Below are 58368 nucleotides of genomic sequence, written 5' to 3' on the forward strand. Positions count from 1 at the left end.
GCTTTCCTTTCCTTAAAATAAGTCACCGTGAAAGCCACTGTCAAAAGAAAACTACCCCCCCACCCCGTCCTGAACTTTTAAATCTTTTTAAAACAAAGTATTACTCATCTTTAAAAACACAAAATGCTGGCAGAACTCAGCAGGCCAGACAGCATCTATGGGAGGAGGTAGTGACGACGTTTCGGGACGAAACCCTTCATCAGGAGTGGTGAAGGGTTTCGGCCCGAAATGTCGTCACTACCTCCTCCCATAGATGCTGTCTGGCCTGCTGAGTTTTGCCAGCATTTTGTATTTTTTATTTATTTCCAGCATCTGGAGATTCACTCATATTACTCATCTTTGAAAGTTTTGGTACCACAGAATATGTACTTTTTAAAATGTGTTTCTCCAGTCTTCTATTATAGTCCGTAAGAGTTCTTCTCCATTGGAGTGGCAAGTCGTTCTATCGCTGATAACCTATTTGAGGTAAAAGTGGGCACAACTTACTGCCGGGGGGGATTCTCTGGGATTCACAGCTGGTGTGAAATGTGCCAAAGAGATACTAAAAACAAACTAAATATGGACCTGCATTTGGTACAGTTTGTAAATCGTTAATGCTTTTCGTAACAATTCCAATGAGCCCCTGCTGTTTGGCTTCAACTACAGCTCTGCGCTTTCCAGCAAATCTTCCCATCTTCTCCCAGACATACTTCTCCGCTGGCTACCAGATGGACTGCAGCTGGATATGCCACATGCTCAGCTTCTTTCACTCTTTCTGACAGCGTCTCTTCAGTATCTCCCACCTTCACCGGCACGACTTTTTGTACAATGATCGCTCCAGCATCTACTTCTTCCTGAAACAGCAACCACACCATTAGACACAAAAATTGGCTGACATCAGCCAGCTCACCTTAAAGCAGGAATTAAGCCCAAAGCTTCAAAGATGTTTGTGGATTAGTGTTGAATGTGGTGTCACATTTACATAAACATTCAGTATGGTTCTCACCCTTAAGAATAGAAGTGTAGATTATTTTTTAAATGGGGAGAAAATTCAGAAGGGTAGAGGGCCTAGTTCAGGTTAACTTGCAGGCTGAGTTAGTAGTAAGGGAGGCAAATGCGTATATTTTGAAAGGCCTAGAATATAAAAGCAAGGATGTATTGCTGGGGTTTTAGAAGGTATTTGTCACACCACATTTGGAATACTGACAACAATATTGGGCAAATTTCAGGAAAGACATGCTGGTCCTGTAGAAGGTCCAGAGGATGTCCACAAGAACGATCCTGGGAATGAAAGGCTCAATATATGAGAATCTGATGGATCTCGGCCTGTACATGATGTACTCTGAGGCAGAGACTGATAGGTTCTTGAAAGGTAAAAGGGTAAAGGGGAGAAGGTAAGACAAGTGGTGTTGATAACTTCCTTAAAAATTAGCCATGATTGAATGAGAGAGCAAATTTGACAGGCCAAATGACCGAATCCTGCTTCTATGATATTGTGCCTGTAATCTCCCTTGTGGATCACCAAAGTTTTCCAAATCCTGTGGACTTCCCAAACTTGTCAGTAGACCCCAGGTTGCTCAAAGCTGGTGTGCAGAAGCACACGGGAATGGACAGAACAGATTAAAGGGAAGCCTGATGAACCCTGAGGAGAAAAAGGAAAACGTGATTTGCTAGTAAGCGAGCAAAGTTTTCCATGGTGGATGCTCTTTCAGATACTGTCCAGTTTTACTCTTCAATATGCTGCGGAAAACTAGAAACAACTACATAGTTCAAGGGGTTAGGAAACGAAACTGCAGCACCCATAACCATTACGTACTTGAAAAAGGGAGGAAATCACAAGCCTTGCACTAAATTCCACTCTTCAGTAACAAATGAAGAAACTGTTCATTACTTGTCCTCCAAATGTCTCAGAGGAAAATTTAGAACCCACCATCTCCATTTCTAAGATCGTCCTCTTAATTCACGGCTCACTATTTCACGAAGAAGCCAAGCTGCATGGAGCTGTCATAAAGCCGGGAAATGTGGCCAAAACCGTGAAGATGCCAAACCAAATAAGCAAATCAGAAAATGCACGGAAACAGGGAAGGATATCAGGGATCCCAAATTAGCATTACATCACTAATCAGGCGCAAATGTTTCTGGAATGACTGGTACGTGTTAAAGAACCATACATCACCAATAAGAACAAGTTCCAAAAGCCAAAACCTCCACGGTCTGATTGCATTTTCAGCTTGACAAGCCACGGGAGAAACCACAATGTCAAATTTGTCAATGACGCAGGCTTATCAGCAGCAACGATGAGACGGCCTAGAGAGAGGAGGTGGAAGAGCTCGAGGCCTGGTGCCAGGCGGATAACCTCCTGCTCAATGTCAACAAGACAAAGAGATGGTTATTAACTTCAAGGGAACTCACACCCTTCACGCCCTCTTTCACATCAGTGGAAACTGCAAGCAGTTTCAAACTCCTGGCAGTGCAAATCTCACATCACCTCTCATGGTCATCCACAATCAAGAAAGCTCAACAATGCCTCTACTTTGAGGAGGCTGAAGAGAGCTGGACTATGTACACCCATACTACAACTTTCTGTAGTTGCACAGTAGAGTGTATCCTAACATGCAGCCTCACTGCATAGTACAGAAACTCCACCACGGTGGACAGGTCAAAACTGTCCAACGCATCACCGACACCAGCCTACCTCCCATCAACGACATAAACACAGGAAATTCTGCAAATGACAGAAATCTGAAGCAACACACAGTAAATTCTGGCGGGGGAGGGAGCTCAATATGTCAGGTAGCATCTACGGAAATGAACGAGGAGTTGACGTTTCGAGCCAAGACCCTTCTTCAGGTCTGGAAAGGAATAAAAAGGTGGAGGAGGAAAGGAAGGAGGATAGCTAGAAGGTAATTGGTAAAACCAGGTGGTGGGAAAGGTCGAGGGCTGGATACAAAGGAATCTGATAAGAGAGTAGAGTGGACCATTGGAGAAAGGGAAAGGGGAGGCAATAGGCAGGTGAGAAGAAGTAAGAGACCAGAATTGGGAATAGAAGAAGAGGGTAGAGGGGATAATTTTATTTAAAACTGGAAGGAGAAATCGATATTCATGCCATCAGGTTGGAGGCTAACCACATGGAATACAAGTTGCTGCTAGTCCACCCTGAGGGTGGACTCATCATGACACACGAGAAGGCCCACAGCTGATATGTTGGAATGCGAATGGGAATCAGTATTAAACTTCTGGGCCAGGCCACCAGCAAGTTCCACTTCTGGCGGATGGAGAGGTGCTGCTGGATGAAGCAGTCAAGTAACTTATGACCGGTCTCGCCAAAGTGGAGGAGGCGCATCAGGCCAAATACAATGGCCGACTCCAGCAGCTTCGCAGTTGGACTGTTGCCTCACCTGGAAGGACTGTTTGGGGCCCTGAATGAAGGTGAGGAAGGTGAAAGGGTAGGTGTTGTACTTTGGCCACTTACAGGGATAAGTGCCAGAAGGAAGACTGGTGTGGAGACAAGGAAATCACAGAGGGACAATCCCTTTGGAAAGAGAAGAGAAAGGGAGTGGGGGGAAGCAAAGATATGTTGAGTGCTCAGATCCATTTGAAGATGGCGGAAGTTGTGGAGTATGATGTGTTGGATGCAAAGGCTCATGGGGTGGTAGGTCAGGACAAGAACTCTTATCACTGTTAAGGCGATGGGAAATCGGGTGAGCGCACATGTCCAGAAAACGGAGCAGACATAGCAATGGTGGATGGAAGGAAACCCCGTTCTTTGAAGGAGGAAGACATCTCTGATGTCCTGCCTTGAGTACAGATGCGGTGGAGACGAAGGAACTGAAAAGGGAATGGCAATTTTACAAGAGACAGAGTGGGAACAGGTATAGACAAGATAGCCATGGGAACCGGTAGGTTTATAAAAGATGTGGTTCAACAGATGGAGACAGAAAAATTGAGAAAGAGCAGGGAGGTGTCATAAACTGACCAAGGCCGAGGTGGAAATTGGAGGCAAAGTTGATGAAATTGACAAGCTCAGCATGGGTGACTGAAGCAGCAACAATGAAATTGTCAACGTAATGGAGGAAGAGATGGGGGCATTACAAGGAAGGCCTGGAATGTTCTATGTAGTGAATAAAAAAGCAGATATAGCTGGGGCCCACGCATGTGTCCATGACTACCCTTTGAGTCTGGAGAAAGTGGGAGGAGCCGAAGGAGAAACGGTTAAGGGTGAGAAACAGTTCAGCCAGGCAGTGGCAGAAGGGAACTGGTTGGTTCTCACCTACCTATCACCCCCCCCCACCCCAACTGTCCCTCCTTACCTTTCTCCTATAGTCCACTCACCTCTCCTAACAGATTTCCTCATCTCCAGCCCTTTACCCTTCCCACCCACCCGGCTGCACATATAACCATCTATCTTATTCTCCTTCCCTAGCCCCCAGCCTTTTCCTCTGGTGCCTCTCCCCTTCCTGGGCAGTCCTGAAGCAGGGCCTCAGCCTGAAACGTCGACTGTTTGTTCATTTTCATGGATGTTGCCTGACCTGCTGAGTTCTGCCAGCATTTTGTGAGTATTGTTCGACATACAGTACTAGGCAAAATAACTAGGGTTCCTAAGACTTCAGCACAGTACTGTACATTATGTCTCTCCAGTTACCAAGTAGCACTTAATGCTGCTGGGCTAATCCAAAGTACTCTTATTTCTGTTTCCCCAACCACTCTCCTACTTTAACCAATATACAGCACTGCGCACAGTCTTAGGCACCCTAGCTGTATACATGTGCCCAAGACTTTGGCACAGTGTATACAGAACCAGCCGGTGGTGCAGTGGATTCTGCACCGGACTTCGAGGTGGGTGGCTTGAATCCGACTGGCCCCTTGCGCGCTTTCCATTCGCGCTGGGTTGAGTGTGGAGCTAGCAATTCGGCCCCGTAAAAAAAGGACAAAATGCTAAGGAAACGGCAAGGTTGCCAACCACTGGGCCACAAGGCACGAAGAGGAAGAACAACGTACATACAGAAAGCTGCCGGAGAAAGGCCCGCAATTTCATGAAGGAACCCTGCTCAAGGACTGTTTGTTCCACTCGCATCAGGAGGGAGGAGGGCTAGGTAACATCTGAGATCTGCCAAGACCTGAGCAGTAAAGCTGTTCACACCTCACCACCCCACCACACCACCACTACTTTATCATTTCTTGTCAGGGTCATTTATCATTTACATACAGACACTCCTGTACCTAGTGTCACATTACGTACACAAATCTATGTATATAAGCTATCTAATCACAGACAAGAGAGATTCTGCAGATGCTAGAAATCCAAGCAACACCTCAGCCCAAAACGTTGACTGTACTCTTTTCCATAGATGCTGCCTGGCCTGCTGAGTTCCTCCAGCATTTTGTGTGTGCATTATGCAAGCAATCTTATGCATTTATATTTATCGTGTGTGGTTTATTTAATTGTGCTCTTTATTTCATCGTGCGTTTTTTGGCACTGCATCAGGTCCAGAGTAACAATTATTTAATTCTCCTTTATGCTTGTGCATTGAAGATGACATCAAAGAACCCTGAATTCACAGTAATGTAATAAAAATCGCACCATTTCTACATCAAGGTCAAACAACGCACAAGTAATTGTGCATCTGTTATTGCTCTTTTGCCATGATTCTGGATGGTTTCTGTATTACCTGCTCCCACATCAGTATGGTATACTGACGGTAATAATCAACCCAACGTATTACATTTTCCCCATGGCAACATCTGTTGATCCAGTACCAGATTACCAAAAGGAACCAATTTCTGAGAACAGGGTTCAAACCCCAACTAAAGCAGCGCAATGCATACAAAATGCTGGAGGATCTCAGCAGATCAGGCAGCATCTATGGAGAGGAATAAATAGTTAACTCTTCTGGCCAAGACCCTTCATCAGAATTGGAAAGGAAGGGTGAAGAAACCAGAATGGATTCTCTCCAGCATTTTGGATTTCCAGCATCTGCAGAATCTCTTGTGTTTATAAACCAACGAAGTGTGATGGTACAAAGCAAGAAAGCCATGCACTAACATCATACCTTCCGCAACATCCCAGACTGACGTTCAGAGGCAAGAACTTTGTACCAGAGAGCGGTGGGTACATGGAACGTCCTGCCAGGGCTGGTGGCGGAGGCAGATACATTAGGGGTGCTTAAGAAACTCTTATGTAGGCTGATAGAAAAATAGAGGGTTATGTATGAGATTGATCTTAAGAGATGGTTAAAACCTCAACATAAAATATGGGCCAATGGGCCCTTACAGTCCTGTAATGTTCTATGTTCTAATAAACTGGAACTTGAAGATGGAATACTTACAGCCACAAAATGCACAGTACAGCCAGTCACCTGAACTCCAGCCTGTAACACCTGCTTGTGAGCATTAACTCCTTTGAAGGATGGGAGCAGTGACGGATGGATATTCAATAGTTTGCCTAAAAGACAGTTCAGAATTACACACTGCCCGATTGCTCTCGGGAGAAAAGAGTTACTTACTAACTCATGGATGGAGTGAATTAGATCAACTTTATTCACCGCATACATTTACATGCGTTAGGAATTTGCTGTGCAGTCTTGGTCAGAGCGTTTAATACAACAAGAAATAACATTCAATAATTATAAAGAATTATATTAGAAAATTATACAAAAGCTAATGAAGTTAGAGGTTAAAAGACAGATAGGGAATAAAATGTGCATAAGTAAGCAAATACCAGCACGTATTTACAATGCAAACATTATAAAAAGTGGGTTAAAAGTGTCTAGAGTAGAGGTTCCCAAGCTGTTTTATGCCATGGATCTTTACCATTAACCAAGGGGTCTGCAAACCCCAGGTTGGGAACCCCTGGTCTCGAGTGTAGTGATGCGATGGGACTAAAAGATGCCGGTGGGGTTGGGGGGGGGGGGGTGGAGAGACACATAGCAACATGGAGAATTTTAAAGAGATTCCCCAAGGTATTATGAAAGTTGAGATATTATGTACTGTTATAGATTGGAGTAACCTTGTTAAAAACAACGATTAATTTACTGAATTTTTAAAGTTTTAATGTTAATGGGCTTAATGAACTGGTGAAAAGAAAAAGAGTTTTAACATACATTAATGAAAGTAGATATAGCCTTTTGGCAGGAAACACATTTAACAGAGATAGAACACCAGAAATTAAAGAGAGATTGGGTCAGGAATGTTATTGCAGCTTCATTTAATTCAAAGGTGAGGGGAGTTGCAATTTTGGTTAATAAAACCTTACCAATTAAAATACAAAATGTATTAATTGATTCTGCGGGGAGATATGTGATTATACATTGTCAAATCTTTTTGGAATTATGGACTCTTATGAATATTTATGCACCAAATGAAAATGATGCAAAATTTATACAAGAAGCTTTTTTGAATTTGGCCGACGCACATGATAAAATATTAATAGGTGGAGACTTTAACTTTTGTCTAGACCCAGTTCTAGATAGATCGACTAAGGCTATTACAAAATCAAAAGTAGTAAAACTAACTTTATCATTGATGAAAGATTTAAATTTTATTGATATACGAAGAAGAATTAATCCAAGAGAAAGAGATTACTCATTTTATTCAAATAGACATAAAACTTATTCAAGAATAGATTTTTTTTATAATCAAAGAATATTCAACATAGAGTGAAAAGTATGGAATATAAAGCGAGAATACTGTCAGATCATTCCCCTTTGATAATGACAATGATAATGATGGATAAGGAGGAATTGATTTACAGATGGAGATTTAATTCAATATTATTAAAACAACAAGATTTTTGTGATTTTATGGAAAAACAGATTCAATTTTTTTTGGATACAAACTCATATTCAGTTGATGATAAATTTATACTATGGGAAGCGAAGAAAGCATATTTGAGGGGCCAGATAAGAAGTTATACTTCTAAAATTAAGAAAGAATATATGGTAGAAACGGATCAATTGGAAAAAGAGATTGCAAAATTAGAAAAAGAATCTCAAAGATATACGACAGAAGAAAAACGAAGACAACTTGTCAATAAGAAGCTACAATATAATACGCTCCAGACATACTGAACAGAAAAAGCAATTATGAGAACTAAACAGAGATATTATGAATTAGGTGAAAGATCACACAAGATTCTTGCTTGGCAGTTGAAAACAGAGCAGGCTTCCAAAACGATAAACGCAATTAAAACAAGTGCAAATAAAATTACTTATAAACCTTTAGAAATTAATGAAACCTTTAAAAAATTTTATTCCGAATTATATCAATCTGAATCACAAAATGATGTTGTTGAGATAGAAAGATTTCTATCACAAATAACTCTTCCAAAATTGAATTTAGAAGAACAGAAAGGATTAGATATGCCTTTTACATTAAAAGAGGTTGAAGAAGCCCTAGGATCACTCCAGAATAATAAATCTCCAGGAGAGGATGGTTTTCTGCCTGAATTTTATAAAAAGTTTAAAGATTTACTAATCCCTCCTTTTATGGAGTTAATATATCAAGCGGAAAGAACACATAAACTTCCAGAATCTTTTTCGACAGCGATTTTAACAGTATTGCCAAAAAAAGATAGAGATCCTTTAAAACCAACATCATATAGGCCTATTTCTTTGTTGAACACGGACTATAAAATAATAGCAAAAATTTTATCTAATAGATTACCTAAATATTTACCAAAATTAATACATATGGATCAAACGGGATTTATTAAAAATAGACAATTGGCAGATAATGTAACTCGGTTACATAGCATAATTCATTTGGCACAAAAGAGGGATGAAATGAGTGTGGCAGTTGCTTTGGATGCAGAAAAAGCATTTGATAGATTGGAATGGGATTTTTTATTTAAAGTATCGGAAAAATATGGGTTAGGAGAATCTTTTATAAACTGGATTAAAACCTTAAATACTAGTCCCAAAGCTAAAGTAGTGACAAATGGCCAAATTTCAACACCATTTCAGTTAACAAGGTCAACTAGACAAGGTTGTCCATTATCACCTGCTCTATTTGTATTGGCGATAGAACCATTAGCTGAATTAACTAGAACCGATTCAGATATTATGGGCTTCAGGGTTAACCAGGAGGAATACAAGATTAATCTATTTGCTGATGACGTTCTGATTTATTTAACAAACCCATTGCATTCGTTGCGTAAATTATCTTTTAGATTGGAAGCAAAATGGTTGAGCAGATTAACTGCCAGGGGAAAAAACTTTTAAAGCGGCGTGAAGTTTTGTTTGTCTTTATTAGAAAGGAGCTTTCGGAAAAGGCAGTATGCAAAGGCCTAGAGCCAGCAACGATTTTCCCTGCTCACTTTTTTTTGTCCTGGACACACTCAAGTCTTGCGCTGATGGCCATACTTTTCTGCTGGCATAACAGTTTGCTGTAGCTTTCCTAGATTGTGAGAGGATGCTGCACCAAACCAGACAGTATTGGCTGATGTGAGGACGATGGCAAGGTAGAATTGTACCAGTATGTTCTGGGAAAGATAGTATTTTACCAACTGCCACAAGAAGTACATCCTCTTTTGTATTAAGAATTTAAAACAGAAATCCAGCCACAAGGGTTGAATTCTCTGCTCCGGAGAGATCACTAACCGAATATATCTAATGCCAAGGTCAATGGTATTTGAACAACAGGGGAATCAAATTGCAATGATTGGATGGAAAAGGAGAGAACAACTGATTCTGTTAAGATCTTATTGAATAGATAAAGTGGCTGGAAGCATACATCTTGCCTCTAGTTCTAACGTCCATAAAAATATAAAATCAAACAATTTAAAAGTTATAAATCTTGTTAAAAATCTGCCACCTTGCAAGTCTGCCCAAGTTAGCTACAAGTGCCTGTTATTGACTAGTTAAGAGTCTTAAACAGGGACCAATATTTGTATGTCACTTTGCATTTCAGAATTTTTCCTCACTGTACTAGTAGTGCTTCTATAAGAATATTTTTTTTTCCTGATCATTACTTTCAGTTAACAATAGTTTCAGTAAATCCAGTTAAAATGTAATTCAAAAGTGGTCGCAACTGAAGGTAAAGGATAATTTTAACTACTATACCTCCTCTCAAGACTTGCCACGTTAATGTAGCTATCAATGAAAATATTGTTGCAAAATTTAAATTTCTGTGTGTGCAGAATGGAGATTTTAAAAAAATGCCAAAAAAACATTTACTTCCCATGTAAAATTTCCCTCAGACTGCTCGGATTGATAAAGAGACAAAAAAGAAAAATCAAATATTTACCATTCCACTTTTTGACAAAGGGACCAGAGAGGATTCTCATAAATCCAGCGAGGCAAACCAGTTCAACAGAGAATTCCTGAAGCACCTGATCGACAGTGCTGTCAAATTCAGAACGACTTCCAAATAATTTGTGGTCGATTACCTGCAGGTTTTCCAATGTAAAAGAATTCAAATGAGGTACATATTAGGAATAGTTGAAATAAATCAAATTTACATGATCTTGTTCATCTTCTGTATTGTTCCTCTTTCCACAAGCCATAGTGCTTTTGCTCTTGCATGCTTGTAGAAAGCAGTTAATTTTAACACCTCATAGTACTTCAATTGACCATATTCACTGTATTGGAGAGAGTCCAGAGGAGGTTCACGAGAATGATCCCGGGATTGAAAAGGTTAACAAATGAGGAGGGTTTGATGGCTCTGGGCCTGTACTCACTGTAGTTTAGAAGAGAGAAATAAGCTCGTTGAAACCTATCAAATATGGATATGCCGAGCGAGAGTAGATGTGGAGAGGATGGTCCCTATAGTAGGGAGACTAGGACCAGTGGGCACAACTACAGAGTACAAGGAGGTCCCTTTACAACAGAAATGAGGACGAAATTATTTAGTTAGTGAGTAGTGAGTCTGTGAATTCTTTGCCACAAACAGCAGTGGGGTCCAATTCACTGGGTATACTTAAAGCAGAGAAGGCAGAAGAATGGGTTTCAGAGGGATAATAAATCAGCCGTAATGGAATAGTGGAGCAGCCAAGTGGCCTAATTATGCTCCTATGTCTTAAGATGGTTTGGTCTTATGTACAGGTAAATCCAGCATGGATTTCCATTAAAAACCAAGGAACTACAAAAACACGTTGTTACCATTTATTTCAGTATGTATTGTATCTTAAATAGAGACAGCAATGTATGACATAAATCATGTCCAGGTATCAGTAATACTATTTTACCTACAAATGTATCCAGTATATCACTCTGTTCTTCATAAACTAAAAATTTAATCTCAAAAACACCAGCATGTATGACTTTTAAGTCATACACATCCTCCCAGTGCCTTGTGGCGCATCAGGCAGAAACCGTGCTGTTTCTTTAGCATTTGTCTGTTTTTTTATGAGGTCCAGCTGATGGCTCGATGCTCAACCCAGCACGGATGGAAAGCAAGCAAGGAGCTGACTGGATTCAAATCAGGGATCATGAATTTGGTTGCACTTAAATCTGTGGATTATGGCGTAAAGCATTACGCACCGAATTTCCTTTTTTACTAGGGTGGAGGCAGTAACCACGGGTAAATGAGCAATGGCTAAGAACACCTGGGTCTCAGTTTTCTTTTTCGAACTGCTAACGAGCATTATATCTGAAATTTTGCATGTGAGCATAAAGTCAGTCCAGGGCTAATGTAAAAGGACAGCCTTGATCTTCAAGTGCTAATAACTGTTTAGACCTTCAACTTGCGATTAGTGGGTTTTCGGTTGCACTTTTACTATCTAAATCTCAGATGCAAGATTGAAAGTATAGGCACTGAAGATCAGGAAAGCATCAACCCCCTTGCATTAGCTGTCAGGTTACTTGCTCTTACCCTAGCTTTTACTCACATATGATAATTACTGGACTACATCTTTTGCCTAAGACCATGCTACCAAATGCAGAGGTGCTCTCACCCTCGTAGGAATGCCAGCTCGGGTCGCTTTCTTCAGTCCCTCTACGCCACTTTTGTTGGAGATAACAATGACTACCTCAGCATGACTAGTAGGGTCCTTTGTGTGTTCTATAATGGACTGAAGGTTTGTTCCTTAAAAGAAAAAGAGAAAAATATATTGAAAAACTCAACAGGAAAGGTCATGCAAGTTTCAGAGAAAACAGGAATTGTCAGTCATCTTCTCAGATAAATACAACTTGCAGCTTCTGGTAAATACAACACTCACCCAAAATCAAGAATCTGAGCTCCACATATGATAGAACAATGGTTATACAAAGCAAGGCTCTCCCCTGGCAGCAGACAGAGAACAACTTGAAGATCATACAAAGGGTTTAATGGTTCATCTTCCTGGTCCACCACACAGTTCAACTCCAAAGCAGACAGACAGCTGGTTTGTGTATTTCCTCCATGATAAAAGAGGAAATAAAGATGCCCTGCCATTCAGTATGGTCATTGCTGCTCTACGCCAGGCCTCACCTCCTTTTCTACACCAGTATAATATCCCCCAGCATTATCCACCTCCCTTTTAAATGCCCTCGTGAATTAGCCTCCACACCCCAGCAGGAAAACTCCAGATTAATCACTCTTATGCTAAGTAAGTTCCCATGCACCACAGCTTTTGATAACAACACTCTTATCCTGTAAGTATGTTTCTTTGCTCAAGGATCTCCCACTTCTGGAAACATCTCAACATGTCCTTCATGATCTTCTGTTTCGATAATATCACCCCCCCCCCCCCTCAATTTTCCACACTCCACTGAACACAAGTGTCACTTTTTAAACTATTTGTTTTCGGACAGACAAACCCATTGTCATCAATTAGCCCTGTGATCACTTCTGGATGGCCTCCAAATCGAAGCGTGCATAAAATGAGTCGAGGTCATCTGGGAGGGAATCCTCACAGCCATTCATATTAGGATTCACCTTGTGGGAAACAATGGCCTGCAAACCCTGCCAGAGCTGATGTGCATCTGATTCCGTCTCTAACTTCAGGCTCTGCATTTCAATCTCACTCAAAGCCCAGCACGCTTTCCACAATTCTTTTCTCTTCTAGGGAAACCGCACTCACAAACTGGGTCTGCAGTCTGCTGCCCGCCACCCGCCAATTTTGAGGGTTCTGCACCAACAGTCAATACCCCTGAGGCTTTCCCCCAAGACACAATGAATCCCCAGAGTCTAGTCTGACAGAACCTACACACACACATTCTCTCTCTCTCAAATGAACACCAATCCACTCTCTTTGCAATTTTTGCTCATTTCTTTCTCAATTCCTGCTAAAACATTGTTTACATTTACATAATTTATTATTATACTGTAATTTGCCCTTTACTGCGCCTATTGTCTAGCTTATTAATTATTGTACTGTCTTGCACTGTTTTGTGCACTTTATGTAGTCCTGTGTAGGTCTCAAGTCTAATGTAGTTTTGTGTTGTTTCATGTAGCACCATGGTCCTGAAGGAACGTTGTTTCATTTTTACTGTGTACTGTACCAGCAGTTATGGTTGAAATGACAATAAAAGTGATTTGACTTGACTTGAATAACCAAGAGATGAGGTTACTGCGGGCAGTGTACCACCAAAGCCCACTCCTGAACATCCAGACAACCTTCAAGTGCCTGCTGCTGTCAAAGGCTTCTGAAATGTGGCTGATAAATATTTACAAACTATTCAATTTAACTGAGGTTATTTTTAGAAAACTGAAACTAAATAAATAAAAATTTACATTAGAAGTTTTTGATTATTTGATAGCAAATGCTCAAAGTAAAATAATTCCGACACACAGGCCAGCAGAGTGGTACAGCAGGTACAACTACTGCTCCTTGGCCTAGCTTCAATCCTCACCTCTGAAGCTGTCTTTGTGAAGTATGCACGTTTTCCCTGCGAACACAGGAGATCTACCCAGATGCTGTGGCTTTCCCTACGCCCAAAGAGGAGGCAACTGATAGGCTAATTAATCACTGTATAATGCTCCTGGTGTTGGTGGGCAGTGGGAGAATCAGGGGGCAGGAGTTAATGGACACATGAAAGAGCTGGATACCAGGAATTAAGTGGGAGTATGGGATTGTTGGAATGGCATTGAAAGCCAGAACAGGCTCAATGGACCAAATGGCCTCCATCTATATCATAAGGAATATAGACATGAGATCAGCCTGACATAAACCAGGAGTTGATGCGAAGTACATCTCACCGCATTCTCCAGTGCACCAATATTCTACCACTGCGCTCAACAGGAGATAGACACAACGGTCACTCCTCGCTCTTTTTTTTTGGCCGAACACATATTAAGTCTACGATGAACGGCCAGCAACTTGTAGCTCCCTTTGGAACTGCTGGTCGTCAGCCAACGCAATTTGGTCCAATGGAGCTGAAAGTCGATTCCAACAGGAAAGAGCCAACGCAGTACCATGCTAACAAACTAAATGCCAAGATCAGGAAGGGGCGAAGAAGCCATTGGCACAGAAAGTGCACTGCTGCAGAATCTGGAACATAGTCCCACCGTACGAAGCTCAGAATGCAATTCCCACAGTTGCACGACGAGAACTCCGATTGCAATCAGGTCAGTAGAAATTTTATCAGCAATGAGGAGCAGCTTTCACACAAACAAACAACTATGGTACACATCATCTTGAACTGAACAAAAAAATACATCAAACAATTCAGCATCAGCTTCAGCCTATTCTGGTTGCAAGTAAATAAAATGTTCATTTTTCTATATAATTAGTTTCATTTGTTTGTCATTTGAACAACTCACCTGTTCCAGAGATAAGAACACCCACTTTCATTTTTCGAGTCTGACCTTCACAATGTGATAAGTCACCACCTGCTGCACTTCTATTCAACTGGTGACCTAACTGTAGTGTTTTCATGAGGTTTTTAATTGATACCCTTTCACAACCTGTAAAAAAGAATGAAGTCATTTTTAAAAACATTTGTTAAAAAATGCTCCAGCAAAAATTGGGTACTTGAACAGCTCGGCACGAGCAGAATATTTTCCACTGAACGTCAAAATAAAAGGCTGAAATCAGCTGATTGTATGTTACATTTTTCAGTACAACTGGGAAAAGAATTTGAATATTTCTGCAAGAATGTGAGAAGCAAGGATCACTGCCTTAAAATTCTCCTCATAAACTGACAATTCTGCACAGTGGAAAATGGTGAAGCATCAACAGCTAACCACACACAAACTCTTCTTTGCGCTAAAGGTTTTCCCGTCTCTCTCGAAGGCAATGAGATCTTGCTGCAGGGGTATGTTGAGAATGCCTGAACTCCAACAAACTTGCATGTTCTTATTACAGAGGATGCTGCAGGTTAACTCAAACTAATCTCACAAGGCAGCTGCGGTCATCCTTGGATGCTTTATCAGGACTCGACCCAAAACGTTGGCTGTTCATTCCTCTCCAGTGATGCTGCCAGACCTGCTGAGTTCCTCCAGAACTCTGTTTTTCCAGCATCTGCAGAAGCCTGTGTTCATAATCATCCTTACTAGGGTAACCTTAAAGTATGGAATAACCATGGAATAAAGTACAGAATCGGGGTTTGATTCCCGCTGCAGTTGGTAAGGAGCTCGTACATTCAGCACATGACCACGCAGGTTTTCTCCACATTCTAAAGACATATTGGTTGGCATGCCATGCTGGGGGGATGCTACGTTGGTGCTGGAAGCACGTTGACATTTGCAGGCTGCCGCCAACCCAATCCTTGGGTGCAAAACAAAGCATTTCACTATATGTTTCGATGCACGTGTGACAAATAGTCACAGAAAAGTACAGGACAGAACCAGGCCCTTTGGCCCATCCAGTCCATGCCGAAACATTTAAGCTGCCTACTCCCCTCGACCTGCACCTTCTGTACCATACACCTATCCAAACTTCTCCTAAACGTTGAAATCAAGTTCGCATGCACCACCGTGCTGGCTTCTTGTTCCACACTCTCACAACCTTCTGAGTGAAGTTTCCCCTCATGTTCCCCTTAAGCTTTTCACTCTCAACCCATGACCTCCCACGCAACCTCAGTGAAAATAGACTGCCTGCATTTACCCTATCTATACCCCTCATAATTTTGTATACCTCTATCAAATCTCCTCTCAATCTTTTACGTTCCAAGGAATAACCTAATCTTTAAACCAATCAAAATCCATTTATTTATGGCAAAATCACAGATCAGGTAACTATTTGGATCAAATTTTACTAGGTATTCTAGCCAATGAGTAACTAAATTGGATATTTCCCATTGCAGTTCAGGCCACATTATTTCCATGTCATATTTTATGCATGTGATGATACCCTTAATGTGTACATGATGTTCCAGATGCACTAGATTGGATCAAAAGGTTGAGATCTATTGCCTTTATCACTCACTCACAGTAAAACAAGTCTATCGTGCAGAAAGTCAGGAACCATGCTTGAATTACGGGGTCCCCAATGAGCCATTGTTCAATCCTTACAAACCCCTCATTGATTGGTTCATAATGCCCCTCTGTAGAGAGGCTGCACTCACGCCTGCAATGGACGTCGGAAGACGGCTGTGGCAGTGGCCTGAACCCACCTCCAGAACTCCAGGGAAAGAGGGGAGGGTGGAGGGTGGAGTAGGGGCAAGCAGCAGCTCTGGACAGCGGTGGAAACTCCCTCAGTGTGTTCATTCACTACAGAGATCGGTGAATACCTGGGCATAAAGTGAATCGAGGCATATCAAAAGATGCTGGGAGAATGCCGGCTGCTCCAGTCACCTCCCACATTCCAAAGACATCAGAGTTAGATCTGGGCATGCTACACTGGTGCTAAAAGTGTGGCAATACTTGCGGGGCTGCTCCCAGCACAGCTCACACTGCGTTGGTCATTGATGCAAACGATGTCCGTTTTGATATACACATAACAAATAAAGCTAATCTCTTTACAAAAGGGCACCGACATAAAATATCAGCATCTTAATAAATGGCAGAGCATGCTCGAAGGGCACTACGAGCATACTTCTGCCCCTATTTTCTATGTTCCTAACCAACACAGAGCTGTTTAACCCTTTGCATATCCCAATGACACGCCCAACAACCATCCAACAGAAGTGAACAGGAATGGATCAGGAATTTTGTCCGCCTCCTTATCCCCAAACATTAAGTTTAACACTGTTAACCTTTCCACTTTTCTCCCGAGATTGGATAACTGTATACACGCAAAGGAAAAATGAGACTTTTTCCTGTTCTTTTCACATCAGCACCACAATATGGTGAAGTTAGTCAATTTGAACCACTGCTAACTCTTAATAGCTAAACATCACCTATTCATTTTGAATCGAATAATAATGATTTCCACATAAAGCTGGCAAATAACTGCCATTATATTGACAGCTGGTTTTCACAAACCTAACTTAATAATTGGAAATCAGCCCATAACCACCATTCAGTTCCTCCCCAGTCTTCACAAACTTAAGAGGGTAAGAGACCTGTATTGTGCGGCACAACACTTCCAACAATCCACGCTTCGTAGCAGCTTTGCACCTTCCACAGGACGTCGTCAGCACAGTCCTTGTCCACTACCAGCACAGCTCCAATTCCACAATTAAACGTGCGAGCCATTTCCTCTTCAGAAAGACCGCCCAATTGTTGTAGCCATGAAAAGATTTCCGGAATCTTCCAAAATGATGCATCTTTTAAGTGTCACAGAAATAAAACAGTAAGTTCAGAATGAGAGTTTGGAGTTAACTTGACACAGTCTCACTTCCCTTACGATGCTCCTTCCGGAGTATTTAGACAAAAGAGATTTGGGTCATTTCAATATAAAAGATTATTCAACATTTTGGAGCTTTGGTTATATAATGTCAGGGATTGTCCATATAAGAATACAATCTCTGAAACTGACTGCATTGAAACCTGAGTTTTTGACTGTATTGAAACCATAGTCAGTCTATGTATACAACTATTACTTATTCATTGTGTTTTATAAGATTGCTTTATAGTTATATTGTGTTTTATTTTAGTTTTTATTGCGTTCTTTATGTTTATTGTGCTGCAGAGGATCCGGGAGAACCATCAGCTCACTACACTTGTGAACTGAAGAATAACAATAAGCAACCTTGAATCTTGAAATAAAAATCTACTGTAGATTGCCACACAAGTACATTGAACTACTAAAATGTCAGACTACAACTGCCTAAAGGGAATTTTATCATCCAACATTTAAGGTAACCAAAGAGATGGTCAAGTTTGAAAATCCAGCAAAATTATCATTTGAATCATAATCAGAGAGTTCTATATTCTGCCACAGCAGCTTACTATTACTAAAAATAACTTAATCTGCTTTCCTACAGGTTTGACATCAATTTAAAATTGACAATTCCTCTTGCCAGCTAAATATCTAGCAAAGGTATTGAAATATCACAGCAATCGATGGGGCTGAATGGACAGTTTATACTATAGAACACTCCGCAGTACATAAGCACAGTGCTCCTTACCTAATGTAACACCAAGATTTTCTGGAAGAACTCTGGGAATGTTTTCTAGTAGTCCACCTCCAGTAATGTGAGCGTAAGCTTTCACGTTCCCCTGACGCAGAATAGGCAGCAATGCCTTGGCATATATTCTAGTCGGCGTTAGCAGCACATCTCCTACGGAGAAGTTGCAGGAAAATCTTTACAAATGAAATTCTACTGTTGAGTGCTATAAATAGCAATGCAACCAAAACAAGCAGCTAATGAAAATGCTGCAAATGTTGGATATCTGAAAATAATCTTAGTTCAAAGGTCGTTATCTCAGAACAGAATCACGAAGTAACAGCATAGAAGCAGGCTCGTCACCCCATCTAGTTCATGCCAAATAGTCTTTCTGCCGAATCCCATTGACCCATATATTGACCATAGTCCCCACCTGCCATCCGTGTACTTATTCAAACCTCTCTTAACTGTTACAATCCAACCCGCATCCACCACTTCCACTGGCAGCTGGTTCCCCTCACCACCCTCGGAACGAACAAGCTCCCCCTTACGTTCCCCTTAAACATTAACACTTTTAATCGGTAACCCATAACCTCTAGTACGAGTCTAACCCATCCTCAAGCCCGCTAGCATTTACTCTATCTACCTCAATTTCGTATGCCTCTATCAAACTGCCCCTCATTCTCCTCAGCTTCAGAGAACGTAGGCATAACCCAGGCCCAGCAACGTCCTTGTAAATTTTGTCTATTTTTCATCTTAATGGTATCTTTCCTTTAAGATGAAAATATTAACTTCTCTCTCTGTAAATGCTGCCTGCCATGAGATTTCACCACTTGCTGCTGTAAGTTAAGAGATGAATTACAGTAGACATCATTTTCTAATGGGCCTTGGAAATCGGCTCACGAAGGCATAGAGCAGATAAATGAAAACTTAAATTAAGCTTTCAAAATGGACATCTTAGAACGTACACTCAATTGGCCACTTTACTAAGTAACTCCTACACTTAATAAAGTGGCCACTGAATGTACAGCATGTTTGAGGTCTTTTGCTGGTGTATCTGTTTGGCTGATTAGATATTAACAAGTGGGTGTAGACTTATACCTATTAAAATGGTCACCGAGTACATTAGAAATAAACAAATAGATCCACAAGTACACTTCGTAAGAAATCACCAAATTTCAAGTCACATCATTCAAAAGTATTTTAAATTCCAGAACTCTGAAATGCCAAGTTTTGCAGATGTGTAATTGTCTTTAAGCTTTCTGTTATGATGTCTACTGTGCACTGGAAGATACAACAAAAAAAGTTAGTATTTTAGGAGACTGTCCCTAGAGGGTTTCCCAAAACATTTCCATTATTTACAACATGGAATGAGACCATTTGGCCTATCAAGTCTTTGCCAGCTCTCAAACCTGCCTCACGCATTCCAACTTTTTAATTGAAAGTCACATCCGCAGTCGTATCACGCTTAAGGGCCACTTTGACGCATCGACACAAAGCCCATTCACAAATTCATCTGAAGTAGCACAAGCAACATTGGTTTACTCTTTGTACAGCTGCACCTGGAGGAGCAGACTAGAAGGGCGTATCAGAAGGATAACAGCTCCTTCCTGATGTAAAAAGATGTAGGTGAACTACCAAGAAAATCTCACAAACCAAATCTTACCGAGTGTCTGAGAACCATAGCTGGATGGTGCTGGGGAGCAGCACTGCAAAGACGACTTCTCCAGAATTGCTCGGACAAGGCTAAAGCCGTTACTATGAAGTCCAGATGAAGCAACGCCAATGAGGACATCACCAGCACAGATGTGCTCCACCTTGGGTAGCATCTGCCCACGTTCCACTGCTCCCACTGCAAAGCCTGCCAGATCGTACTCTCCCAGGGAATACATTCCCGGCATTTCAGCAGTCTCGCCCCCTACGAAGCAGGCAGATGACAAAATTAAACCATGCCGATGCCAACTGATAAAAGAACTGGCAGCAAAACACAGGGGAAACAAAACATTTTTAAAACTTGTCAAATGCAAATTCCACTTAACTTGCATTACTTAGACGGACAGTTAGGATTAGTGAGTTCTGGCGTACGCTATGATGGCGCCAGAGTGTGGCTGTCCAGCACAATCCCCGCTGATCTGATTTGGCGCAAACGGGCACTTCATTGTACGTTTCAACGTTTTGATGAACGTGACAGATAAAGCTAATGCTTAACCTTTAAATAGTACCTTTAACATGACATTTATCTTTCCATAAAGAAGCCCCCTAACTCAATTGGACAGACTGGATATTGGGCATATCCTGTCAAAAACTCGGGGCCATAAGAACAGGATAGCTACTAACAAATACAATGGGGAAGAAAAGGGAAATTTCCTTGATCAGAGAAATTGGAACGTAGAATTTTATGCACTAATCATATCAGACTATGTACTTGACCAAAGTTCATTAAGTAGAAATTGATCTAATACAAGTTTCTTTAGATAGGCTTGTATAGCACTGACATAGAAAAGTCCCAAAATTACAATTGCTTTGACCCTTATTTGTTTGATAGTGGAGCCTTACCCAACAGTGCACATCCTGCCATTTTACAGGCCTCTGCGATACCAGCAATCACAGTCTGTGCTGTGCCCACATCAAGTTTACCACAGGAAAAGTAATCGAGGAAGAAAAGTGGCTCTGCTCCTTGTGCCAGGATATCGTTTACGCACATCGCTACCAAGTCCTGACCCAAAGTGTCGTGTTTGTTGCACATCTGCGCAATCTGTCCACAGTCAAAATGGAAATAGGATACGATGAGAAAATGAACACGGACGACATTGTGATAGAAAAATTCAAATTTTACTTCAAGTATAGCTAGAACATGTGCAAGTGACACCTTTAGTTTGGTTCCAACACCATCAGTTCCAGAGACTAGGATTGGATCATTGTATCCAGCTGCCTTCAAGTCAAAGATGCCTGCAAATCCTCCAAGCTCAGCATTACAGCCTTGAAAGTAGAAAGAAACAACTTCTCAGAACTGGAAAGTTAATCTCTGAATAAAATCCTTTGGCCCACTCCATGTTAGTGTTTAAACAGAGCATTAAACAGTGTCTTAATTCATTTGTTCTTTATTCCAATGGGCACTTGGAAAGCTGACTGGCTATAGAATATATTGTTGCAACACTATTTCTTCTAACTTCTTCCATTCTTTGTGGTGATCGGATTCAAGCTAATGCTGATCACCTACCCGTGGAAACAGAAGGGCCAATCTTGCAGCCAGGCATGACTCCTTTAGCTGGACTTGTCTGCTGTTCACTGTAAAGTTTAGCACTTGCCCTGCCTTGCACTAACAGCGTCTTCTGCTACGCCACCTCTGCCGTCAGGTGCTCCTGCCCTGCTCGAGCAGTCCCCAAGAAATCCAACACAGGGAAGCTAGAATTTCCATGAACTTTCCATCTCCTGGGCTGTGAATTCTGGTCATCGAGTCTAGGCCAGAAATACCATGATCCCTCCTCCCACTGTAATCAGGGTGAAGAAACAGCTGCCAGCATGTAGATCTTATTCCCGAGTTTGGTAAGTTAGTTTATATGTATTTAAAAAGCACGTTTTCCAGAGTTTTAAATTTTTCAAACCAATTATTAAATACGCCACAAAGAATTTTCCAGTGGTAAATGAACTGACAAGCTTCAGTGCCAGATCTGACTGGCTGTGAAGAGGGCCTCACAAGCTGTCAATGCAGCTCTCAGCAGGGTGAGAGACGTTTGCATAGCGAAATGCCCTGTGCTTAGTCATAACCCCACCTTCCAGCAGAAGTTATGTCAGGCAGGGTAGGCAATCAGTGATCTCAGAGGGTCATGTGGACCTACGTTAAACAGCTTAACTATTTAATATCCCAGAACTCTTTACCGGATTCCACTTTCAGCCTTTACTATTCAAATAAACATGTACCCCATTTTTCAAATCAACTCTTGTTCCTCATTCCTCCATTTTAATGATAGTAACAAATCTGCTTCAAATTTTCCTCCAATCTTTCTGCAAAACACTTTTTAAAAAACTACGCAGTTTTCCAATTCTGGCCTTAGAACTTTGTATAAATTCATTTTCCCTTCCTTAAAAAGTGACATTTTATGTTAAAACACAAAATGCTGGCAGAACTCAGCAGGCCAGAGAGAGAAAGAGAACCAGACTAAAATTATAGATAGGGATGGAGCAAGGGGGGGGGGGGGGGGGCAGGGGTATCAACGGAGGTCTGTGAGTTGGATGTTCATGCTGGCAGGTAGGAGGCTACCTAGGCGGGAGATAAGGTATTGCTCCATCGACCTGCGCGCAGCCTCATATTGACGGTAGAGGAGGCCATGGACAGACATGTCGGAGTGGGAGTGGTCTGTGGAATTGAAGTGTGTGGCCACAAGGAGATCCCGCCACTGCTGGAGGACTGAGCGCCGGTGTTCGGTGAAACGGTCTCCCAGTCTGCGGCGGGTCTCCCCAATGTATAAATGGCCACATCGCGAGCACCGGACACAGTATATCACCCCAGTTGACTCGCAGGTGAAGTAGTGCCCTGAAACCTTTTACATTAATTGTGTTATATTAAAAATGGAATAATACAAAATATTGATTCCCTCATTAAGATTATTGTGTTCTCAGCATTTTCTCTAACCAGTTATATATACATCTTGAAATGTTCCATGTTGTAATGTTATGTAGTTAATCATTTAAAACTAAAATATTACTCAAATGCATTTTGCACAAACATAGAAGATCATAGTGAAGCATGGTTCAAATGCAGACATCGGCTTACCTGGCCTAGAGGTGGCTGCTGCAAGTGGCTTAATTGAATGGACCAATGTGTTTCCAGCCACAATATCAACTCCACTGTCTTTGTAGGTCAGTCCTCTGTAGAGAGAAGTTGGGATAAATAACATGCAAGTTTAGCATGGGGAAAATAAGTATAAACCTTACCAAAATTGGCCCACGTTAACATGAAGTCGTCTGAAATCCTGCATCTTGTTCTTTTTCTACCAGAGAGTTTTGAAGTGTATTGTACCCACAAAGCTGTTTGCTGCCTGTCATCCCACACATGCCAGCCACTTTCAGAGAAGGCAATGAACATAATATAGAACCTGTTTGTTCTGTTGTGGCAGTACCACAGACAGTCTAGCCACAAGATCAGCTAAATCGAGGTTGAAATATCAGCAGAACCCAAATGCACAATGGATTAGCCAAATAAGGTACATTATTAAAAACCTAATATTTTAATAAATTACCTCTTATTTCAAGTCAAGATTATTGCCATTTAACTATATACCTGTATATAACGTTTATATCCATATAACGTATATAGGAACGAGACAATGTTTCTCCAAACCAGGGTGTAAAGCACAGTAGTACAAATAACACATAGTAACTTATGAAGGCAAGAATAAAATCTACAGATGAATCATGTACACCCTATCCTTGTTATATGCGTCTTCAGACTATGCGGATTCACGGTTATGCTAGGAACCTATTTCTACCAATGTCTCCTTCTGTGCATCCAAAACTCACAGTTATGCGAGGAGCTCTGCTTTCCCACGAATACAAGCCACGTGCGCGTGCCTCACATTGGTTTTAGTAATGTATGGATGTGCGATCTTGCGCTCTTAAACTTTTGTTGGTTTTACCTATGGTGCAGTGATTTTGTGCTTGAAATATTTAACTGTGCCTTCTAAGCGTCCGATGTCATGCCCTGGGCCATCAGCCGAGCAGCAGAGAACTGCTTTAACACTTGAAAAAAAAAGTTGGAAATTATCTACGTAATGTTCAAATTGTACAAGGCATTGGTAAGACCGAATTTAGAGTATTGTGTACAGTTCTGGTCACCGAGTTATAGGAAAGATATCAACAAAATAGAGAGAGTACAGAGAAGATTTACTAGAATGTTACCTGGGTTTCAGCACCTAAGTTACAGGGAAAGGCTGAACAAGTTAGGTCTTTATTCTTTAGAGCATAGATGGTTGAGGGGGGACTTGATAGAGGTATTTAAAATTATGAGGGGGATAGATCGAGCTGACATGGATAGGCTTTTTCCATTGAGAGTAGGGGAGATTTAAACAAGAGGACATGATTTGAGAGTTAGGGGGCAAAAGTTTAAGGGTAACATGAGGGGGAATTTCTTTACTCAGAGAGTGGTAGCTGTGTGGAACGAGCTTCCAGTAGAAGTGGTAAAGGCAGGTTCGGTATTGTCATTTAAAGTAAAATTGGATAGGTATATGGACAGGAAAGGAATGGAGGGTCAAGGGCTGAATGCGGGCCAGTGGGACTAGGTGACTGTAAGCGTTGGCACGGACTAGAAGGGCCGAGATGGCCTGTTTCCGTGCTGTAATTATTATATGGTTATAAACAGTGTGGCATCAGGTGAAAGTAACACAGCTCTGGGGCCCTACTGCCGGGAACAAAATCTTGCCTTTAAAGTTCTTTTGTTGCTTGACAATACACCAGCCCATCCTAAACATTTGGACAGCATTCATCCTAACATGATAGTGTGTTTCCTGCCGCCTAACACAACATCGCTGATTCAACCACTCGACCAAGGTGTGATCCATATTCAAGGTGTATTTTTTTTTACTGCGAACTATCTCTCAGATGCTGCAAGCATCAGATGATTTTGAAAATCCCGGGAGGTTACCAACGGTGAGGGAATGGTGGAAGTCGGAACACTTGGCACAAATGGTGATGGACATGGACCCAAGTTTAGAACGGAGTCAGCATTTCAGTCGTTCCCTGCCATCAACCCTTCTTCCTTACAAGCAAATTTATGCTGAAAAACAAAATGCTGCCAAGCAAACAACTCTCACCACTTTCTTCAAACCAGTGTCATCTCCTGCTGCTGGAAGTTCTAAGAGTTCTGTGAGTCTTCCTTCACCCCTTGCTGTGCTTGATATGATCCTGACGACCACAACCATCCATGCACCTTATCCACGTAAAGCTAACCGACACCACAACAACCACTCATCTCCTGGAGCAAACACACCTGCCACTGTTGGTGAGTACTGTACACCCTAGTATGTTAACTTTCTATGATTTATTACATTGAATATTACCTTAAGTTGATGAAATATAATACGAATGTGCCTTTTGGTACTGCTTTTGTGTTGTATTGGTATGAAAATGTGAATAAATTACAGATAAAACGTATTTAGGAAGCCCTCTGGAACGCATCCCTATTTTCTCCATTTAAATAATTATTCACATTATGTGTTGACTACGAGGAACGTATCCCCCGCATATAACGAGAATAGGGTGTACAAAATAACAAACTAAAGTGCATAAATTAAATATTGTCAGGTATGGAACAGACCAACCAGTGACACTTCAAATATGATGCAGCTGGGAATTCAGTAGCCTAATGGCCTGAGGGAAGAAACTGTTTCCCATCCTGAACATTCTTGTAATCTTTGCTATATTTTCATTCCATTTCTCTGAGACCATGCTGCTTAGGAATTTAAATAGATTTAAATTTCTGTGCACCATAATAAGCTGTGCCAAACTGAAAATAACTTCGGTACATTTAACAGAGCAAATATTTCCCTCATCCAACGTGAAGTACACGCTATGAACTAAGCAAATATTTATTTGCATATAATCACAAACCTGTATTGTTTTATGAAGGCAATGGCTTGATGTGCAATATCATTTCTGTAAACAGCGTCCTGGAACTGAATAGTTTCTACCCCTTTATTGGCTTCCTTTACTGCAGTGATCAGGTCCTTATTGATCGCAGTTACCGTAAGAACTCGGCCACCATTTGTCACCACCTTGCCATCCTTTAGTGCAGTACCTGCATGGAACACTTGTAGGCCCAGATCCTTTGCAAGTGATAAACCTTAGAAATAAAAACAATTTAGACTGATTTACCACAATGCGGCCACTCTCCTCAAATACTCCTTGTGTCATAACCAAGTTTTTTTTCGGCAGCAGTACAGTGCAGAAGTCTGTAAGACCTAAGACTTTTGCACAGTACTGTATTATTTAAAGATTATGTTAACAGGCCCTTCCATCCCATGAACTAATACACCCATGTGACCAATTAACTCCTCTAACACGTACGTCTTTGTATTATGAAAGGAAACCAGAGCACCTGGAGAATGTACAAATATCATAGATGACGACGGGACAATGTTAAAATGTTAATTTGCACACTATCCCTACAGACACTGCCTGGCCTGTTAAAAGTTTGAGTACTTGCATTATTTAGATTTCCGGTCTGTTGCTTCTGGACTAAAGAGTCATTGTCCATATAGCAATGCACCTTCAATACAATGAAGAACCTAAATTGCTCATCAGGAATATGCAAGTTTTTCAGCTAAAACAACAGGATTGATGATCAAAGTCTTAGACATTAAGATAGTTTTAAAAAGAGTATTTTAAGAGGCAGAAGAATAGAGATTTGGAGAGTTCCAAGAGGTTAAGACCAAGTCAGCTAAAAGATTGGAATGTAAATTGGTATTGGTTTATTATTGTCACATGTACAGAGCTCCAGTGAAAAGCTTGTCTTCCACATTGCTCATACAGATCAGAGCATTGAGGGAGAACAAGATAAAACAATAACCGAATGCAGCATAAAGTGTAACAGCTGCAGTGAAAGTCAAGCGCTGGACACACAGATTGATTAAATTCAAAGAAGCATAGAGGCCAAAATCAAATAAATCTGAAAGGCTGCATTTTTGGAAGAGGTTGTAGATTTAAAGAGAGGTTGTGCTACTGCTTTGGAGGGTCTAAAAATAATGACCAACACCTTCAAACTGAGGTTTTGTTGGAAATGAAGCTGAGTTGATCAGCAAGCTGTAGTTTAATGACTGAGCGAAGTGCAGAGAAAGCCCACATACATTTGGCACAGGTTTATGGAGAGCCGGAGACAGGACACACTGCACAGTCCCAGTCAGATGACTGGGTGGGATAAATAGCACTCCCCCAATCAGATGACTGGGTACAAGTCAAGAAGAGTTAATTCCGCTACTCTTTCACTTAGGAATAGAGAAGAAAGACAGTAACCAGGATTGGCAAATTGTGCTGAGTGATCATGGTTTGTGTGCTTCAATTCATCACACCAACTACAGCACAATAATTGGACAGATGTTGCAGAAGGTACCGAGGTGTTTAAAGGAAACTGATCTGTGATGTTTCCATTTCCTGCTGCCATCTCTCTCTTCGGTCACATTTATCCAGAAAGCAGCCACAATTAAGACTGATCTTAAAATAAACATAAAATAAAGGGCTCAATCTAAAAGGCATCAGTGGATCTTTAACCAGATAGCAATCAAAGCCTGAAATACAAGTTGAAGTCGACATTTCGGGCTGAGACCCTTCATCAGAACTGATGAAACTTCAACTATTTATTCATTTCCATTGACACTGCCTGGCCTGCTGAGTTCCTCCAGCAGTTTTTCTGCGTTACTATGGATTTCCAGCATCCGCAGAATCTCTTGTGTTTAGGACTAGTTGAAGTGACAATTGAAACTTGAAAAAAATTTTGGCTTCACTCAACATTTTATAGAAAATTATTTGGGCGTCTCATTATCTAAAAACTGAAACAGGCTGATTAGCGGTTAGTACCAAACCTTTTGAACAGTAGATCTAATGCACCAATATCAAATGTATATTTTAAGTACCAAGTACATAACAGCCAGTTGACTTTGTCCCATATTATGCATAGAATATTCTCTCCAGTTCAGACCACAAACAAGCTGTAATGTCATAGCTGAAATGAGCGAAAGGGGGAAGGGAGGGTGACACAACACTTCATGTATTACTTTGTAGTTTAGGTTTTACCTGTGATCTCATGGCCTTTTGAGTAGCAACCCGGATATCCACCACTGGCCATAACCACAGTCACCGCAGTGTTGGCTTCCAACCAAGAAGGCATGGCTTTAGAGAGCTTGCCATCCAATGTCGCTTGTATCAGCTCATATAAATCACTACTTAATAAAGGAAGAATGACCTAAAACACAAAACATATGAGAAAACATATATTGACCACATTCCACATTTTAATTTATTTTAAAGCGTGAACCTCAAAGAGAACACCAGATAACAGCAACAATACCTGACATTCTGGATCACCAAAGCGACAATTAAACTCCAATACTTTTGGTCCTTCTTGTGTCAGCATCAACCCTGCATAAAGTATTCCTGAAAAGTAAGGCAGGGGGTTAAAAAGTGATTTGTTTCAGCAGCTGTCTTAGTTAAATAAAATTGGTACGTCTTCATCTCAGATCTTCATTACTATGAAGAAAGTGTAGGTACTGCTTGAAGGAAGAATGCTTGTTAACATTTACGCAGTTGAAACATTTTGGAAAATTGAAATCTTTATAAAATTAAGCCCAAGAGGCATTATGCTACCAAATTAACAATACAGATCGATCCTCCATTGTTATAGTTCAAAGTGAATTCAAAAGAGTTCACTACCACATGACAATCGTAACAGATTTGGTTCTGGTTCACACAGTTCTGTTTTGGTTTTCAATTGAGATGATACAAATGTTGGTGATGTTGTGAATTGTGTAGAAGGTTGTCAAGGGTTACCACTGGAGATTGATAGGATGCAGAACAAAACGGAGAAGGGACAGACAGAGCTCAATCTAGAAAAGAGTGAAATGATTCACTTTGGAAGGTTACGTTTGAAGGCAGAATACAGGATTAATGCAGGATTCTTAGCTGTGTGGAGGAACAGGGATCTTGTGGTCCATGCAAATAGATCCCTCAAAGCTGCCAGTCAAGTTGATAGAGAGTAGGATTCACTTTGGAAGATGGAATTTGAAGGAAGAGTACATTATTAACGGTAGGATTCGTAGCTGTGCGAAGGAACCAAGGGATTATTTGATCCACATGAATAAATCCCTTGAAGTTGACACTCAATTTGATAGAAAGTGCTGTGATAGGGAGCACCCGAAGGGCCTGTACTGTACTGTGCTGTAATGCTCTATGTGATTACTACAAGTTATGTTTAATGTCTGAATGGTTTCAGGGGTACCCCCACGTGCAGCAGTAGTGGGAGTACTGGCTGATTGTCCTTGATCTAGCTCAGAGAACACTGCAGCCAAAAGTAGTACCTGGTGATACGAGATCAGTAACTCAGCACAGAAGCAAAATAAATTAAGATCCAATTAACTCATGATACAAAGAGAAGTGTTATCACCTGCTGTTCCAATTAGTGCGAAGTAAATTTACTATCAAAGTACATATCACCATATACAACGCAGAGATTCATTTTCCTGTGGGCATTCACAACAAATACAAAGAAAAAAAAGAAACAAAATAATAATAATAAATAAGCAACAAATATGGAGAACATGAGATGAAAAGTCCTGGAACGTGAGCCCATAAGTTGTTGGAACAGTTCAGTGTTGGGTTGAGTGAAATTGAGTGAAGTTATCCCTTCTGGTTCAAGAACCTGATGATTGAGGGATAATAACTCTTCCTGAACCTGGTGGTGTGACTCCTGAGGCTCCTGTACCTCCTTCCTGATGGCAACAGCAAGAAGAGAGCATGACCTGAAATGGTGGGGGCTCCTGATAATGGATGTTGCTTTATGGTGATTCTTTCACGAATCACTAGATTCTGGAATGGTTTTGGAAAACTGGAAAACTGCAAAAACTTGGATGGAGAGAGGCAGAAGAAAGGAAACTATATAGGCCAGCTAGTCTGACCTCAGTGACTGGGAAGATGTTGGAGTCAATTATTAAGGATGAGATCTCAGGGTACTTGGAGGTGCATAATAAAATAGGCATGGTTTCCTCAAGGGAATATCTTGCCTGGCAAATCTGTTGTATTCTTTGAAGACATAACAAGTAGGATGGACAAAGGACAATTGGTTGATGTGTACTTGGATTTTCTGAAGGCCTTTCACAAGGTGCCACATGTCAGGCTGCTTTACAAGTTACAAGCCCACGGTATTACAGGAAAGGTTCTAACATGGATAAAGCAGTGGCTGATTGGCAGGACGCAAAGAGTGGGAATAAAGGGAGCCTTTTCTGGCTGGCTGGCAGTAACCAGTGGTGTTCCACAGGAGTCTGTGTGGGAACACCTCTGTTTACATTTTACGTCAATGATTTGGATGGAATTGATGGCTTTGTTACAGTTTGCAGATGATATGAAGATGGGGAAGGGGCACGTAGCTTTGAGGAAGAAGAGAGGCTACTGAAGGACATAGATTCAAAGGATGGGCAAAGATATGGCAAATGGAATATAGTGTCAGGAAGTGTATGGTCATGCACTTTGTTAAAGAAATGAAAGGGTTGATTTTTTTCTAAATGGAGAGAAAATACAAAAAACTGAGGTGCAAAGAGACTAGTAATTTGCTGGTCGAGTCTGTGGTGAGGAAGGCAAATGCATTCATTTCAGGTGGACTAGAATACAAAAGTAAAATTGTGATGTTGAGAATTTATAAAGCATTGGTGAGGCCTCTCAGAATACTGAGAGTAGTTTCGGTCCCCTTATCTTAGAAAGGATGTGCTGACACTGGAGAGGGTTCAAAGGAGGTTCACTAAAATGATCCCAGGATTGAACGGCTTGTCATATGAAGAGTGATGGTTCAGGGCCTGTATTCACTACAATTCAGAAGTTTGAGGGGCGACTTCATTGAAACCTATCGAATGTGAAAGGCCTTGATAGAGTGGTTGTGGAGAGGATGTTTCCTGTGCTGGGAGAGTCGAAGACCAAAGGATAGAGCTTCAGAATAGAGGGGTATTATTTCAGAAGAGATAAGGAGGAATTTCTTTAGCCAGAGAGTGGGGAATCTGTGGAATTCGTTGCCACAGGCAGCTGTGGAGGCCAAGTCTTTATGTATATTTAAGGCAGAGGATGACAGATTCCTGATTGGTCAGAGCATGAAGGGATACAGGGAGAAGGCAGAAGATTGGGCCCCTGAGGAAAATTGGATCAGTCAAGGTGAAAAGGTAGAACAGACTTGACGGGCCAAATGGACTAATTCTGCTCTTATATCTTATGGTATATCATACCAAGCCATGATGTAGCCAGTCAATATACTTGAACTTGGGCGATCCCTGCCAATCGTAAACAGCACCACTCACCAGTGTAAGGGATTCCTTCTCGTCTCATGCCATCAATTGTTTTCTGGAGAATATTTTCCCTTATATTCTGAAGCTTGTTTTTTGAAACCTAGGAAGCCACAACCAAAAACAAAAATAAGCAATCTAAATATGTGAGAAATGATATGAAGCAGGTCAACTCCTGGCTTAATAATCCGCATATAAATAATAACCCCAAAACTGGAAGTCCAAGATGTCCCTTTAAACTATTATGTCAAAGAAGTCTCAATATAATCAATGGTGTGCAGTGTTACAGATTCAGAAGTTATGGAATTACGTGGGTATAGCAGACAATGCTTCAAATAAGAACCCATCTTCAGGGAAAAATGTATTCTAATGTAAATTGCAAGCCGTAATCAGTTTTAAATTAACAGGACAGTTCTGTTAACAAACACTGCTGTCAACAGAGCATAGGCTACTCTAGAGAATGTGATCTGCATCTGAATGCATCTGTCAAACATAAGACAATGAAGCTGTACACTGACTTATATGAAACCGAGCATTAGACACCAGCTAAGTTATTTTGCGTAACTGTGACTGAGTTCAGGAAAACTTCCAGACTAATTTTGTCACTTAGAGTATCCAACATGATCACAGGCAAATGTGCCCTGTTACTAATTGGGATATTGGTGTACTCAAAATTGTCTTCTGTTCTCACTGTAAATACATAATTCATTGAAATTATGTCAGATTCAAAGTACTGAAGATTTTATTTTGCACACATAGTTCCTAAGGAGACAATGACTTGCATAGAGGTAGAGAGAGTTTAGAAGAAGCCACACAGGCAGCTGACTCATGTTGTGTGCCACTGTTCTCGAGGAGACATCGGATTGTATGTTATTGTGACGGGAGTCATTGGTTATGGGAGCAAAAAGGAGGGTCTGTGGATGAGAATGAGATTCCCGGATGGTATGTTGCCTCCCGGCTATCAGGGTCGAGGACATCTCGGATTGAGTCTTCAGCATTCTTAAGAGGGAAGGTGAGAGGCTGTGGCCCACACTAGTACCAATGACATGGGTAGGAGGGGTCCTGCAAATTCAGTTCAGACAGTTAGGTGCTAGCTTAAAGGACAGGACCTCCAGGGTTGCAATCTCAAGACTGTTACCCGTGCCATGTTCTAGTGAGGCCAGAAATATGAAGATCATACTGTGTAACACATGACTAAGGAATTAGTATAGGAGGAAGGGCTATAAATTCTTGGATCATTGGGCTCACCTTTGGGGAAGGTGGGACCTGTAAAGAAGGGACATTTTGCACCTGAACTGGAGGGTAACTAATAAATAGATAGATAGATACTTTATTCATCCCCATGGGGAATATCCTATCACAAAGGTTTGCTACTGCTCCAGGGAAGGGTTTAAACTAGAGTTGCAGGGGGAAGGGAACTTGAGTGCCAGAACAGTTAGTGGAGAGGCTGTGGAGGCAGATGTTGCTAAGACCTCAGACAAAGTCAGGAATCAAAAGGTTGAGCATGGTGGGACAAATGTTCTGAGCTGTGTATATTTCAATGCAAGAGGTATTGAAGGAAAGGCTGATGGGCTTAGAGCATGGATCAGCACGTGGAATTACGACACTGTAGCCATTAGGGAGACTTCGTTGCAGGAGGGGCAGGACTGGCAGCTCAATATTCTGGGGTTCGTTGCATTAGTCATGATAGAGTGGGAGGGCTTAAAGGAGAAAGGATGGCATTACTAATCAGGGAAAATGTCACGGCAGTACTCAGACAGGAGAGCTTGTCTAGTGAGGCTTTACGGGTAAAACTGAGAAATAAGAAAGATATGATAACATTGTTGAGATTATAGGCCACCCAACAACCTGCAGAATTCAGAGAAACTACTTTGTAGAGAGACCACAGACTGATGCAAGAAACACAAGGTTGTGGTAGTAGGTGATTTTAACTTTCCACACATTGACTGGGATTCCCACGCTGTAAAAGGGCTGAATGGAAAAGAGTTTGTCAAATGTGTTCCAACTAGAGAGTGAAATATTACATCTTCTATAAGGAAATGAGATGGGGTAGGTGACTGAGGTTTGTGTAGAGGAATACTTTGCACCTAATCACCATAATGCCATTTGTTTCAAAATAATTATGAAAAAGGATAGGTCTGACTTTCAGGCAGAGAGACTAAATTGGAGAAAGGCCAGTTTTGATGGTATCAGAAAGGAACTGCATATATGGAATAGGATAGTTTGTTTTCTAGCAAATATGTACTTGGTAAATGGGAAGCCTTCAGAAGTGAAATTTTGCGAGGATAGAATCTGTATGTTGCTGTCAGAATGAAAGGCAAGGATAACAGATTTCAGTAACCTAGGTTTTTGAGCGATATTGAAGTTATGGTTAAGAAAAAGCAGGTGCATAGCAGGTATAGGCAGGTAGGAACAAATGAGATGCTTCTGGAGTATAAGAAATGCAAGAGAACACTTAAGGAGGAAATCAGGAGGATATGTTATGAAATGTAATGTTTGTGGAAGCAGTTCAGAGCAAGACATAAAGAATTACTACAAGTTACTGTAAGGAAATCATGTTAATTCTAGTATTGGATTTTAATACACCACAGGATAGATCCTTTGACACTTGCATTTGAACAGGAGTAAATTTTGAAAACAAAGTACAATAGTAAATATTTTGTGTAAGCAATTGAGAAGAAATACCAAACCATTTATGCAATAGGTTAAAAGGAAAATAAACAAAGACCTGCAAATTGATCTTTGCTGTGAAAAGTGCACTGATGTGTTTGTACATGGTACCACAAAACATATTGTTTGGAAGCTTTCCACTGGTAAATTCAGGGATGATCAGGGTCCAGGAGATTGAATGCTACTGACTGACCATGGAACTATAACTGCCCCGGGGGTTCCAATGAGCAAGAGAGGTTGGTCATCTGATAACAGGGCCTAAACATTGAAGATGCAATCAGGGTATGAGAATCTGATGAAAACAATCCTCAGATGTAAAGCACTGAAAACAGAGAGAACACACATTTTCATTTTAAAGTCCCAGCAAAGAACAAGCTGGAACTGAAATCATTGTAATGAGCCTTGATTTAACACTGAAGATTAATATTGGAGCACAAAAGTCAGGATTATTAATGTTTAAGGGCTGGAATGAACCCCTTACAGATTGCAAACCTTCTGAACCTCCAAATGGAGGTTCCCAAGGCCTCTCAATCTTTCACCTGATCCAGGCAATAATCACCATCGACCATAAGGACTTGTTATGGTCATTGGGAACACAGAGGGAACAGAAGTGGAGAGAGTGAACAATTTCAAGTTCCTGACTGTCAATACCCTGAGGACCGAACTTGGAAGCAACATATCGATGCAGCTATAAAGAAGGCAAGACAACAGCTATATTTCATTAGGAGTTTGAGGAGATTTGGTTTGTCAACTAAAACACTCGAGAACTTCTACAAATGTACCATGGGGAGCACTTTAACTGACTGTGTCACCGTCTGGTTTGGGGGGTGCAACTGCAGAAACTCACAGGAGTAGTCAGCCCCATCATGGGTACCAGCCTCTGTAGTATCCAAGACATCTTCAAAGAGTGGTGCCCTAGGATGGCACCCTCTCCACCTCCCACCCATCCAGGACATGCCCTCTTCTCATTGTTACCATCAGGAATCCTGAAGGCACACACTCAGCAATTTGGGAACAGCTTCTTCCCCTCTCTTCCCATCCGATCTCTAAATGGACGTTGAACCCATGAATACTACATCACCTCTTCTTTTATTAGTTTTTTTTTTGCACTACTTATTTTAACTTAACTAATTGACACATATATACTTACTACAATTCAGAATTTTTTTTCTATACAGGCAGTCCCCGGGTTACGAACAACTTCCGTTCCTGAGTCCGTCTTTAAGTCGGATTTGTACATAAGTCGGAACAAGTACATCCAGTATTACTTAGCGTCAGTTAGTCAAATGTTTGCCTTAGTATATAGTATATATTTTTCCTTTCTATGCATATAAAACACTTAAGAAACGTATATGTACAGTATTCCAATAATTAAACCACTGCGTTGCTTAGCAATAATTGTAGCTTTCATTGGGGCAGGGCCTTTCACATGCTCCATTATTCTCACTTTATCCTTTATAATTGTTCCAATCGTTGACCGACTGTAGCCTAATGCTTTTCCAATGACCGATGACATTTCTCCTCATTCCAAACGCTTTATTATTTCCACTTTATTTTCAACCGTGATCATTTTCCGTCAATGGAACAGAAACATTGCGGACTGCAGGTCCCGACCTCCGCCGGCTCCCAAGCTCCACTGGGTCCTAAGGACCACCGCACTGAATTCCCCAGGTCCTAAAGTCCACCACACTGAGACAGGTTAAATGGGACAAGTGGGACCTGTGCTGGGTTTGGGTATTTGATCCTCCTCAATATTCCGCGTGGGAACTTAAACTGGAGGTGGCAGTGTTTTTTTTCCCCACAAGGTCAAGTTGCGATCTCGACATTAACCTGGCCCGTCACCGGATTGAACTCGGGGACCTCTGTTCTTGACCCCAGCGCTGATCTCACTGCGCCACCAGCCGACTGGAAAATGACGGGGGGGGGGGGGGGGGGTCAGGATGAATCTTGCTAAGAAAAATTTAAGCCAAATACAAAGTTACACACTCAACACAGTGTCAACGGCAACAACTTAAAATGTCAGACAGCGTCACGATCCGACTAAAAATGCAGACGGCGTCGTGATCTGACTTAAAATGGCGTTCTCCTTCCTCAGTTCATATGTATGAGTTGTTCGTAACCCGGGGACTACCTGTACTTATTTTTCATGCATCGCATTGTACTACTGTCATAAAGTTAACAAATTTCACGACATATTAAACCTGATTCTGGTTCTGGTATGAGCCTTGGTAGCACATGACTGAAAACACAATTTCAGAAGGGCAATCAAATTGTCAAAACTGTGGTAAATGAATAAAGAGCAATTTTAAAAAAACAAATACAATTACCTGTGGAACAGGACAATAGGCTCCCATCCCACCAGTGTTGGGTCCCTGGTCTCCATTTAATAAACGCTTGTGATCTTGACTTGGTGGCATGCAGGCAATTGTAACACCATCACTGAAACAAAGACACTGCACAACATCATCAGAATTACCTTAAGAATGAAGCTATTTTCAAAAACAACTGCTTCACAAAATCCAAGTCAATTGACAGAATTATGAAAGAAAACAGGCAACAGGAATGCATGGAGAAACTTTGAAAAAAATTCGATGGCACTTAAGTATGTTTCTCAGCACTATGGAACATAGGAGTCAGGATTAACTGTGAAACCTGTTTTATCTATTATCATACTTAAACATGTAGGTATACAGGTTAAATTGAAATCAAAAACAGAACCCTGGAAGAACTTAGTGGGTCAAGAAGCAGCAGTGAAGGCAAAAGGTACAAATCCCTGTACCAGGCCTGAAAGGGAACAGGAAAGATTTCCAGTAAATAGCAGGATGCAAGAGAGTGGAGAGAGGATGGTGGGTGATAGGTGAAGCCAGGTGGGGAGCGGATGAACAAAGGGAAAGGAAAACTATTTGTGTAATTGAGTGTACGCGGGAGAACTCACTTTTAGGAGACTTTTAGATAGGTATATGGAGCTTAGAAAAATAGGCTATAGGTAAGCCTAGTAATTTCTAGGGCAGGGCCTTGTTCGGCACAACCTTGTGGGCCGAGGGGCCTGTATTGTGCTGTAGGTTTTCTATGTTTCAATATGAAATGCTTCTTTTCCCCAATTTGTGTTGGGCTTTTCCATTGTACTGGAGAAGGCCGAGGACCGATAGGTCATGGTGGGAGTAGGAAGGTAGCTGAAAAAGACAAAGCCAAAAGCTCAAGATGGCCGCTGCTGACAGAGTGCAGACACTCCACAAAATGATCACCTAGTCTACACTTGGTTTCACCAGTGCTCTGGCCCCATGGAGTGGACTAGGTATTCCATATATACCGCTATAGAGGGGCCAAACCACCCAACCTCCCACCCCACTTACTGCTGTTTGACAGTCCTTCATCTTCCCTTAGTCCTGTTGCAGGGCCTCACCCAAAATGTCCACCTACACCTTTTGCCCCCACACGTGCTGCTTGACCCTGAGTTCTTCCAGCATTCCTTGTTCTAGATTCCAGCAACGGCACATGCTTTTGTCTTCTTAAGTTGTGATCACGAGGTTGAAATAGCAGAAAATATTTTCTAAGTAGAATACAGAGTTAAAAGGAAACTACTGAAAGATTCATCTTGAAAGGGTGTGGAGAGGATATTTCCAGTAGTGGGCAAGTCTAGAACCAGAGGCCACAGCCTTAGAATAGAAGTTCCTTTAGAACAGAGATGAGGAAGCAAAACAGATCCAGATTATCAGCTCCACAGATCTCATGTGTTGCTGAGAGATTTAAATAACTTCACAGTAATTGCTAATCAGCTAAAAGCCCTTCAGCCAGAGGGGTGGTGAATCTGTGGAATTCATTGCCACTGACGGCAAAGGAGGCCAAGTCATTTAAAGCGGAGGTTGATAGGTTCAATTGGTAAGGGCACAAAGATTTTTGGGAGGAGATAGAAGAATGTAGTTGAGATGGTAAGGAAATCAGCCATGATCGAATCACAGAGCAAATTAGTTGGCCTAATTCTGCTCCTATGTCTTATTAAGAGCACCTGGAAGGATTTTCTTGAAGTTTCTTTTTTTTTGCTCATTCTATATAAATATTGGAAGTTGCCTTTAGGACATAGAGGTTCAAGTGGCATTAACCACCTCATGCCAAGTGGCCTCAAAGTAAAGCAATGCACCTCTGCTCTGGGCCTCTCCATACTGATCTCCTGTAGATAAGCAATTTATTGTCTACACGGTCCCTGGCATAATTTTGTTCTGTCTAGCACCACAGATTTGTTGGACTCCTTCTCATTCTAACATATGTTTGGGCTGAGTTTTCAAAATGTGCGCTGGCCAATGATACAAGAACTTTCGCAGAGTGATTTCTAATCCAATGTTAATTAATGATGGGAAGGCAATAAAATAATGAAATTCGTCAAAAATGCTGAAAGTAGTTTGCTTATGAAGACTCAGGTAAATCTAATGGGCAACTACACAGAATTTAAAGTAAAAACATCAAGGGGTTTATATTATGTAATTCTGTATTACATTATGTATTTTATTTGTCTTTTTTTGCACTTTGGTTGTTTGTCAGTCTTTGCTTGTGTGCAGTTTTTCATTGATTCTATTGTATTTCCTTGTTTTACAGTGAAAGTTTGAAAGAAGATGTAACTTAGTGAAGCATATGGTGGCATAATGTACTTCTATAATAAATTTACTTTGAACTTTTATACTCATTGCAAGGAGAGATTCAGACGTGGAAGCTACATGTTGAACACAGGAAGCAAAACAGATCCAGGTTATTAGTGCCACAGATCTCATTTGTTGCTGGCAAATTTAAGTAATTTCACACCGATCACTAATCAACTAAGAGTCTTTTCACATTCTCAAGTAGATGATCATCAATCCAGTTCCAAAATACATGAACTAACTGCAGCCAGCAGTGAGGCAGGTGCTGCCAGTTAAGCTCCATTTTGGGCGGACAACTGGATTAAATTTAGCAGCGAAAAGATAAAAACGATTTCAAAATCTTGACAGATCAGGAAAGAGGCACACTTTTACTCACCGACACTTCTTCTCCCTCAAGCAGCTCTTCCACGACCACAGTTTCACCAGCAGAACCAAACGCCTTTTCCTTTCGAAGATGATAAACTTCAGTTAAATCGAGCAAGACTGAAGCAGCCCATTGGTGGACAAATGCTAATACAATAATACAGATATGGTACACTTTCCACGTTTAGAACTGTAACCAGAATATTTGTCAAAAAGAGGTGAAGGAAAAGATTTTCATGGTCCCAATCTCTTATCCCCACTTCCTAGGCACATCGCCAACTATATCAGTTGAAAGCACAGCGTATAGTCTTCACTTTGGGTGCAACAGGTATTCCAATAGACAACAGGTGCAGGAGTAGGCCATTCCCAAACTATCTGAATAGGTTTTATGGTTCATCTACATTATCACAGAATTACAATATGTCAATCTCCCATATTTTACAGCTCAGCTTTACTGCAGTGAAATACACCGATTCTGTATTAAGTAGCATGCAGTTTCATTGAAGGATCAAATCACAAAACATAATACCTAGCACACGATACAGGAGAAACTACATTCACACAACTGAACCGCATCATCTCATTCATTTACTATAATTCATAAGAAATCAAAACTTATGACAGCTATGGGGACTGCTTAGCACATTGCATCCATTCTTTTAAAAGTCAATGAGGTTTTTTCCTATTTTTCAGCCCTCAGAAAAATAGTCTGGGAGCAAATAGCGAATATCAAAAGTTCATCCAGGTAATGCCTTGAATTCTTCTCACTCCACAACTTGTCTCTAGTATCCAGTTTCACCATTCTTTGGTTAAAAGTATTTTTCTTCAACTCCCCTCAAATACAGAAAGCATTTGCCTTAAAGCTACATAACTTCATTGACAACAACTTTGCAAAAAAAAACTAAATTAACGTACAAAGGGTGTTTGATGGCTCTGAGGCTGTACTGACTGAAGTTTAGAAGAGTGGGGGGGGGGGGGGGAATCTCATTGTAACCTGTCAAATACTGTAAGGACTAGATGGAGTGAATGTGGAGAGGATGTTTCCTATAGTGGGCAAGTCTAGGACTAGAGGGCACAGCCTCAGAATAGAAGGATGCCCCTTTCGAACAGAGATGAAAAATTTCTTCAGCCAGAGGGTGATAAATCTGTGGAATTCATTGCCACAAGCGTATGTGAAGGAAAGTCACTTGAGTACAGGCGTCCTCCGCTTTACGAATATTCACTTTACACCGCTTCGCTTTTACAAAAGACCTACATTAGTAACTTTTTTTCACATTACAAAGAGGATTTTCGCTTTTACGAAAATTTTTCCCATTTAATTAATGGTTCTTCACTTTGTGCCATTTTGGCTTAAAAAAGGTTTCATAGGAATGCTCTACCTTTGTAAAGGGGGGAGGGACACCTGTATATTTAAAGTGGAGTTTGTGTAACGCCCTGGGAAAGGTTTCACTGCTGATGTAATGGTTTCTGTGTAGCAGCAGTGTTTGGGTTAAGACTAGAGCTAAAAGGGGCTTTGGAATGTGCGGCATCCAATGAGGGGAGTGTTTTTCTTTCTTGTGTGCCCGAGAGCGAGGTATTCGCGGGCTTTTGTTCAGCGGAAGATGGAGAGAGAAGATACCAGAACGGAGAAGTCGTAGACTGCAGGGCTGAGTGGACCTGGAATGAGGTCGGGAGTCGACGACGCCCAGGGGAAATCAATGGAGAACAAACGGACGGAAAAATTGTGAGCTCCAATGTGTGCATTAGACTGCTTCATTAAAATGGGCCCTTTTCGTTTTGATTTCTTTACTAACCCTCTAGTCAAACTAAGAATTATAAAGCCAAATCATTTAATTGCATATGATATATTGTTTGTTATTTCATGGTATTGATTTTTAACAGGGGAAAGCATCACACAGCATCCACACCAACGAGATTTCACAAGTTTGGCGGGCCGGAGAGTGTTTTTCCCTAGACTAACGCCACCAACCAAACCTGAGAGTTACACTTGATAGATTCTTGATTAGTAAGGGGGTCAGAAGTCACGGGAATGGGTTAAGAGAGAATAAATCAGCCATGATGGAATGGTGGAGCAGACTTGATAGGCCGGCCACTATGTCTTATGGTCTTCCAAATGAACTTTTCAAAGTGTAATCAAAATATAACAAACAAAACTAAATACTGCATTTGCAGATTATGTTTCCACCTCACTTTTAGTAATAAGAACTGGAGCAGACATTTGAGACTGACCATGTGTGGAGCATGAAGTATGCAAGGAGAAGGCTACAAGCGGAATGTATTCAGCACTGTTTCTTCCATTCACTGAAAGGCACAAATTCAGAAAGGTAAAGCCTACCATACCTGCATAATATCCTGGACTGCTTTGCAAGCCTCTTCCTTGTTAGCTGCGACAATAACACCCTTCCCAGCTGCCAATCCACTGGCTTTTACTACCAGGGCGGGGAATTCAGCGCTGAAAGAAAAGCAATAGTCATTCCACTGAAAGACATGGGGTGAAGTTTCTTTTCTTCTGGTCCATTTACGATATTGACTGTTTAACTAGTATATACGAAATTGATAACATTACTCATTACAAGCAATATGGAAAAATTGTGAGCTAAACACATCATCCACTATGACTTTTGTAAGAATTGGTTTCATAGCAGAGGAATGGAAATTCAATGTTAAACAATCGCCGCTTGTTTTCAAACATTGTAGATCCACCCTGTTAATTGAAATACTATGTATTTGATCCAGTTGGTATCTTATGTGTGGTTGCTACCTTGTACGTGCCAGGATCAGGCCTCAAGCTGCGGTGTCGCCCGTTCACAGCCGCCAGGAGAGAGGCGTCGGAGCCGGTACACTCCGCCGAGGGCCGGGCTGGAATCGGTGCTTCCCACCGGCATTTGCTTGGCAGAAGACAAGCTGTATTGTGATCAACCGCAGATTTCTGCAGCATTCATGGCTCAGGTCTGGACTGTTTTCCTTTGCGTGGCCCTGTCTTAGTGATATCTTTCTGTGCTTGCTATCTTGTATGTGCTTGTGTGCTTTGTGCTGTGTGACTGCTTGAACTGGGTTTTGCACCTTGGCCCCGGCATAACACTGTCTCGTTTGGCTGTGTTCATGTCTGGCTGAGTGACAACTAAACTTGAATTAAATTGATTGCCCGGATGTTCTGACTGGCAGACTCAGCCACAAGTCATATTAAAATGCGCACTGCAGCAAAACCTTATTAATGTGCCCAACGCTTGTTTAATGGCTCCTCTTACCGCTGGATAAAGCTACATGCCTCCCCAGCGTCTGTAAATGCCTTCCATCGAGCAGTGGGGATATCATGCCGATCCATAAAGTCTTTTGCGAAATGCTTGCTGGCTTCCAGTTGTGTCGCCTTTGCTGAAGGGCCAAAACACCTCACTCCAGCAGCCATCAAGTCATCAACAATCCCTGAAGAGCACATGACGGGAAAGAAGAAACATCTCTTGAGCAACAGGTTCTGAACTGTCTCCAAACAGGCTTTTAAAAACATTACTCTTCAAGTTGGAAAAGTCTGAAGTGGTACACGAGGACAGGTTGAGCAAGCTAAGGTCTTGCTGTTTGGAGCGAGGGAGGATGAGAGGTGACTTTACAGAGGTGTGTAAAATAAAGGGCACAGATAGAGTGGACAGACAGTGCTCATTCCTCACCCTCCCCCACCCCAAGAGTGGAAATGGCTAATACAAGGGTGTATATTTTTAAGGTGATTGGAGGAAAGTATGGGGGGGGGGGGGGGAAATGTCAGAATGGGGAAACAGAGAATGCTGGGTGTGTAGAATGTGCCACTAGGGTGGAGGTAGAGGCAGATACATTCAGGACATTTAAGAGACTCGTAGATAGGCACATGGATGAAAGAAAAGTGGAGGGCTATGTGGGAAGGAAGGGTGGGTCAGATTGATCCTAGACTAGGCTAAGAGGTCGGCACAACTCTGTGGGCTGAACAGCCTGTACCGTGTTGTATTGGTCTATGTTCTAAGTATACTGACGGGATAGGGGCAGAGTGCTGGAAGGAACTTATGCCACATGCTTTTCCTCTTTACATTCTTTTCAAATGAACACCTGTGGCTCAGACAGTTTTAAATGTCCTTCCCCAATCTTCCTGTTATTCTGTCACATTATATGTAGACTAAACAAGCTTGTTACATTTTGATCCCTATAAAAAGGACATTTCTGAGCCAGATCACCTTCACAAATTCCAATCTTATTTAATAACTTAAATCTAAATCCCCTAGCTACCACTGTGGATTTGAAGTCCCGTCTTTAAAGCAACAATCCAGTCCTCTTGATATTAATCCAGAAACTTTATGCAACTGTGCCCCACCTACACAAGAGCTCTTTCTGAGCTGGCAACTGTTGAAGGACGATTGGTTGGCAATGCTGAGTTTTTAATTATTCTCCATTCTCAGATTGCTGGACAAAAGGGCTGATGGATGTTTGCCTGCTAAACCAGTTCAAGCAAGCCAATCTGGCCAACCCAGCTGAGGTCAACATTTCAGCTGGTTGACACTGGATAAACCCACATAAGTGGTTTGTTGTTGCTAAAACAGAAGGGCAAATCCTGCCACCTGGTGGCCAATAATGTTACATGCAGTCTTTAAATCTGTAATTCTGGCTATGGAATACAGAAACTCTGAGCACAAGACACAGCAAGAAATGATTGTAAACATTGCAGGCAGGGCGAAATGTCTCAGGAAACACGAGGAAATCTGCAGATGTTGGAAATTCAAGCAACACACAGAAAATGCTGGTGGAACGCAGCAGGCCAGGCAGCATCTATAGGAAGAAGAACTGTCGACGTTTCAGGCCGAGACCTGACGGGTCCTGACGAAGGGTCTTGGCCCGAAACGTCGACAGTGCTTCTCGCAATAGATGCTGCCTGGACTGCTGTGTTCCACCAGCATTTTGTGAAATGTCTCAGGGATGGTTTGAAAGCACATTCACTATCCTGAGATTTAGTCTCTAAGTTTGCATATAGCTAAAATAAGATCAAAATTAAACTTTCCTCAAAGGATTATTTAATGACACATAGAAAAATTTATACCTCACAACTTCATCCCAACATGTCTCCTATCCACGCAGCTCTGGTTTTAGTGGAAGTGTAAATGAGTCTGGTATTGAACCAGTGAACTTATGTGCATCAGAGTTAACAGACACAAACAAAATGCTGGAGGAACTCAGCAGGCCAGGCAGGACCCATGAAAAAGAGTAAACAGTCGACGTTTCAGGCTGAGACCCTTCATCAGGACTTGATAAGGGTTTCAGCCCAAAACATCAACTGTTTATACTTTTTCCATAGATGCAGCCTGACCTGCTGAGTTCCTCCAGCTTTCTGTGTGCTGCTTTGGATTGCCAGCATCTGCAAATTTTCTCGTGTTTGTGCATCAGAGTTAAAATGGCTTCCAGGTTTAACCCTGAGTGAGCTTTCCAGTCCTATGGATGATGAGGACAACTTTCTCAAAAAGATGCAGTGTCAACGTAGCAAGTATGTTGGGCCAAGAGGAGCTGAGAGCATTTCCCCCACCAATGACACTATATTCGCAACACCCCCACCCCCCCCAAACTCTCTCCCCCGGGGTCTGACTGTCCTAGAAGACGGGTGGTTTCCAATTGCCTCAGCAGACCCCACCACCCCAACATATACAAGGCAACTTTGGGGACGAGTTCTGGAGAATAACCCAAGATCACAGACATTCAAAAGCGCTAATGCTTATGTTTTACTTCAACAAACAAGTTCCAGGAGAGAGAGAATAAACAGGGGATTATAAAGAAAAATAAATCTCACAAAGCAAATATATACAGTTGGTTCCAAGATCAACCTCTACTAGTTCTGTCCAGTCCAGTGCCTTCTAAGTTTTTAAATAACTCAAGGCCCCTTCAAATGTTGTTACTGTGACTGCCCTTGAAAATGGTTCAAATGGATGATAGTACTTTTAGAATTTATTTTAATTTGACAGAAGCACCTTAGGTTATGGAATAACGTAAATACAAGTAAGCCGCTAAAAAAAAAAGCTTTAAGAAAGTATTTTTTATCCTAATAAACAGATTGCATTATGAATAGGGCTGAAGAAAATCAATGCCAAGCAAAACCAAAAATGGGCATTTCCGTAAGAAATAAGCAGTAATTCTTCAGGGATGGTAACAGACCCTGACAGTCCAATTATACCCATGTGACCATGTCTTTGAAGTGTGGAAGGAGCATCTGGAGGAAACGCACATCGCCATGGGGAGGACATATGAACTGCTTGCAGACAGCAGTGGGAATTGAACTCAGGGCACTGGTGCTTAAAGCATTACACTAACTGCTACACCACCATGGTGCCATATGCAAGTATTATTTATATTCTACCCTTCTATGGTACCTGTAGTACAGTAGTTACCATAATTTCAACTTTTTTTAATTTTTAAAAATTTATTTATAAAGCACATTTAAAAACAACCCACGTTGACCAAAGTGCTGCACAAACCATAACAGGTAACTAAAATCACAAATACAAGAAACACAGATATAAACAACAAGACACTCATCTTACAGGCACAAAATAAACACCATACGAGCCTAGGTACAAGACAAAAATCAGCCACATCAGGAAGATTCAAACGCTAGTGAACAAAGGTAAGTTTTGAGCCTGGACTTAAAAGAGTCGATGGAGGGGGCAGATCTGATAGGGAGGGGAATGCTGTTCCACAGTCTAGGGGCTGCAACAGCAAAGCCGCGGTCACCCCTGAACTTCAGTCTGCGATATAGGAGGGGGCCAGGCCATTTAGGGCTTTATAAACAAACAGGAGAGCCTTAGAATCAATTCTAAATCGTACTGGTAGCCAGTGGAGGGAGGCCAGAATATCAGTAATATGGTTCTTTTCCTGGCACCTGTCAGGAGCCTGGCTGTGACATTCTGGACCAGTTGCAGGCGGGACAGGGTCGACTGACTAATCCCTGTATACGGGGGGTTGGAGTAGTCCAAGTGGGGGGATATAAGGGTGTGGATGACTTTCCCGAGATCTTTGAAAGAGAGAAACGGCTTGATTTTGGCAACAGTACGAAGCTGGAAAAAACTGGATTTACTACTGCATTAACCTGCTTGTCAAACTGAAAGGTGGAATCAAATATCACACCAAGGTTTTTGACATGGAGTTTGACAAGGGTGGACAGGTTACCAAGACTGTTGGTAGTCACTTTGATGGAGTCGGGGGGACTTGCCTTCACTCAGCTGTAGGAAGCTGTGTGCCATCCAACACTTTATGTCCTCAAGGCAGTTCGTGAAGTTGGCTAGATTTGACTGGTCGTTTGGTTTCAAGGGGAGATAAAGCTGGGTGTCGTCAGCATAACAATGGAAGGAACTGTCATGTTTTTGAATGATTTGGCCGAGGGGAAGCATGTATATAGAGAAAAGAATGGGACCTAGGATGGAACCTTGTGGGACGCTGCAGGAGAAACTAGCTGGGGTAGAGGAAAATTTGCCTATGTTGACAGAGAAGCTTCTATGTTTGAGATAGGATGTGAACCAGTTCAAGGCAGTGCCATCAACACCAACCCCGTACTGGAGACGGTCTATTAAAAAAACGTGATCCACAGTATCGAATGCTGCGCTGAGGTCAAGAAGAATTAGGACGGCAGAGTCACCTGAGTCAGTAGAGAGGAGCAGGTCATTGTACACTTTCAGCAGGGCAGACTCTGTGCCTGAAAACCTGACTGAAATCTTTCCAAGATGTTGTTTTGGTGTAGGTAGGGCAGCATTTGACTAAGAATAACCTTTTCGAGAACCTTTGACAGGAATGGAAGTTTAGAAAAAGGTCTGTAGTAACTATGGTCTAAGTTAAAATCAGAATAGAGCTGCAAGTCTAGCAAACTAATCAGGAAAAGTATTGAACACCAACTGAACAGTGTCACATCTATGCAGGTAACAAAACCGTAGCATAATGACATTGTTCAAACTGCACAACTGACCAGCTTAACAATCCATGGTGTGCTTCACAGTCTGTGGGCACAAAGACACACATTGTAATACAGTTGGGCAGTCAGACACCACTTCAGCCCTCAAAATCCCACTGACGCTTTTAAAAAACATGAAGCTGCTGAATGAAGTGCTTTCCTAGAAGAAAAATAAGGAATCTACCAATGACACAAATAACATCTTACAACAATAAAAACTAGAAATCATTCTGAGGGTTAAGAGAAAAATAATATTTGGCATTTACCTGGAAAATAATGAAAAGATTGAAAGATATTTATAAACGTGCAAACAGAAAACATCCTATTAACCTAAACCATTAAGGAGATTCCAACTAGACCTTTGCGTTTATTAGGTTATTAAGTTGCATTAATGTTATTCATTACTGGTCAAAACCAATGATGCACTAACATAGAGCCAGTTCAGAGCAGTGCCACTCTCCTGTAGCCCAGTGTCAGAGACACTGTGTTTACCTGCAGCAAGGGGAGCCTCCGGACCAACCACCACCAGGCCAATGTTGTGGTCTTTGCAGTATTGGGCAAGAATTGCATGATTGCTGACAGAAACAGCTGCAACGAAAAAAAAAACAAGACTGTTTGCACAATGCATATGGAAAGATAACTTTTAAGGGAAATCTTTTGCAAGATGATTCTTTGAATTTACAGGTTACCAAAGTAAAACTATACATCATCATATTAACTGCATGGACAAACCTCTAGCTTCAACTTCAAAGAAACTGATCTCAAAATTAAAATCTTTATACCAAATGTACTGTGGGTAGCTGCAAACTTCATATGTTTGTTTCTTATGGTGTTGACTAATATTCAAAACTCATTGTGCCAATCCAACCATTTGGCAACTTTAACATTAACGCAAATTTGTTAAATTTTAACACCGAGAAAAGTATTATATCACTAGTTCTGTTTAGCCATAAAAATTGAGAATAATTTGCATTGTTACCACAGATTTATGAAATGACCTTTGCCTCAAAGCAAGAGGCAGACATATTTAAGTAGGTCACTTGCTTTCCTCTGTGAACTTTGATTATCAATATCAGAAAGGTTATCTACAGACAACAGAGATAACCGAGGACTTTTACAACTAATGCACAGATGAGAAGAGGTCTGCTGAGCAAAGGCAATGGAATGATAAGTGTTTTGCAATGGCCACATAAATCCATAGATTAGATGGTACTCCCTAACTATGAACAGATTAGATACATTAAAACTAATAGAAATCAAAAAAGGAAATACACAAAATAGTCAGCATCCTCCCCTTTCAATCATTGTGGATTTTAATTTGTTCTGTTTAAATTTTCAATTGTTTACACTTGTACTTTGGACAAATAAAATTATCTGATGTTATCCCAAGGGGATCAAGGATAGACCTTCATAGCTCAGAGTATTTAAACTGTTTCTGAAGTAAGACCAAGATTTCAGCATGCCATTGGGTAGAAGATAGTCACATTAAATACACCCACACATGGCGAAGAGTTCTGGATTGTGGAGGCAACATCAAATACAGGATCACTCAAAACTGCCACCATCTGTACCCCCGAACAAAATGAATGGAGTACCAAACAGGTTTGAAAATCAAGTAGTTTCATCAGACATCAGACTTACAAAAACACAATAGATTTTGCAGCATAATTTCAGAAAATTCTAAAGAATAACACGATTTCCAATCTTCACTCCATCAAGAGTTCCTCTTTGCTAGTCCAGACTGTTAGGAATTAATTATACATTGCCCATCTTTAATACTTTTATTACATTAATTGTAACAACTAAATACATGTACCCGAACTGCACAGTATATTATTAAATTACCTGCTTACATATCTATTAACATGAGGACAGTTGTACTTTTTTTTTGGTTTGTAGTGATGGTTTTGGGAACAGCGTGGGAAGTTAGGGATCAGGTTAGAGTTTAGGGACAGGGATGAAGAGGATTTAGAAGTCAGGAGTAGTAAATGAAGGATCCCAGAAGGATTTCAGAGTCCAGGTCGAAGCACTCCGTGGACAAATATCAGAGATCCTGGAAGCCGTGTCACAGTCACTGAGGTCCCTCAAGTCAAAGATCCGTGCGTGTCCAGAAGTCAAGGCCTGAACGCCAAACCTGCGATTAGCGAGTCCTGGGGTGAAGTCTGAAGATAGAGGCCCAAAGTCTGCAAATCTGAAAATCCAGGGACAAGGACTGGAGGGGGGCCGGGCCTGGGGTTGGCAGCAGGTCTAGGTGTGTGAATGGGGAAGGGGCTTGTTTCGTTGTTGTTGCTGCGGCTTCTATCATTCCATGGAACACTGTGGGCACGCTATGTGAGGCGATACTTGGGGCCTGCCCTGAGCACATCCGTGGATGTGCTGAGTTTTAATGCAAGTGACACAGTTCAGCATGTTTTGATGTCCATGTGATGAACAGATCGGAATAGGGAGGTAAAGAATAACATGCAGCAATTTCAAACAAACAGAATAAAGGAAGCTCTCACCTGAATTTGAGATTTTGCCATTGTCGGCTGTCCCTGCATTCCCTGGGGCAACCCAAACCTGCAGGACGTGCGGTGACTGGGCCAGTTTCCATGCCAATGTGTGCTCGCGTCCTCCACTGCCAATCACAAGCACCCGTTCTGCCATCACCCTAAAGGTTAACATGGTTTGGTTACTGTAGCATAACGCTTCCTGAGCTCACAAGAATTAGCACAGCACACTCCCAGTCACTGATCCACAGCTCCTGTTCTGCCATCACCCTAAATGTTAACACGGTCCTGTTTATTACAGTAGGTCTGCACCTCTTTAGCTCACAACAGTAAAGCAACACAGCTTTCATTGTGCTCCCAGGAAATCTGCTGCTTGAGAGGTTAGCACCCCAATACAGAAATATGAAATCACAGAAATAAGCATCATGTTTTCTACACAATTTGGGCCTTTTAAATTCTATTATAATCAAATTCATTGACAGATAAAAGAATCAGCAGGTGTGAAAAAGATCTTTATAACAGCAAAAATAATGGTTATGGTTAGAGTGAAGGTGGAGAGACCCTTTCCTATAGTGGGTGAGTCTAGGACTACATCGCCGCAAAAGAGGAGGACCTCACTTTAGAACAGAGATGACTGGGAATATTTTTCTAGTGGGGAATGTATGGAATTCATTGTCACAGGCTGCTGTGAAGGTCAAGTCATCGAGTATAGTTAAAGAGGAGGTTGATAGGTTCTTGATTAGTAATGGGTGTCAAAGGTCACAGGGAGAAAGCAGGAGAATGGGTTGAAAGGGAAAATAAATCATTCACAGTGGAATGGTGCAGCAGACGCAATGGGCCAAATGGCCTCATTCTGCTCCTATGCCTCATTAAGATTTTAGTCTTGTCCCACCTCTGCAAAAACAAACATGATTAAATGTACCCACATTTCAACGTAGCAGCCCATGAAATCAAAATATTAGATCTCAATGTAATAGCAAAAGAGCAGCACTAATTATAAATGGATCTTACTTGCTAAAACTCACTGTCAAAACTGACCTTTTAAAGTAGCTCATGAGATAAAGCAACACATTGTAAAATCAAAGTTTAAAAGGAAGGAGCGATGTACTTAATATCTGTTGATACTTTGAAAGTAAACCACTTCAATCCAACATACTTCAAAAATATACTTCAAAATTCACTCTGTACAGATTGGAAAGATAGTTCCAGCCACTGACTGTGATATGAGAAGTCACAGACAATAGAAGACTCAGATATGTAACATGCTTCACGAGTGGAGAAATGCAGACTGACCTCATGATCTACTCGTGCTTTCCAACCACTCAGATAATAGGCTCTTATTAACAAAACAGGCTCAGCCTCAGGTTCTATATATGGAACTAGAATTTAATACAGAAATTACAGATATACTGATCGTAAGACAAGTTTGGACAAGACGACTATTTAGGCTGCCTTAATTCTCGCACCTTGAAGATCCTCTGTGACTGTATCTTGATGTTTCCGGACAATTTCCCTAGCTTCGAGCATTTGTTGGGAATCCTGACACTTCAGCAGAAAGAGTGTACCATGACTCTCTCACCGTGAAACATGCTTTTTAAACCTATCTGTAAAACGGTTTCACACACATCTGATTAAAAAACAGCATGGGCCAGAGGAAATGGCCTTTTACCTCATGCAACTTTTGAACATCACTCAACTTCACTTGCCCAATCATTGAACTGTCCCATACCAAAGGTCTCATTTTCAAAGACTCTTCATCTCAATATTTATTGCCTATTTATTTATTATTGTTATTACTTTTTTCTTTCTTTTTTATTTGGTTGTCTCCCCTGTTGGTGCAGTCTTTCAATTATTCTATTATGATTATTGAATTTATTGAGTATGCCCACAGGAAAATGAATCGCAAGGTTGTGTGCAGTAATAAATGGACTTTAATAATAAATTTACTTTGAATTTTGTATCACATCTTTACTGTTTGATATGGTAATCACTTTTACCTTTTTAGTGAGGAGAGGGAAAAATCAGTTGCTTGACATCATGGAGATCTATAGGAACAAGCATGGAATGGAAAGTGAAATTGTGACAGCTGCAGAACGAAGAAGAATTACTACCTCTTTACCATGAATGTCTTGGTAGCAGGTCTACTACACGTGCCTTACAGGTGGTAGCTAGAGGACAATGACTTACGGCAACCAAGACATCAGAGAAAAATGGACGTGGAGGAGACGAAATGTAATCTCTAGAGACCAAATCCCAAGGGCCAATGCTGCTATCTCCAGCCCTATGGGAGCAAAGCCACCAGAAGTCAAGGTTGTCCAAGTCATAGCTGGCAGAGATCAGTGGAGCTCGAGTCAACTATTCTATTTTCAGAAGGGGCAAATTCCCAATCCACTCTCTAAACTTCCCATTCCTCATCTCTCTATTATGTAGGAGCACGTTTGCAATGCAACACAGACCTTGACAATAGTCAAGGGCACAGAATGAAGCTTTGCACCAGTCTCCACGAGAAAGAATTCAGTGGCCACCTCAGCTACAAAATTCTGCTCCCACCAGAAGGAAAATTCACATCAAAACACTGGACTGTCTGAGTGTTTGCTCAAGAAACAACACTGCACAATCTCATGGAAGAAGATCAATATGTATTTCCTATCTACTGCATGAGACTACCTACTGTCTCAGAGCAGCCCATCGTTTATCCCTTATTTGCAATTAGGCCTCAAGTGTACTAGAAAGTCAAAGCCTTTTGATAACCAATTACCTTTACAAGGAAAGGCCTCCATTAGGAGTAAATGTCAACTGAATGGCTGAGCTACAAGATGGTCTCAAATCGCTCAGTGAATACCTCTGGTATACCCACTATCCTATACATGCCTACAGCAGTCTCACATTGATTAAGTCATAATCTCAAATCCCTGTTAAGCACAACCTGTGAAGGAAAGAGATATTCCAAACAATGGGCGATTTTCTGTTTTGTGACCACATTGTAGCCACCTCCTTGAACCCACGATAATAATTTACTAAAATCGCAAGTCAGAATATCATTACCAATCTGTACAAATCAGCAGGTACAATGGTGTGCTGGTTAAGTTGCTAAACTAGTAGCCAAGAGATTTTAGTGATTGATACCTGGATAGTTGTTTTGAGTCTCACTATGGAACGGGGGGCTATTTAAATTCAAGTCATGAAATAAATCTGGAACTAAAGCTCATCCAGTAATAGCAAGCAGGATTGTCATAATAAAAAAGTCCCATGTGATTCACTAACATCCTTCAGAAAATGAAGCCTGTCATCCTCATTCATCCAGCTGAAGTGTGGTGGAAGATTGTCCAAATGTAGTCAACTTTAAAAACTCCTGCTTAACTCAGAGGCGTTAAGAGATGGAGTTTAAAAGCCAGCAACCTGCTTTCCATGAATGCATAAATAAAAGGAAGTTTAAAGGCAAGACCAGCTTAAGCATTTATAGTGTATTCTCAGCAAATCTTTACTGAATACTTTCCAAATTTGAATGTTTGGCCTATTTAGTCTGAGCTGGGCAGATAACACAGCCACAGTGTTTGTCTGTAGGCAGGTAAGGGTGTAGATGGGGGTATCAGCTCAATTTCTCTGTGTTTCTCACTTCATTCCTACTGGTTATAAGTGTAAAGTTACTGTCAAGAGTGCCAGAAGCCAATTCTTGCTCCACACTGCTGTCCCTCTACACCCAATGGGCTTGTAACATTACGATTGCCATCACTGATAAAGCCAGTACTAAATTTCCAGTCTATACTTGACTAGCCTTCAACTAACAATGAAGCTTCACCTTCAAAACAGGTCAAGCTCTGAAAATTGACCAGATTTTTCAGAATTTTTAGCCATCCGTATGTACCATTACTATACTCCCTAAATAACGATCCCTCCAATCCCACTCCAAAACTCTCATCCATGGATGAGCTTTAATTCCTACGTTTATCTTCGGAATTACTCATTTTAATTCTTGCAATCTGTCATGCAAAGATTACCTATAAAATACATTATTTATAAATTTTAAAGTTAAAATATTAATTATTTGCATTTACATAACTTATGTAGCAAAATATTCAAAATCACGTTACTGGAACATCACTAAAAATACAATGTGATATCGGACAAATGTTTAATTAGGAAGATCATTTTAATGGGCAAAAACAGTTTACATAGTGACTTTCACAGTTTAGGGCCTAGGTAGTTAGACTCAGCCACCAGTGTAGGAATGAGGGAAATCAGGGAAGCATTGGAACTGAAAACTGGAGGAATGGAATGGCTAGATGTATTTAGAGAGCTAGAAATGGGAGGTCATAGAAGGACACACTCATATGAAATTTATATTTAATATATGTTGGGAGCATATGTAAAATCTGAATTTATGCATTTATCATAAAGATGCCAGAATATTTGATTTCACTCCGGGTAAAGTTGCTTTGCCTACCCTAATAAGAATGAGAACCACTGTGGAATTTTTCAGTAAAGAATATCAGCATAAATAAATACTTATTTTTTTTAGGGTAACTGTAGTTGTTGCAAACAAAGATCAGGAAATCAAAGTCAGAGATTTTTGCAATCTGAGTTTTATTTCAAAAAACAATAGATTTTTATAAATACCATTTTTTTTTAAGTTATGAGATAAACTCTAACCCTGGTCTTGCTCACAGCGAGACAATAGGTAGCCTTGGTTTAAATAAAAACAGAAATGGCTGGAAACACACAACAGGCCAGGTAGTAATTGTGGAAAGAGTTAACACTTAAAGCACCTGATTCTTCCTCCTTTGAGGAGCATTGAGAACTCCGTTTACAAACACTGCTGACCTGCCCAGTTTCTCCCAGCATTTTCTTGTTTTGGTTCAGAAGGTCAGCATCTGCATTTTTCCCCATTTTCAATCACTAGTCACCCGAGTGAAAGGAAGTATCGATTGCTTCTGCAAAGACAACCTGGGGGCTCTTTTTTTTCCCGCCTGAGGTGAATTTCATATCTTAATTGCCGAACTTGTTTTAAGAGCACTTCGAACATTTTTACTCACATCATTAATGAGCAGAAACGCCTTGACCCAAACAAAAAAAATAAGCAGAATCAGATTTCACAATCACCACATCACTGAAGTTGAAAACGTTTTAAGTCATCAAAATCTCCTTGATACTTCTCATTTCTGGTAACAATGACCGAATCCACGCTGCAACACTCCAAATGCTTTCACTACTAGAAGATAATCCAGACGAGGCCACTGTTATATTACTATTTGGGGAAAAAAAAGTCAAGTGATAACTATTATCTGAGCTCTAAACGCAGCACAGGCAGTTCTCCTACAGACTACACTATCGCTTACAATTCAAAGCGATGAAAGACGAGAAAAAGAAATGCCGTAAAACGATTTAAAGTAATAGCAGAAGTCTGCAACCTCACCTACGGATCTTTGAAGCCCAGACAACAAACACGTGCTGCAACAGGAACCAGGGCGGATAAAGTCACTTCTTTACGCTCAAATGGCGCTGCAAAGATTCGCCGGAGCGAAACTCCGCCCTGGCGAAGTTACTCAAAGCGCAGCCAATCACAAATACCTGAATCTACAAGTCTGCGCTGTGTAACGAGCAATGGGAGATCTTGGCGTCGAACGTCTGTTAAATGAAATAACTAAAGGGGCATGGTTTTCTGCCATTGATATTTAAAATATGAATTTGATTTTTTTAAAAAATATAAACAGGTTGTGAATGGAAGAAATCGTGGTGTTTGTAGTTCCTATTTTAATTTGTTTTGCAACAAAGGACGGGGCTCAGGCCCAGCTAAAATTACAGATTTTGTCCTGCAAACGTTAAAGGGGCCGTGTTGATCCTAAAATGAGGGTCTTGAGTTTCGGGTCTCCATTTCACCTTTCCGTTTTCTGTTGTTGGCGTCAAGTTCTCACCACATTATAACATCTTGTTCATCGCCAAATTTAACTGATTTCACTATTGGTGACTTAAATTGCCAAGGTTTTAGCATTCCCTCCCTAAATATCTCTCCCCCTGTCTCTCTCTTTACTCTCTATCCTAGAAGTCTTTATTAACACACATGAAACGCTTCAGGAACTTAAGTCGGCCAGACACTTCATCAGAACGTGATGAAGGGCCAGGGGCCAAAACATCGACTGTTTATATCTGCGTTCCCACAGAACTGTGTCTCTCTCTTCCTCTACTCTCGTAATGTTGCTTAAAATCTATCTCTTTGGCCATCTCCCCATTATTGGTGTTAATTCTGCTATGAATGTTTAAAGTATGTTTGAAATTGTTGAAATGTTATTGTTGGATAAATGGGATTTAAACTACAGGTAAGCCGGACCACCTCAGCAAAGCAGCCAACATAATTAAAGACCCCACTGACCGCAGGCTTTCTTTCCTTGTCTTCTCCCATCAGGTAGACAGATAGATAGATAGATACTTTATTCATCCCCATGGGGAAATTCAACTTTTTTTTTCCAATGTCCCATACACTTGTTGTAGCAAAACTAATTACATACAATACTTAACTCAGTAAAAAATATGATATGCATCTAAATCACTATCTCAAAAAGCATTAATAATAGCTTTTAAAAAGTTCTTAAGTCCTTAAGAAGATACAAAAGACTGAAGGCTAGTAGCATAAGCTTTAAGGACATTCTGACCCACTCTAACACTCTTGAAATGACCTCTTCTATGATAAAATGGACTCTTGACCTTACAATCTATCCTAATATCTTCCACTTATTGTTAACCTCCACTGGAGCTTTTACACTTTATTCTGCTTCAACACACCTTGTGATTATTTGATCTGTATAAGGAATATGCGAGACAAGTTTTTCACTGTATCTTGGTATCTGTGACGATAATAACCCAATGCCACTGACCGTCACCAACAAAAGAATGTCTAACCACTATCAACACACACAAAATGCTGGAGGAACTCAAAAGTTCAAAGTAAAATGTACTATCAGATTGAATGTATGTCACTGTGTACAAGGCTGAGATTTTTTTTCAGTGGACATACTTAGCAAATATATAGAATAACTAAGCAGGATCAATAAACAAAAATCTGTGTAAATGCAAATATAAATAAATAACGAGACCATGAAACAAGGTAAAGAGTCCTTGAAGTGATCCCATTGGTTGTGGGAACACCAGAGATAGAATGAGTGTAGTTATCCCCCTTTGTTCAAGAGCGTGGTGGTTGAAGGGTAGTAACTGTTCCAGGACCTGTTAGTGCGAGTCCTGAGGCACTTGTACCTTTTACCTGATGGCAGCAGCAAGAAGAGAGCATGGGCTGGGTGGTGAGTTCATGTAGATGTGCTCAGTGGTTGGGAAGGCTTTACCAATGTACTGGGCTGAAACGACCACCTTTTGTAGGATTTTCCTCTCAGTAGTGTTGGTGTAACCATACCAGGCAGTAATACAGCCTGTCAGTACATTTTCCACCACATGTCTGTAGAAGTTTGCCACAGTTTTTGATGACATGCCGAATCTCCGCAGGCTCCTGAAGAAATAGAGGCACTGTCATGCTCTCTTTGCAAGTATGTTTATATGATGGGTCCAGGATAGGTCCTCTGAGATAGTGACACCCAGGAATTTGAAGTTACCAACCATCTCCACCTCTGATTCTCCGATGACTACTGGCTCCTGAACCTCTGGTTTCCCTCTCCTGAAGTCTACAATCAGATCCTTGTTCTTAGTAACATTGGGTGAGATGTTGTTGTTATTACACCACTCAGCCAGATTTTCAATTTCCCTCCTGTATGCTGATTCATCACCACCTTTGTTGTGGCCCACAACAGTGGTGTCATCAGCAAATTTGTCTATAGTGTTGGAGCTGTATTTAACCACACAGTCATTGGTGTAAAGCAAGTAGAGCAGGGGGCTAAGCACGGATCCTGTGGTGCTCCTGTACTGATGGAGATTGTGGAGGAGATGTTTTGCCAATCAGAACAGACTGGGGTCTGCAAGTGAAGAACTCCAGGATCCAACTGAGCCCCAGGTCTTGGAGTTTGCTGATTAGTTTTGAGGGGGCGATGGTATTAAATGCTGAGCTGTAATCAATAAAGAGCATCCTGTTGTTTGCTGTCCAGATGTTCCAGGGTTGTGTGAAGAGCCAATGAGACGGCATCTGCAGTGGACCTGTTGCTGTGAACTCAGCAGGTCAGACCGCATCTATGGAAATGAATAAACAGTTGACATTACAGGCCGATATGCTTATTCAGGACTGTGAACGAAGGGAGAAGATGCCAGGTGGGGAAGGGGAAATGGGGCTAGCTGGAAGGTGAAATGTTACTATTCCCAAATCCTCTGCCTTCAACCAGGGTAAAGATTGCTGGCTGGTACTCTATGATGGCAATGCCATAAATTCAGTTGGACCAGCTGCATAAATACCGGTTAGAAGTGCAAGTCGGGTTCTGGTTATCATGTGGTGACTGCCTCTCCCCTTCACAATGCCTGTCGGTTATCCAGTCATCAACAGAACACAGGCCAGAAATACAATGGAATAATCTCCAATTGCTTCTTTGAATATTGTTCCATCTTCACTCAAATTTGATGCCAACCAGCACAAAGCAATCTACTTAATTTGCACTGTCCTAAACCCCATGGCCAGCCACTGGGTGAAAAGGTGTAGATCACCACAGCTACTTGCCCAGGCTATTCTGGCAGCATCTTCTAAACCATCATCTCTGCAAGTGAGAAGGTCAAGAGCTTTAACAAAGGGAAAACAAATCTCCTGTTGTTCCTCACAAACAAGAGAAAATCTGCAGATGCTGTAAGTCCAAGCAACACACACACAATGCTGGAGGAACTCAGCAGGTAGCATCTATGGAAAAGAGTACAGTTGATGTTTCGGACCAAGACTCTTCATTAGGACTGCCCTTCATAAATGCTGCCTGGCCTACTGAGTTCCTCCAGCATTTTGTG

General features: G+C 41.2%; 1 protein-coding gene across 3 annotated transcripts; it reads right to left on the bottom strand.

Annotated features, from left to right (window-relative positions):
* Positions 1-249: 249 nt before the first annotated feature.
* gart (phosphoribosylglycinamide formyltransferase) lies at positions 250-54980 on the bottom strand. 3 transcript variants are annotated; one of them, XM_073045046.1, is made up of 23 exons: positions 54866-54955; positions 54486-54697; positions 49465-49613; positions 47456-47551; positions 42270-42444; positions 41362-41473; positions 39035-39103; positions 36355-36480; positions 31373-31460; positions 28387-28472; positions 28113-28281; positions 25935-26166; positions 23104-23198; positions 21199-21308; positions 20886-21084; positions 19996-20247; positions 18351-18503; positions 17343-17546; positions 14659-14802; positions 11870-12000; positions 10222-10363; positions 6306-6421; positions 250-833 (listed from the first exon to the last, which is right to left on the bottom strand). In XM_073045046.1, the coding sequence occupies exons 2-23, from the start codon at positions 54488-54490 to the stop codon at positions 636-638; spliced, it is 3051 nt and encodes a 1016-aa protein (XP_072901147.1). In that variant the 5' UTR covers positions 54491-54697; positions 54866-54955; the 3' UTR covers positions 250-635. The 3 variants fall into 3 exon arrangements, with proteins under 3 accessions (XP_072901147.1, XP_072901149.1, XP_072901148.1); XM_073045048.1 differs by lacking the exon at positions 54486-54697 and adding an exon at positions 51450-51497 and having other exon boundaries at positions 54866-54882; XM_073045047.1 differs by lacking the exon at positions 54486-54697 and having other exon boundaries at positions 54866-54980.
* Between the last annotated feature and the right edge of the window lie 3388 nt (positions 54981-58368).

The sequence above is a fragment of the Hemitrygon akajei genome, chromosome 5, assembly GCF_048418815.1.
Source record: "Hemitrygon akajei chromosome 5, sHemAka1.3, whole genome shotgun sequence".
NCBI lineage: Eukaryota > Metazoa > Chordata > Chondrichthyes > Myliobatiformes > Dasyatidae > Hemitrygon > Hemitrygon akajei.

What these genes read in the sequence shown, in the direction of transcription:
- gart (XM_073045046.1), bottom strand. An exon ending in TTGAGGGAGAAGAAGTGTCG is followed by an intron (nt 36,481 to 39,034) that starts GTGAGTAAAAGT and finishes GATGTTGTGCAG; the next exon opens with TGTCTTTGTTTCAGTGATGG. An exon ending in AAATCTTGGTGTTACATTAG is followed by an intron (nt 17,547 to 18,350) that starts GTAAGGAGCACT and finishes GACACTTAAAAG; the next exon opens with ATGCATCATTTTGGAAGATT.